This window comes from Zerene cesonia, chromosome 5 (genome assembly GCF_012273895.1).
Source record: "Zerene cesonia ecotype Mississippi chromosome 5, Zerene_cesonia_1.1, whole genome shotgun sequence".
NCBI lineage: Eukaryota > Metazoa > Arthropoda > Insecta > Lepidoptera > Pieridae > Zerene > Zerene cesonia.
This window is the reverse complement of record NC_052106.1, coordinates 5,132,003-5,199,757: the sequence shown is the minus strand read 5'-3', so window position 1 is coordinate 5,199,757 and position 67,755 is coordinate 5,132,003. Positions and strand designations below refer to the sequence as shown.

The following is a 67,755-nucleotide window of genomic DNA, read 5'->3' as shown; positions in this document are numbered from 1 at the left end:
TAAGGAATGTAATATGATGAAAATATCTTAATATGAAAACAGTCGGTATGCAGTCACATAAAACTAACTTAAAATAAGCACACATTGCAAGCTGAGACTACGTCCGTGTGCGGAGGCAGTATATTACCGCCATAAAGACTGCATAAATGCATTGAAGCATGCCACCACTGATTGGATACCTATTTCTGATTTAATAGGATTCGCATATTTAGATATATCCGATACGCGTGATATTGCAATAAAATTGCCATAGTAATACTTATTTTATCAGTGTACTCAATTTTATGCATTCTTGTTTATACTTGAAGAGTAGGCACTAGGCGCACGAACGAAATCGAATACGTTATTTGCGATGGAAATTAAACATAGCTCGTTTTGTAGTGCCGTTTTGACATAAATACAAACCGAATTGTCATTAAAACGTAAACAGTATTACGGTACTTGAAATTTTTTATAAAAACTCATGCACATATAATTTTAAAAGGCTCTTCAGCGAGCGAAATATGAATCAAACGCGGTATAAAACTTCGCTTCAATTTGAATGATTTCATCAGTACGAGAGTCTGTTCTTCCCATATTCAAGCATAATGGTCGCGAACTCTCACATTAAACTGTGACCATTGTTTTGGTCTTTTGTTCGTTTTGTTTTATACCCCCTTTGTTGTTCAGCGGTGCGGTGCCCGAAGAGAAAAAGATAATATTTCTGCAATGACGTGACCGTTTCAATGCAATCTATATACCAGAAATTATTAAGTGCTTTTGTTGGATTTTTAATGATGGGTGTCTTAATAATATTCAATAATTATTATAATTTCCTTGATTGTGCAGCGCTGTGAAGTTTTGGTTAATAGCTGTGAAAGAACAGAAAGCTACGTTATTGTGTCGCATACTTGTATTTTTGAAACAAACCTTTGTGTTAAAATTTGAGTAGGTACGATTAAATTGAGTGTTATTTCGTAATGATGCTGGTATGAAATCTCATTATTGATATTTTTTTATGTTTCCTAAGGGATATAATAATGTCTTAAAATATACTCACAACGATCCGCTTAATAAATTACAATACGCTTTATAGTACAATAGTGAAGACTTCATATACAAGCGTTGTCCCTATTAAAACTGTAACATTAAAAATGAGTTGATTCAATCCAATAAGCCTAAAGCTGTTTGCGGTTTAAAATATGATTAGGCATACATTGCACGTGTCTAACCGAGATAGACTTACGCCCGGCAGGTTCGCCGCAAGCTATGTGAAATTAATTTTGACTGCTACAGGAGTTGTGTACATTGTTACACAGACAAGTTACGTGTATAGGGAGTCAAGTGAAATTTTGTTTGGAACTGAGCATTTTTAAACACGGTTGCAGTTTTACGTTCGAAATTATAGTCTCGGACTAACCAGCGGATTTTAGTGGTTTGTTAATCATTTTAGTGACGGACGAATTAAATGCGAATTAAATGGGTTTCCAATATATGATTACAATCAGTTTAATTTCTAAAATATCTCCCATCTCAACTTGTAATTGATTAAATACAAAAAAACACGTTTTCAAAGTAGAATCTAGAGCTTAATTTAACTACACATTTACCGATTTTTTTAGTTGAAAAGTTCTAACTCCCCATTACTATATTATGAAATGCATCATATAAATAAGTTCAATGTACGAAACAGTTGTCACGTTCTGAGTCCCAAGCCACTACGGCCAACACGACTGCAGGATATTTACTCGCTTCCGATTCCACTGGACTATGTTATCTACTCATTGTTGACGTTTATAACTCTAATGTTACCGATATAAACGTATTCTATAGACATGATAATAACCTTGTCGCCTTGTCGGTGAAATATCATCGGTTTATCATCATTTATCTATATCTTGTCAGTAATAGACAAGACACATGTCTTCGATTAGCATTAATGGATATTTATTTTTGATTTATAACAAATTAAATGTCAACAATGTAACAAGTTATATTTAGAATCATTATATAATATTTAAATATAAATTAATTCCCATTGTATTAAAGTTTTGGTATTTTATCTTTCGCGTAATTAATGATTGTTGTGAATAAATTCATGGCTATGCTGCATTTACTCTTTAAAATTTGTATGAAATATAATGAATACTAGCTGTAACCCGCGGCGTTACTCACGTGCAACTCGGGTAAAAAGAAGTTTATGTTAAATTTTTAGTTTTATAACATTGATATGCATGAATTTTTCAAAACAATTCTCAAGAAGTTTATGTGCTAATCTAGGCTATACACTGTCTCTGTACCAAATTATATAGAGATACGATAAGCTGTTTTCGCGTGAAAGAGTTACAAGTATCCATCCAATCAGCCATTCATACTTACACACTTTTGCGTTTATAATATTAGTAGGAGATAATATCTAAACCCTCATAGGAAGCCTGTGTCCCAGCAGTGGGAACAGAGCAATGGGAATATGGGCTGATGATGATGATGAATATCTTAACACGTAAAATATTTTACATTAAGACATTTAACAATTCTTTATTATAAAGTTACATACAATCGTATATACTACATTCGTTCAAAAAGACTGCGCATTACAACGTCTCAGTTCAAAATGTTAGCAAAGCACGCACGAATACACATAGTAAAACGCAGACACCGACACACCACACACTGAGCCCTCAGCTTTTAAAAGGAGTGGAGAGCAATGTCGCGATCGGCTTCACTGCTCACCCTGACGACAGTAAAAAATATGAGCATCCCCTACGCCCCCGCGCCATCTTGTAAAAGTTTGTCATTTGTAGCCACAAATCGATGAGACTACGAGGTCTACGACGTAGCGTAGGCGTAGCGTTGTTTTTCACGGCTAGCTTTGTTTAAGTATTCAAATAAATTGTGCGCATAACGTATAGAAGAATAAATATATAATAATGATATTTATTTTACCAATGATTGATGTATTCAGATAATACGATTATGTACATTCTGCTGAATAATTATAATTTCTGTAATCTTTAAGAAAACGTATATAAAACAATTTTTGTGTATGCGAAACGTATGTACATATGAATTATATATTTATCAGTTATTAGTAATGCCCTAGTGAATTGACTTTTATTGTCATTCAAATGATAATCGCTAAAAGGATTTCTAAGGAGTTATTCACATCATTACCTTTACAATATAGATACGCCCTGTGGCTACATTCTATGTGATTATCAATGAAAATTTTGCCTTATGCTCCAAGACATAAGGTGTAGAAATTGTAAAGATGTATACATACATTTATAGCATGGTCTATTAAGGTATGGACGCCTATGGATCACAGCGTGTGTCGAGTATACGAGTGCTTTTATATCTGTCCTTGTGTGAGATACAATCTGGAAAATACTCATATGTGTAAGCAGATATAAGCTTCTATAGTAAGTGGGTTAAAATAAACGTTCGATTTAAAATTATTTGCGTATAGATTTCTCACATTAATATTATGTAATTTGGGCATTTAAAAAGGCATTTTTGTATACAAAAATGTTTGACAAATTAATATAATATTAAAACTAACTTATTGCTCCAGGCTTCGCCAGCGTGGTGTAAGAAAATTCTCATGGAAATAGAAAGTAGTATTTAATAGTATCAGTCTCGTGTCTCCTATCGCCAGGCATAATCATATCAATCACACCAAAAAATCGTAACGTTGCGATGAAAAAGAAGAACAAACAAATAAAACACTTTCCCATTTATAATATTAGTATACAGAAAGAAAAGAAATAAAAGAATTTACGACATTTAAATACATATTTTAGGTTTAACATTTCAATATGAATAAAACGCGTAAAATCAAACATAAGAAAATACAAAAAATTGCAAAGATTATGAACTCGTTATACACAAATATATAAATCCACATCCAAGTATAAGTAATAAGTCAGATTTAATAAGATTAAATCAGGTCAAAGAGTACAATTGGATCAGAATAAAAAAAAAATCAAATGCAAAAAAGTGATACAGTATGATAAAGGTATACACTAACAATAGGCTCTGATTAACCTTATTCCGAAGATTCACACATTTTAAAAAAAAAAACCTTTGCCAAAGGTCAAGGAAGGGATCAACCCTTTTCGAATTTATAAAGACATCAACCGAAGATAGGACCATTCTCATCTCCAAACACCTAACCCTTTGATCGCTGAAGGGTTTAAAACCAAAATTAGTCGCATTCAAACCGGCGTGACACTGTGATTGTCATAACGAACCGTGCGAAATTCCTCACAATGCGGAACCGAAAATAGGGTAAAAGACACTTTTTGTATAAAAAACGAAAGAGTGAAATGCAATTTCTGGCATCTGCGTTATTTTATATTTTCACTCTGAATTGTGTCATGTTGTGTAATTGAAATAAAAAGTTCATTAAAGATCAGAGTAGTGACGATTGCACATATTATATTATTTTTACCTATTTTAATAATATTACTTAGCTTACATGGATCATCTGTATAAGGATCGTTAAAATCTATTTAAATATACATCCATCTAAACATAAATGATATAATCATATTAAAAGTTTAGTTTAGAGCGAGAGATTACCTACAAAAAATAAGTCCATAACATATTCAATTAAAAGTATAGAACATTTCAATGAATATCTAAACAAATATTGCTATAGGTATTCGTCAAATGACTTCCCAAGAAAAATGAAGTAATTTAACGAATGCAATGTGATTTTATCAGAGCATCTTTTGTCCGCGGACGCAGTGGGGTAAAAAACAATTGTGTACAGCGGAGTAGATTTGATTCCCGCACATTGTGGATACCTTTATTATTTCAAGGGCTTCATCAAGAGAGTTCAGTTTTGTTCTTCGATCAGTGTAAACGGTATACAGCTGTTCGTTATTATTTAAATTCGTGGATTAATTAATTTATACACAATACTTGAATTGTACACACATGTGTTTTCTTAATTATGTATTATTGGATTCTTACCGTTTTAATAATAACTATAAAAGAACTGATAAAATTGATTTTAAAAACATTATTTGCTAGTGAGGATTAATATTGATAATACGCAGTTATTTTAACTGTAATAATTATAACAGTGATACGGTTATCAGTCACTTCCTTACAAATAAAATAAATATTTTCATTTCCAAGCACACGCTGTTTATAACCACACGGACATAAGAAGTTAAGCATTAATTTAACTAAACTTTTGTTTATTGACTATTTTCTTCGGTAGACACTCGACTTTCAATAACATTGTCGTACAACGCAAAATAAATTTTATTCTACGGTAATAAAGGTTTGTTTTGATCCAATCGCATTTTTAAGGTAGGGTAGGAGAAGAATAGATATGGGGTCCGACTTTGCCGATAGAATTCTTTTGATTGCAAGAAGCATAACGGACCCTAACGTATATTTGGACAGCAACCTGAGAGGTTTGAAGTGGGCCGTAGTTTATAATTACGATAATTTGAAGGCAGATGACGATAACTATGTCATTATACGCAATACAATTGATAAATATTATATAAAAAGTCCGAAAACGTTAAGCGGTAGTTTCTGTTTTATTTTTATGTTTTTAATAAACAAAATGCTAAGGTTAACGCCAGTGTCATGATTATTTCTTATAGGATAACTTTAATTCATACTGTCTGGCTTCTATATCATAATATTCTCTAATATTTTATAACATATTATTTTTTGGCTTGACTGAAAGTGTTTCGTATTGTGGCGTATTATATCGTAGATATAAAGATTAATGAAATGTTGATATTATTATCTTATCCATGCGTCACGTACGTGTCTTGATGTAGTAAAAACTAAATCGCTGAGAAAAATTTTGCCGTTGTTGCTAATACCAATTTGGTGATTTGCTTAGTTATTTAACTGTTCTATAGATACATAGAAGAAACCTTTTAACTAATTCATAGAGGGATCATATAACTTACGTGATAGTGATCTGATAAACAACATACAGATTAAATTTTAAATACACCTATTTAAATTAAACAAAGTTCTGTTTGATTTGTATTCAAAATTTACATACGACCTGCACTGAATACTAAGGTACTTACAAAGTCTATATCTATGTATAGATTATCTGTGATCAACTCACAACTGCTCATAGCAACACGAACATAATCAAACCAGCGACTACGAAATTCATCTGAAACAGTTTTTAATAAAAACCTGATGAGCACTGCATGATATATGGACACCAGTCGCATACGGTGTACAGGGTGCTCTCTAGTTACTATTGTTACAGCAAGAACCGTGCTATAGATCCCATATTATGTATGATATGGTATTTATGTAATATGTAACATGTGTGTGGCCCTGAGTTGCTTGAAATAAATGGTTATTATTATAGTATACTTGATAAGAATAGAACAAATTCGAGAAATCCTGTATTAAGCAAAGTTCTTTCCCCATCCCTGTATATGCAATTTTTAATTAAACATAAAATCCGAAGAACTGTCATTTTGTGTATTATTGCGAATAATATTAAATTGTGTAAGAATTAGTAGGTTGTACAGCACTGAAAAGACACGTTACAAAATAAATTTAATAAAATTAATAGATTTAACTTTATGTTTCATAAATACATACTTCATTTTTAATATTAACTGTAATATAATAGCAGCGTAAATTATTAATCAACCATATTCTGAACTTATAAACGCACTAAAACAGCATCCTGTATCAAAGGGAAAATAGCATTTTAAAATAAGCAATTTTTCACGGATCACGCGCCATGTCATGAATTGCATAGTCGAGTTAAATTTGATTTACTGGGACCGAATGTGCATGCAATATCTGTTGGAGTTGTAACTCTTTTGTCACCTATTAAATTATTCAACTGTTAATATTCGAAACCGTTTTTATCCATGTATCCATTACCTGTTTATCGTGATATGTTTAAAAGGCAAACTTTTTGAACTAAGAAGTTTTTGTATAAGGAAAATGAGGTTAATCAGATTGAGATTAAATACAAAGAAAACTTAGAATGATTCTATTAATCAATGTCTTATTAAAACAACTGCAACGGCTCGTGGATGATAAAAAAACGCAATTATCATTAGGAAATCATGAGGAAAGCATGTCATAAATTTTAAACTGTGCGTACGAAGTTATATTCACAAGTAAAAAACATGATGAATACGTTATCATGATAGTTGTTGATGTTGATATTATCTCCGTCTATTCCTTACGAGATTTGATAAATTGATTTGAGAGATTGAATAAATTTATGATATCGCTCAAATGGCATAGATAGTGTGAAATTTTGTTGACACGCTATATAATCTTGAAAAGCTACACTATATAATCTATATTATTTTAAAATATTGAAAAGTATAGTAAAAAGTAGGTTCTGTAATCAATAATCGTACTAAGTGGAAGGAAGTCCTTCTTATGTTAGAGCGGTCATCAATAAAAAAAATTAAATAAAGAATAAAAATAAAACAAATAAATCAGAGCTGGTGGTCCACCGAGCTTCCCAAAAATGGTTTTGTTATTATAAAACTCCGTAGGTTTTCAACCAGTTGACGTGATTCTTTTTGTGTTTGATAAAAAATTGTTGTAACTAACAAATGGGTGGTTGGTACCATTTTAGGATGGAGTGGTACCTCTCGTCTCCAGACGTCGGTGACGTTTTTTTTTTGGTAAAATTGTATATGGTATTATAGATTTATATTTATTTGATGTTAAAGAATTTTAATAACAAAAAATGAAAGTTGATAATTTTGGTATCCATGGAAATTTTCTTATGTGGTAGTCGAGCACGCTTCGGCACGAATTGGGCCAGCTCGCACCGGGGAAGTACCACACCCCCACAGAAGACCGGCGTGAAATAGCATTCTGCAGTGTTTCGTTCGGTGAGTGGGGGAGCCGGAGGCCCATATCCTTTTCCTTCCTCTTCCCAGTCCTTTCCTTTATTCCTCTCGCTAATCCTTTCTTAATCCCTTCCCAATTTAAAGTCGGCAATCTATTTGTAGAGGCGTAAGGTAATCGACTTTGCGCCTCTACAAATGTTCATGGGCAGTGGTAACGCTTACCATCAGGCGTCCCACCAGCTCATTTGCCGACTGTCGCATAAAAAAAAAAATTTACACAACATCAAAAATTTCGCGAACCCTAAAAGCATCGCTTTTTGCTAGTTATTATATAATATTTTACATTGTATTACCAAAAACCGGTTTAAGATAATAATAACAATAAGAAAAAGAAAATAAATATGTCAAGATAGCATGTTATATTCTTAAACGTACCTTACTATATTATAAATAAAAGTAGGTGTTTAAAAACTCGTTCTTTTCCTTAATTTTGATTCAGATTTTGACATAACAAATATGACGTATTAGCACAATTATGATGAAGTTATATTTTTAAAAACGAAATTGAAAAACACGGAGGAATCCACGTGCGCTCGCTAGTATAAATGGAAAATGATTAATTGACAGTATTCGCCCGCGTGTCGATGTAACATGCATCGATTATACCAATACATCTGTTTCGGACGTCCTTTGAATGTCGTACAATCGCCTTGTCATAGGGCAAACACGCAGCTAATTTAATTAATTTCCTCTGAAACCGATTACATCAAAATTTCACCTTTTCTTGATATTAGTATAGTCAACTAGCAATTGAACGCAGCTTCGCTCGCGTCGTCAAAATGTAATTTCATTTTACAAAATTTCATCTCCTATTTATCTGATTGCGGGTAGAATATAACAAAATCCTTTTTTACTGACACCTGTATCATAGCAGCTCTCTGCATACCCAATTATAGCCCAATCAGTCCAGTCGTTTAGGCTGTACGTTGATAGATCAGCCAGTCAGTCACATTTGCGGAATATTGAGAAGGTAACGTACGTAATTTCTCTTACAATGTCTGCTACGCTAATTGTTTACACCTAAAATTACTGAACAATGACTAGGTAAACAGTTTTGAACACAATATTCCCACATCAACAAATAGAACAAAATATGTCTAATTAGGTACGTTAGACGCCACAAAAATAACAATAACTTATCATAAACATTGTTTTCATAGCATTCTAACGCACCAGCAATTCATTATTAATTTTCCTTATAGATTTCTAATTGGATTTTTTCAAAGTTGAAATTGAAATATAGCGACAAAGAATAACTGTTATTGAAAAGTTGCGGGGATAGCTCTCTCGGGCGTCAAAAAGAAAATTAGGATGTGAGCCGTCAAAACTTCAAAACCAGCCCATCAAAGCGACATTTTAGAGGGATGCCGCCCCCGCATTACACCTCTCTTATTATTTATCACATTGTCGCCGAAATTAATGGCAAACCCTCGTCAAATGATTTTTATTTTATAAATAAAGCCACTGGCTTCTGGCAGTTTAATAACATCCTCGTGTTCTGGCTTAGCCCTCTGTCTGTGTTTAGATAAATTATTTCAAATTATATTCTATTTTTCCTGGGTAATTATTGTTTTAATATTACATTTGTCTCTAAAATTTTCGTACACTCAGACTTTTTCTTGTGCGATATGATGTGTTACACGTATAAATAATAATAATAACTTGAAGTAAAATTTCTTAAGTCCCAATCCCTATTACGTTTTTGTGACCAGAAAATGTTATGTTAATATTACTTGTGTTACCTAATTAAGAACTCTTGCTTTGAAACAGAATCAATAACTGACCCATTTTAGGGTTTCCTCAAAATTTCTCTGAAGCCGAAGGTCATTGTAGCAGCCACTTGATAACCATTCAACGATAACAAAGGCCGCACATAAAAATTTAATTAGCAGGAATATAGATGTATGTCAAAGGGCAGTTGGAGGAAACGACTTTTGGTATTGAAATTGCGCCATAAAACAACTGTTATTTCTAATCATCTTTTTTATCTTTTGCCTAACGAACGGTTTTAATTACGGGAAACTGAAGCTTCATTAACATTATCACTCTGTCCGTCACGGCATGCGCGTGTATCTTTATATTTATTTAATGAAGTGATAACACAGTAATTATGATCATAATGTCCCAATATAAAACACTTATGGAATACTTTTTGAGAGATTTGACTAAAACTCATAAATAAATAACATTTTATACACGAAAGTTTCGTAATTTGTAAAAAAGTATGAATTTTATGTTACGTTATTAATAATTTATCAAGTATTTTTCTAACTCGAGACTTTGTTCCAATCGAATATCGTTTGAAAACTTTTCCCATCTTCAAGCATATCTATTATAAATTGAGCTTTATCACCAGCTGTTTAGGGTTCTTTTTAAAACCGCCTGTCTGTTTCGGAAGATGTGAAATTTATAATTGAATGTCGTAAATTAAGGTGACATCGACAGTCGTGGCTCGCGGGGTTGCGACATCGTAAGGGAAGCTGTGCCAATATTTTATCGAAATGGTAATTATTTGATCGAGTAACAGATGAAATTTTCCCCTGTCCTTTCGTTATGAAATTTATGATTGATTGATTAACTTTAAGTTCAAGGTTTGTTTACGCAATGTGTTTATTCAGAGCTGGTGCAAACTTTATCAAAGATAAATTTATAACAATTATACGTTTGTTCATGTTGTTGTTCATGAATACTGTGGCTAGTTATGTAATTAAATGCATTTATGTTATACAAAAGACTTAATATATTGTTATGGTATGTTATTATTTTTACATAGTGTTTTAAATTGTATACTTAATAATATATCGAATAGATTATCGAAAAGTGATATGGATTTCTAATAACAATTCGAACGCTCCAATTTTCAACTGAGTCATTCAATAAACAACAATGAAAAAATACAATATAATTAGTGTACAAACAAATGATTTACTTTCATGATAATAAATAGAATCTCGCTTATATCCTTCGTTAAATACCACGACAGCTAATCTGGGGGAAGGAGTGACACACATAAAAGCACCGGATATAACCGGTTACGATCAATTGCGCGTCACCTCTGAAGCCTCCCGCTGGTTGCTTTAATTCGGGCGACAAAACCCTTTCGGCTTTCACTCGTTCGCCAGTGACAGATCACAGTGGGTGCCTTTCGCCCTATCAGTAGAACTGAATCATTCTGCAGTGGGAATGTTTTGGAATTCGCATTACCGACTCTTTGCAGCTCCTCCATGCTTTGATATATACTACGGTCTATTTCGATTGAAGAATACAACAAAATTGTTTCTCATCGATTTTGGTTATCAGGTATAGAAATAGGATGGGTATATGTTGACTGAAATTACGAAGGAACAATTCAAATTTTTGTAATTATTCATGATTTGTATATATGTATATTTTTTTTTCATATCCTACCTTCGACATAAATAATATGATTGATTTAATAAAGCCGAGTTTATTTCTTTTCTGCGAAGTTATAGGAAGAAGCAAATAAATTATTGACCATTTGTAAGATTATATCGTATATAAAAAAGTATTATATTATGCAATATCAAGGTGAAGTTGCTGCTCAAGACAAGAGCCAATTTAAAAGAGAACGTAGGGTATATTGAATTTTAAACCATCGTTAAAACTGTAGTAACATCGTAAATTCGAACAAAATCTTCACCTATGACCTGGAAATGTTTTAACGATAGCGCATTAAACGTACAGATATAAAAGTAATAAGATTAGTATACTTAGTACTGTTTAGTAAACAGTGCTATTCCATGAAAACGTTCGGAAACGAGGTGGAAGGTCGTTCTATCAATTCCCAGAGCAGCGGAAGGTCAAGCTAACATTGTTGGCAGATAGCTCTATCTATTGATAAAAAGACGTTCAAAAACGCCGACATAGAAGAAGGGTGTTTTAGATTAGCTCCATAATAGCTTTTACAGCCATCGTTGTTTGTAGAATTGATTACATTGACGTTTGAAAGGAAATATAATTGTGTACAAGTAGAATCAATTAGCTATTTCTGAGGTTGAATTTATAGGAGACTAGCTGCGCCCCACGGTTTCACCCGCGTAGGTCCGTATCCCGTAGGAATATCGGGATAAAAAGTTACCTATATGTTATTCCAGTTGTCCAGCTGTCTACGTACCAAATTTCATTGCAATCGGTTCAGCAGTCTTTGCGTGAAATAGCAACAAACACACACAAATTTTTACAAACTTTCGCATTTATAATATTAGTAGAATAGTAGGATTATTGTTTTTGAACTATAAACGAAATTAATTTATTATGAAGAAAGCATTGTACTAAATAGTGTTTATAAAATCGCTGATCTTTTATTTATTGTTCAATGTGTTATGTAATGACGTTTTTAAACAGAATACGCAATTGCAACTGCCGTAGTCACACGCGAATGTAAACGATTTGATATATTTAGGCGTGTTTATTATAACTTGCGAAATATCAGCGAAACTCACAATGGGCGAGCAACGCCATACGATATCATGTTTCTTTGAAACACATTGTCATACAAATGTATCTGTTGTTAGCGATTGGTAATTGCTGGCCCGGAGTGCAATTTGCGAAGGGCCCTGTGAAGTCAATGGAAGTCGGTTGTATTGTGCTCTCAAGTCAAATATACCCTTGTGCGTAACTTACTTTTGAGGAACCTCGTTGATTGAACGCGAATTCAACCGTTATGTTTGGAGTGTAGTTTATACTACTACATTCAAAGTTTATATACTCTGTTGTCTATACTAATGCTATGCTACAACGCGTTAAGCTCAGGAAGTGGACTAATTTTAAAACTTCTTTCACCTTTCAATATATAGATCTATGAGGACTATAGTCTATATATTATATACCACGGACGAAGACGGGGCGGACCGCTGATTAAGAAAATACATTTATAGTTTACATGGCAGGCTAGCAGTTAAAACAGATATTGAACATACTTATTTTCCATGTTTTTATATCCTGTATATAATGTGAATGTCTCACTCAATATCGAATACGCAGCGGCATTCTGTTTGACTAAAAATAGTTACGGGTATGGAATAGATATTTAAGCTAACTCGATTACAAATAATCAAATAGCACTAATTTAATGACATAAACAAGTGGTTCTTTTTGGTAGGTCAGTTCCCTGTTTATCTCTGAGTACACTTAATAATACTGCATATAGGGTTAGGAAATATAGCGTTTGATGATATAGAGTTTTGAAACCAAAATAATAAAAAAAAAGTTTAATTTAACATATTTTACATACATAAAAATTTTTCATTTATTATATAATATATTAAATATAAAATAAATGAAAACTGAGAGTAGACTGTAGTAAAAATGGCATTAATTTTCAATCTGTCTGGCTCCCCCACAATAAGCGCGGTGGCGGACCTCAAGACATTAGCAAGATTTCCTCTAATGACTACTAAAACTGAAGTGAGGATAACGCTCTAAGTGGCTTTAATGTTAAGCATCAAGTTATAAACATGTAGCGAAATTATTATTCTATAAAAATTAACTACTATGAAGAAGTATTTATGAAAACGAAAATATATTTTAATTTTTAATACGGGTTCATAAATCGCCTACTGTATGTACTGGTTGATTTTAAAGTTATTTTAGATTGTCAATGTTCACATGGACTTAACAACAATAAATTTAATTATAACAAAATATAATTAATTAAAAAGTTAAATCACATAAAACAATATAGGTAAACGATCATTCTTCATAAAATAGATTTACAAGAATTGTATTATACAAACATATTTATAATTGTAGACATTAAAGAAGATAACATCGTTTCGCGAAAGCTTATCGCTTGAATGACACAATAAATAGGGTGTGGTGATTGATGAGCTTGCCCTTGTGCACTGATCGCCGGTTCTATTGCACCGCGATTATTTAATTTGACATGATACTTCAAATTAACACTAGTTAATTATTATCAAAGGCCGCGAACGCAGTGAACGTTGTATGGAAGTTGAACAGATTAAAAGGTATCTTTATTTTCAATTGCATGTCTATATGTCGGTTTGTATAAAAGGTTTGGAGTTAATCAAATTAATTACAAATTTATGGATTTTTAAATTTACCTCTCATTTTAATATTTTTCTCGTCTATTATTATATTCCTTATTTTAAGAGTCAACGTGCAGTTGATATGTACGATATCAAAGATTTTATCACTAAAAGAAAAGTCCACCAGTTTCGTTAAAAGTTTTCCTCTCCACTCTCGTGTCATCTAATTCAAAGAAATAGTAAATGCCTCCGTTACACTCCAATGCACGTTTATTACCTCTATAAATTCTATAGATCGCCCCAGGAGGCACCTAGCGGCTATCGCGCCGTTCGATTCGCTCTCTTCGTTAAATTGAAATGGCTTGCCCTTTGTCGGCGCGATTTAAATTCGACATTTTAAACCATTTCTTTTGGTGACCATTGATCGGGGAAGTGTTATCGGAATGTTTGGATTTATATGCAAGTTACAGTTCTTATCGAGTTGTGCAATGATGGGCTTTGTTAAGGATTCGATGTTGACCTATCTGTCATTGTTCGTGGCGAAATATTTTCGTTTTTTTTTAACGGTGTTTTTGTAAGTGACGTTTAGTAATGTAGTTATTGAAACACAAATCACATGTTAGAGTACTGTTAAAATTGCCTGCACGTTATAGGTAATCTTTTATTTAGTATGTAGTATATAAGTAGTTGTTGTGCGTTTTCATTACAAGCTTTATACAGTTCGAGAAAGTGAAAAATACTACTATTACATACTTTTAAGAAGAAGGTGTTGGCATATTTTTAACCAAAATATGTATTTACCAAAAAATTATATCATTTACCAAAAACAAAAACGGTTCTATAAAAAATTTGAGGGAGACTACTGTACAACTATCTGCCTAAAACAAAATAACAACCAGTCCACTAAATAAGTGTTACATATTGCGCAACCCGCCTACAGAGGGCAATCGGGGCAACAAAGGGAGGTGCGAAGGGGGTAGTCAGCAAATAAAATTGTCGCCACAGCGTCCACGTAGTCATTCCGAATTCAGTTGGCATCGCGTTCTCGAAAAAGTTTCTTGCTATAAAGGATTTATTTAGGTGGGTGAGAACCTGCGCTGTGCCAACTATTTGTGTAATGGTTTTGTATGTCCAGTTTCATAAATTATGACCTCGAAACTATGTAGGTACGTTTCGAAATTATGTAGTGGAGGACGGGACGTTATATTTTGATGTCGCTTGCAAGGAATTGTCACAACAATAGAACGCGATGGGTTGGATTTATGAACCAGAAACTGAATTCCATTGGTATTGTGTATTGGTATACCATTGGTATATATACTGTATAGTTTAGCATTATGTTGGCAGTAATGTTTTTATACCAGTGTTGCCACATTAGATTCGAATCGATCGATATTTTCCATTTAAAGTACCTAAGGCAGTTCGTTGAAGAATTAACTTAGTTTTTTTTTATAATTTAGGTACCTAGCTAATGTTTTTCATTTTGTGAATAAAACTGTGTCAAATAAATTTTATACTTCGTACCCACAATGACCAAAAATCATACGCTTGCTTGGATAGCCGTAAGCCTATCGGACAGATATGAAATTGTTTATCACATTGATATAATATTAAGTGTGTTTACAAAAACGAATCTTTATTATTCATGCAGATTAATACGCGGAATAAATTAAAAATTCTGTCACGTTTTTCACATTAAACGTTCATATCATTTACTTATCATACAGTTTGACACTAAGATTTAATACGGCGACTATGAAATCGATTATATTTGATGAAACAGGAATCGATTATCAGACATCGTGTCTATTGCAAATCGATTCTCGTTGTCACCTTCACATTTGCGCGTTGTTTATGACGATATCCAATCGTTAATATCTGACATAAAACTAATCTATTATCTAATAAATGGATATTTTTCCTTGTTGTTTGATTACAGTGCAAGTTTCTAATTGGTATCGTACTTTTTCTTCAAATTTGAAATTAAAATTATAAAAGTGTACGCAACTCTTTATATTAGATAGGAATTAATACTTTGATTTTTTACGTTAAAATGGGTCACCGAGCTGGCAATAAGGAATCGACTGGGAGGAGTGAGGAAAAGAGTACGGGCTTCCAGCTCCCTCACTTAACGAACAACACACAGCAGTATTGGTTTGTTTCACGATGTTCTGTGGGGGTGGAGGTAGTACCATCCCCGGTGGAAGCTCGCCCAGTTCGTGTCGAAGCGTCGATTTCTTCATTGACATAATTTAAATAATGTTGATTCTCCACGTCATATTATATACTGAGTCATACTCAAAATGTTCACAAATTAAATAAAATAGATAAGTTTATATCAGCGTTTTTAATATCAAATTATTTATATCAATAATTATCAAGGAGAGTAAAAACCTAATTACCTCATGTATCGATAACATCTTATCACATTTTCCTTGTGTAATAATTTTAACAATACAACGCAATTTAATCTCAAATAAAACATTATACATTCTAATTTTCAAAAGATTCCAATTTTAAATAGCTCGATTAAAAATTGAAATTCAAAAATAATTGGCTCCACATATGCTTGAATGTACTGAAATACCTGAAATCCGACGGCGTCCTACATAACCGCATAATATATGAGAGCCTCAATCGGTTACTGCGGCTACGACGTGCGACGCAGGTGCTACAGACTCCGTTGACAGACAAAGACGCAGATAATAAGGAGCATCCCATTGGTGCATCCGTCGCGCGACCCCGCCCACCGCAAACCTCGGCCAATCGCTAACCGCTACACATCTTGAATATTATCTAGTTATCTGCCGTCTCACTTGCCACTATACACGACGCTTTCAGTCTGAAATTATAACGCGTTCCTGAAAACTCTGTACCTTCAACGTGTTTTACGCATTAGAGATGCGTAAAACTCATATGAAGCGCTTCATATACATGTAACGACGATTTTATTTCTATTTAATGAGTGATCTTTGACATTCGTATTGAATTTTAATGGAGCTATTTTCGGTAGGTACCCATTCGCCGTTCAAGTATGCTACTGTTCAACGATAGAATTTGATACGATAACACGTTTTGTTTTTGAAACAATTTTATTCGGCGTCGTGTTCCATATCCATTATTGTTTGACCTGCTTTGTTTTTTATTTGAACAAGTTAAGTCTATGCAAAAGGTCGATCAGGTGAAAAGAATGGGGTCAAACAGTTCTGGACGCATTACGCACGTGATTTGTTATTACGTCGACAATTAGTTTCTTTGTGTTGTACGCAATAAGCTCTCACTTCTGTGTAATTGACAGAGAAACTAGAAGTCCGAGTTCTTCAAGCTGTTTCATAATTGTAACAAACCACAAATCATCGTTGGATCAAATTGTAAAGACAGTGTGCTCGAAAACAAAGCTCTGTAGACAAGATTTTCAGACGGTAAGCTTGTATAAGCCCCGAAACCCGTACGAAAGAGAGGGGTGCTTTACAAAGACACAGTCGGGGGGCGAGGGGAGGGGCCCGGCCCGGGCGAGGGTATGATTCGGGATTCTAGGGATGAGCTCTCGCCTCCTCTCGTTACTCTGGGACCGTTCGCCGCGGCCGTCGCACATATCTCGATCCGGCGGCATCGATACTGCATCCAATGCGTATCAAACGCATCGCGAACATCATAAGACAATTACATATTTAAATATTTAATCGATACGTCTTCGATAATATCAATTAATAGTGCTGTGACTAAGTTGTATTGGATTGTTTTTGAAAAAATATTTCACGTGAATCGATTGCTTTGATTTATTAATTAATTATATAATTAATCGATGTATTAGATAGACAATGAAAGACTGAATGCAGTGTTCGTGAGTCATGAAACAGTCGTTTGCTGTAAATTTTACAGTGATTGTGTAAAAATGAAGATGTCTGGTAAGTGTGAAGGAGGATTGATTAGGTTTTAAGCAATTTCATTATTTACATTTCTTAAAACATTTTCCTTGAATGACTTTATTTAATTAAAATCAAAAAGATCAAGTGAAGATTAATTATGGTTATTAGCACATGCTTCATATCTGGTATGATTATTTTGGGTTTTTTTTTGTTTTGATTATTTCATAATTGTAGAGATTACAAGAGATAATATGTTTGTTTCCGATAATTTAAAATAAAGATAAAGATAATATTTAAAATAGTATAACATTTTTTTAAGTCTAGGATTATTTTATTTGTTTATATAATTTAGTATTCTATATTATAAATATACACAGCAAATAGTCTAATTCATGCTATATTTAAGTTAACTATAACTAGATATAAACAGAGTGACTAAAATATTTTTTTAAATGTACATTCAATCTATTAAATCACTATAATCTAATAATTTAAATAATTTCAAATAACTCCCTATTTTTTAATTTAACAATTCAAATAATTCAAAATTTTCCTCATAACACTACAGGAAAATATCTATAAATTGATAAATAAAAACTCAAGAAAACAGCACAATATTGAATAATATCACATGCTTGTTTTTTTCGTGCAATAAATATTAAAGCGTGCAATCTCACTTTTTTGCCATGTCAAGTGTTATCTAATTCTATTAAGTGCGTGCGAAAAGACCCGAGTCCCGACCACAATTTGATTATTATTTGTCTGTGGCAAGATGGCGGGTGTTACCTTTTGGCGGGCGCCGCCGGTTTTGAAAGATTATTTGTGTTTCTTGTTTGAAACAGCTTAAGTTGTTAAAGATTTTGTTTACATCGTCGAGATGCGAACGTTATCTTTTGAATAATTTTTAAGATCAGCGTTATTTTTTGTGACATGTTTTTTTAGGGTAAACCGTTTAAAATTATAACTTGCACTTATGGCTATAAAGCAGAGTATAACATTGAAAGCATCTGAATATGATACATATACAATTATACATTGCCACACCGTTTTTGGTATTTAAAATGTATGTACATATGAATTTGACTAAGTTTAAATTAGGACGATACAAAAGCCCGAGCGAGTATTTTGATTCATTACATTTTCCTAATATGCCTTACCTATAGCATCGAAAAAGTACTATCTTCTAAAAGTTTTTTTTTAATTCTACACGAAAAACGTATGTGTAGTTGATAGTATATACTTCTGCTAACGCTGAGAGGGTGTCACGCAAAGTATGTTTAAATTATCATTGTCAGAATTGTTTTCAATTTTGTGTATTTTTTGTCACATGCATGTAATGATTTTTCCTTTTGATCATATATGATTATTAAATTGGTTATAAAGATGGTTGATTGAGTATTACTCGTAATAACGTAATCATTAAACATTTTTATTCGTGATATAATTCATTTTATAATTAATGTTATCAGACCACCTTACTTCCAGATAATATATGATCAGGTCGTATATGTTGTTTTAGCAATTACAGAGCATTATTCAATTTAATGAAATGCAATAAATGTTTTAAAATAGATGTCACTGAAGCTGTTTCTTCATACTAAGCAGTTTTCTATGGATCGTGGAAAACAGCAACTAAAGACATACACAGCATAGAAAATTAGAAAGTTTAACTTTCCGCGAACCGAGCTATTGTTGCCCCTAATGAATGCGTATTTAGCGAATCCGTATGTCCGATGAGGCTTACACACTTGTTTAAGAGATATGCAGTTGGAAAATATACTTTCAAGTAAATATATACCTTGTTGTAAGTGAATAAAAGCGTTGTTGCGTTCTAGTAAGAATATTATAGGCATGCTAAGAGTATTTTATGATTGAAGCCGAGCCGTGAACTCGGTGACAGAGCGACGTAAAACGCGCTTATTGTCAGTGCCGTAACTAACACGTGAAATCGACTTGCACTGGGGTCTTCGGACAACGACATCTGTGTGATACATTAGAGATAAATTTTCTGCTTGGTTATTATCCGATTAAAAGTTGTGTAACCCCTTTGAAGAGTAATATGGCTTGAGCGCATCATATTTTTCCTTTTTATTATGATTTTTTTTTTTGGGGTCTTAAATATAAATGCTTTTATTGATATAAATATGAGTATCATCATTGCTATCATTGCTATGTTGCTATAATATTAGAAAAATAAAAACTAGTACCCGTGACAGAAAGTCAACTCCATGCCATCTTATATTCCGCCTATGTTCTTATTTAAAATCTGGCGCGAATTTCTACGGAAACCAGGGATTTAACGACGACTCCTCCGCATTGTCCGTGCACGAAGCCAACGCTCGCAAAACGTCAATGGTCTTCACGATGACTAATTTGAATTTGAAATTCGAACAGATTTTACGACGTCTCAGTCTTACCAGTCAATAAAATATGACCATAGACAATGCTCTCAACTAAATTAAGAATACATCAAATGGGGACTGTATTGCTAAATGATTAAAATTAGTTGCGACAGGTGATCTGGCATAGCAACGGAGTATTTAAATGAATGCTATGCCGAACTGGATTAAAAGGGTTTCTTTAGACACGTTCACGAACATCCTGCGCATTGTTGATCGGAACTGCACTTTTATGATGCTAAGCAGTTATCATTCCGCTCTTAATAGCATTGTGCTAGCTATCAAGCGTCTAATTTTATAGCATTTTTTTTAATGCCACGTGCTAAAGAAAACGTATGGACAAGATAGGGGTTGTTTTAACAACTATATTAGCGGTAATGGGGTGGTTATGATTTATGGAGTGTCTCTTTCAGCTGTATTTGCTTGGGGGATGTAGTTTATTGATGACACGCGTCCGTTGCGTCGTTTGTAATGAATTTGTTTCCTTCGCTAAACACCGCGTTTGCTATTTGTCTATGAATTTTTTTGTTTGTTAATGACCGTTTACACAATGACGCAACGATACCCCATTAATAAAAGAGTTACATGGGTTTTATGATGTGTACATTTATCATTATTTAATACACCGTATTTTGTTCTGTTGTATTTTAAATATTGGGTTATCAATTTAGTTATAATAGTTGTACGTTAAATTTTAAAATAAGCATAACATTTGCATAGGTACTGTCCGTGCTCAAAAAAGAAACTTTAATTAATATTGATAGAGCGTTGTCGTTAATATTCATATTCGCCGCAACTTCTTTTAAGATCTTAATGAAAATAAACGAAACAAAGACATATCTCCATGTAGTTCATTTGCATTTCGGAGGGATGCTCTGAGACACAAGAGACAAGCGGAAACGCTTTGTTGTGAGCGGAAATCAGGCATAATGCCTCCATCTTGCATTCCATAATTTTTTTTATGTCTGAAATAAGGACGGCAGGTTTGCGTTGTCAGGATGCTTGGAGATCGCGATTAAGATAAAGGATCACTGTGCTGATTAAAACTGTTTATTCATTTGTTTCAAAAGCACCATATTTAATGTAGGGGTAAACATGAAGTCCCAAATAAAGTAAATAATTATCTGTGGTGCTATCTAGTTGCATCTATATATTGAGTTAGACCATCATAATATCATTGTATCGTTAGAGCTATTCAATTGAATGTATTCTTTGAAATGTCAGTGATTTAAGAAATTTTATTCGTAAGAATAGGTTATTAGTAAGTTATATTAACTTTAAAGTAATAACATCAGTTAAGATGATTGTAGTTTTTGTTTCCATGCAACAAATATTAATATATTGTCTTTGTTACAGCAGCTGACAGCCAGGAATCTGGCAGCCCACCTCCAAGTCCTTCCGAATCCACAACCTCAGAGACAGCACCCACCCTAGTACATATCAAGCAAGAAAACATGGTGCCTGGCATTGACAGCAAGAAGTATTTCGGAGCAGCTGACTTCGGCCTCCCCGATACATATCTACCACAGAGTTTCTCTGACTATGGTCGTGTTTATAGGCCATTAGATATACCTAACCAAGGCTTTTTAGATCACGTATTGAAAATACCAAACGGCAAAGACGATGAGAGCAAAGAGGATAATGTGTCAGAAAGTACGGATATCAATTTACCATCAGAGTTATTGTTTAAATCGGGTGGGATTTTCGCGCGACTTAATATAACAAATGGAACGAAATATGGACCGTTCAATGGAAAGTGGGAAACGCAGCCGTTGGACAGACGATATGCTTGGGAGGTAAGCACTTTAGATAATTGAATTATTACATTTGATGAACACTACCGCATTAAATGTCCACATTTACTATGATACAGTGGCAAGGGCACAGTAATAATAGGACCAAAAAATTATTATTTCTTATATTTCTACAACCATTTGTTTTTTATATAATATTGCTATGCTATTGACATGTTAAACACACCAACACCTCGTTAACGAAATTTACCGTTCTTAAGATATGAATGGACCACTTATACGAAAATTGAGTGAGAGATTTGAGTGTCAAAAGCGAATGAGTGGCCGATGTCAATAAATAACACCTAAAACTGAAGCTGTGGTAGTTTTGGTGGAGATGTCAGACGAAAGCGTCGTAAAATGTTGATTTTATTGATGGTCTTAAGTAGCTCTGTTCACTTGAAGCTTGGTTTTTTGCCCCGTCACACTTCGTTACCTTTCACAAATTGGTTTTGTTGATGTGTCTGCCAATAATTAAACATTGCTATTGAAGGATTCTGAACTATATTTCAAATTAAATTTTTAGCACGATGATTGTATAATGTAGCACTATTACACAAGTAAAAGAAAATTGTCATACAAACGCTGAAGAGATCAAACTGGTATATAGTGCGACAATTTTTTATACTGAGAATTGCAATAAAATGATAAACGTAGATAGTAAATGAATGGTGTACTCTGAATGCACTTGAACATGAGCCGTGAGGCGTGGCGTTATCTTCACTGAGGAAACGGAAGTCAATTGTCTGTCCCGATTCCAGGATTATGCCAATATTATTTTGCGAAAGTATTGAGTTACGTTCACTATTGCATCTTGTTCTTTTTTAATTGATAACTTAGATTTTAGTGTATATCTAGTGGATTTTATAGTTTAATAATTTAAATATGCTTGTGTCTATGAAGATAAAGTTTAATTTTATTGGCACATAAAATAATGAAAAGTGCTAAATATGTAAGTTTTTTGAAAAAAAAAAAATTTACAAATTAATAAGACAGGATAAAATAAAACATGTTCATTGTTGTTGCAATCTCAATTTTTCAAAAACAATAAAAATTCTGTAAATTATTGTAATGGATGTGATTAGTTTCAGTTTTGTTTATACGTAGTGTAATGGGATACCATAAAATGGACAACATTATCAATCTGTTCAGAATGATGTACAAAGAATAGACTCAGTAAACGAGACAGATATCTCATAATTGTGGGTGTCGCATTGCAGTCAAACCACGCCATTGTGATCATTTGAAGCGCGAACTTAGTTCCGGTCCTTTGCGTATTCTATGGGTTTATTTGGCTATGAATTTATTGTCATAAAGTAGGTAATTCAAGTGTTCGATAAAACGGACGATTTAATCTTCAAGGCGGCGCTGCGCTGCTTTTTTTTTGCTTGAGGATTTTGAATACTCAAATTGTTGTAAAATTGTAAAAATTATTATAAAGACATAAGATTTAGAAGACGAACATTGATATTTTAACCTGATCTCTTTTTCTCTTGAAAGTTTTATCGTCAACGGTCATTTGAACCATGGGCATAGGAATAATTTTGTAAAATAACATACAACGCGATCGTGCGTTTTAATTTATTTACGATTAGCCGCCTTTTGGACATTGAAAGACAGGACACAATAGATTGTACATTCGTCTCAATGTTGTACGTGATATTATAGTAAAAATGCCAATATTGGGCGTCATTATGTGGTAACTGTGCTGACCAAGCTGTTTCCGCTACACCGATCACTCTTTGATCCTTGCCTTGTGAAGTAATGATGTAATGACATCGTGGTTGTAACAAAGGGGATTTGTTTTACTTTTGTTATTGATTTGTAAGTTTATCGATTCATAGAATCTTTTCAATTCATTTATTTTATAATAAAGCATCAATCAACTCTTTATTGGATGTAATATCTATGTATAATTTATAATATGTTGTGAATAAACAGTATATATACTCGTATTTTCGAGACTATTCCAAATATAAAATGTGTAAGTAACTCTACAATCAGATGAATATTTTATTAAAATATTATTGAAAATTTTTAATGTAATTAAATCGTTTACAGAGAATTGATATATTGTGAAGTCTGTACAAAATTTAGTTTGAATTCGAAATAATACAAATTTCTCGAAATATCTTGACAAAAAAGTGGGCTACATCACAAACGTCTGAATAAACATAAAAGGATTGAATTAAATTCGCAAAGTTCACATGTCTACGTAAACTTAAGGGGTTACACTCATTGTGTGCAGACATGGTAACATTATCTAACCACCGTTTCACAGATTGTGATATCTCAATAAAGATCTCAGTTAAAAAAAACGGTATCCGGGTAATCGAAGAATTCTCCTGCGAAGATCCCGTGTCAAAGTGCAATAAAAGGTTGCGTTCGAATAAGCTTTAATTTTGGCCAAGGCGTGACCCCCGTCAACAATTTTTTCAACATTTTACACTTTTTAATAGAAAAAAAAGCGAGTAACGGTAAATTTAACAATGCAAGATGTCACCGAATTTGTACTTAAAATTAAAACTTGATTGGCGAGTTTTTTGTACAATAAAATTGCCATGAAATCTGGAGAAACTTATCTCTTCATATTATTATTGGCTATTGTTATAAAACATTTTTGTCGAACGAATCTGTGTGAGTGCAGTTCTCACAAGTTTTAAAAGGTCTTTGGGAGCAAATTTATGATAAGTTTTGATTGATAAAATAGAATAATGTAAATTCGCTGTTGGTTTTTTACTCGCATTCAAATATATTGTAATTAAAGATATAGGTACATATCTATTTTTAACAATCCATGGGAGTATGCGGATCCATCGAATGAATATCAATTAGATAAACAAGTTCAATACAATGAGATATCGCAGGATGTCAATCAAAATTATAATTTTTAGTTGAGTGGCATTATTTGTCGGGGTGCGGATGAAAATTGATGCGAGATTGGCAATAATGTATTCCGTTAATTATTATTGCGTTTTTGGTGAATAAAAAAAATCGAATTTAACATCATGGGTTTATTTGCTCATTGCTCTGGAGCTGACAAAAGCGAATTGGTTATGAATGTTTTATTGGTTCCTGTTTATACTTCGGAGAGTCACGCGTTGGAGCGGAGTTGTTTGTGGAAACTTTTTAGGTTATGAATCCTGATACTATAAATACTGAAAATTCAAATTGTTCGTGAGAATAAAACATTCTTATTTTATATATGATAATGGCACGAGTAATTTCGATAACTTTTTATATCAATTAGATTTAAAAAAAAATGTAAATTAAAAATAAATAATTTGGTATTCAAACGAGGAATTCGCTGCCTCTCGTTATTAATAACTTGATATTGTTAAAATGACTATCCCATGAAAGGCTTTAACTTATTCGCATACTAATCAATCAATAAAATTCACGAGCGTTTATTTTAAAACTAATCTCGGCTTCTAGCATCCGTTGCATTACTGTCAAAATATCTGTCATATTTGTGTGACATCTTTTCATAGCTGGCCACCCCCTTCGGTAAAGGATTAGTGCGGTCCCCATTACATCTTCATTACGGTAGGCGGCTGACGTTTTGCTTTGTATTCGTAGTAATAATAATATGTATTTGTTACTATTGATAATATTTATACGATCCGCGTATGATCTCGGCTTACAATGGTGCAGATGGTAAGCCTCTGCTGCGATTGGTTTGGAAGTAAAACGACGTAAACGTATGACTAGAGACTAGAAAAACAGATTTTGGAGAAAAATACGTTTTCTTAATATTTATTAAAATATTAATTATTAGTTTCGATATACTTGTTATACATTTGTTGAAACGAAAAATAATAAGTAAGTTAAGCTAAGTCCACACAAACACCTATCAAGGTGTGAATCATATTATAATAGACGTTTCGAAATTTTAAAAACGATATTTTCAAATTCAGTACCGTTGATAAATGATTAAAAAGAAACGAAATTGTGTAGTCATTATTGCTACATATTCAATTATATTTCGTCAAAGTTCACTTCACAAAAAAGGTCGAGGAGCAGACATTGCTCATTATTCCATAGATAATTAATATTCATTATTTACAATAGGTGTGTCATGTATAATGTGACATCGTAATCAACCAATTGCAGCTAACTAGGTATTACGAAGTTAACACTTTTCACCTGAAATTTTTAACGAAATTTTGAATGTATGCTTACTATATCAAAATACATTACTACATAAAATATATAACTATTTATTACAGTCCAAATGTTACTTTCATTATTTTTCAGACGAAATTTTAAACATTAAAAACATCTTATGAAATGGAATCTTCCAAATTTAATAAACACCGCTATAAATAATATCACGATAGGGCGCTTCCACCCCATCGAGCTGTTATCCAAACATTATTATTAACAAGAAGACACTTATCAGTTAATCTTACACCATTGCACAATAGCAGCTAATCTCCAGGCGTGATAGAAATTTATCTTCCCAATACGGGGGATCATTGTCGCTGGCCCCTCATATGTGTTGAGAAATACGACCAATATTCAGGGGTACTTTAATTGATATTTGAATTAAAAATTGCAAATTTATCTCATAGAATTTTTTAGTAAAAAACATATTTAAATGATAATATTGGTTGTTAACTATCTGGTTAAATTGTAGGTATATTTAACACAAACACAACTTATTAGCATTTACGAAACGATAATATATCAGAGACGAGATTAATATACGAAATTCATTGTTCACGGAGGTGTAATAAAATCTCATTGCAAAGTTAACACACGACCCATGTCTCTGCGGCTTCTTATTTTCGCAAATATTTTTCGTTCGCAAAACAGCGTGCGCCAGTCGAGCAATATTTCATCTGAGCTGGCCAGAACAATAATAGCGCTTCGAGTCGAAGCCACGGCACGTTCGCACCACAATGTAACCGACCGCCCATTATTCTCTGAACTCTCTACCCACGGCCGTTTCCTTCACGTTTCAATCTGGGCCATACAGATTTTAGAGCTCTGAAAGTTCAAACGTTTCTGGCTTCTGGAATACCATCGCCAGCATCCGTGTAGACAAAATAACGTATTACTTCGAAAGCAATGCGATATATGCACCAATTATTGGGTTAGGTTAAGTCTTGTTTACACTGAGAACTCGACAGAGGCTATTGTTGATGCGTGGGATGCCAAAAGGCAAACTTTGACGCAGCGCTTTTGAACCATTGTTTTTCAATAAACCTACTATTCTTATTGAATGTCAAAACATTTATGGTTCATGCGTGCACTTCTTGTAAACCACCGATTAAAATTAGTTTACCTTAATACATTGAGGCTATAATACCATCATGATACTTTGGCATTGAATATAACAGATATATTAAATTGTTAATCGAAAGCTTGATAAGATATTTATCAAAAATTTAGTATTCCTTATATTTTTATCATTACACCCAACCGTGTTAAAAACATTACCTTATTTATAAACACGTAAGTTCAAACACACATTTTAACACCCCAATTCATTCAATTCGATACGCGAAACGGGAGCAGTGATGGCCAAAAAACAACTTTTACAACTTACCGAATAATTTCGGATCTCACCAATTGTCACCGTGACGAGCGTTCGGTGTCTTTGTGATTGAAATAGTTTTTTTGCTTGTAATCTTCTGGTTAATCCGTTTTAACACGTCCAGATGTGAGCTTGCATGTCTCAGTAGGAATGGAGGAATTCGATCTATTGAGATTTTTTTAGTGACGTTACTTTTTAAAAATGTGACCTAGCATTGTTTTTTAACATTTCACTTTCATTTATGTTTAGAACGCTTTAATTAAATTACATAATAATTGTTACACTCTCTCGGTAAAATATACAGAAGTATTGTTTACTTAGGTCATCATTAATACCAAAATTATACTAAGCTAAATTTATACGATGCTCTATTTGTTTTTTTTTACAAACAAATAACGTAAAAATACACAATTGGCGGTGGCGATTGTTCACCGATCACTGAACAGACGATGGCCGTTCTTTGTACCAATCTATAGGGTGCCATTAATACCAGATCAATGGGACATCGCATTTGACACCCACCGCTTTTGACACTGGACACAATAAAAAAACCACAAGCTCTTATTTTTCACGTGTTACAGTCGAAATTCGTATGCTAAAGTTATATTCGAGTGCAAATTCCCCGTGTATGTTTTAGTTTTTTTGCGCAATGATAGCATTGGTTCGTGGATATTTTGTCGCGTTAGGAATTAGGCCGTTTTGTCTCCGTTTAATGTTCGAAACGTGACCGAAGGAACATATCCTAATTTCTCAATAATTTGTTCGGGTTACGGTGACAATGATCAATGGATGAGATATTTCAAAGTGTTGTAACAGGACGGAAACAGCTATGTTAGCCTTAATGAGGAAAAAACCCGTATAAAATAATAGGTTCTTCGTATAAAAATGGGGTTTCTCGCTGACAGACACGGAAGTAATACTTTTTCCTGCTGATAGCGAAGACAAGCTGAGGAAACGCGCTTCCTCACTTCAGCTCTGAAATGTAGACAGCGATTATAGAAAAACTAGAGGGCTTTTTCTTTGTATTTCGGTTGTATTAGCGGACGTTTTATAGATAAAACTTGATGGATTTTCATAAAATAATGAAAAAGGATATATCGCAATTATGACATAAAAAAATGTTATGTTAATATGTCTGTAACTTTTTGAATTGTAAAATTAAACATAGGAATTATAAAATACTAACGTTCCGCCCCCGCTTCGACCGTGGTATATACAGAATATATTTATTATACATCACTAATAACGGGTGAAATAAATTCTCAAAAAAACAAACAAACTCTTGCGCTTTAGGTACATGATTAGTATAATAAACGCTTTATAAGTGCATCAAGTTTTATCTGAAAGCATTAAAGAAGTTCCCTTGCATCAATCTAACGAGTTCAATGCACACATATCTATTCAGAAAGGTAAACTAACCTAAAAGTTTCAATTAAATGTATAATCTTTAAACGAGGCCACATATGTAGAGTTAGTCCAATTTGGCGCAGGCGTGGTGCGGTATATAACGTACAAATTGTTATCTTGTGAAACGAGACGTGTGATTCGCTCAACGACGCGTGATAGCCGCTGCCGCACCGACTGCTCTTCAGTTGTAGCTAGTGGTGGCTTGCGGGTTGTCGATGATTTGCAGCTTAACTAGTTCTTCATCTGTCCCATATATAGGTATCCAGTACCTGCGGAGTGAGACATATAAGAGTAATATATCCTCTGGAGTTGCAAGCATTAAACGTAATTCGAACCGTGGCCGAAAGTCGGTCAGCAGTTATATTATTTTTATGGATAGTTGCATGCTGTCTAAGTAAGATTTGAAGATAATTAGTAGCTTAGTGCTAATGATTACTACACATACTTAAAAGGTGCATGTGTTTTTAATCACGTAGAGATAAAGAATGTTTCATTGATACATTTGACAAATTTTAATACATTGATAATTCATATTATGAGCGCAAATGCACAACTGAAACGTTAAAAGTTACACAACCTTATGAATGCGTTTTCTGTAATACAATATTGTTATAATATTGGCTGGAAATATTAAAACCAAACGCCCATAAACATCGATAAACCTCCTGGCACATCACTAAAATTTATGAAATGTAATTTTCCGACGCGAGCGAGTGGCGAACATTTGTAGCTTTTCCGAGTATTCTGGGAAATTGCGATCTCCGCGCAAAATATGAGATCCGCCGCAGTTCGTTTAAATTACAAACTGAGTTTTTATAATAATCTGCAGTGCGGTGCCGACTGAACCGGCTTCCGTTTAACAGATGATAAATGCGGTGAAAAATATCGTAGTTTTATATAGGTACCCACGTTTTGCATAACCAATTTGAAATTAATTAATCCTTTATCCACACAACGATAATTGGGAACATTTTGGTTAAAGGCGCCACTATGAAAATAAAAATACATGAATGTGTATATAAGGTTGTATACCTACGTGTAAATAAAGCAATTAGTTACGTGTCCGTTGTCAAAACATATTAATATTTGGTTACAATATTTTAAGTACGATGTTCAGTGCAATCCATAAGTGTCGCCAACAGCGGACACTCATATTTCAGTGTCGATGCTAGTGTCCGCGACCATCCACTGGGCACATCGATGACTGATTGCGTGCATGTGCTGCCGCTGTACCCTTTACTCATCTAGGGTTGCCACTTTTAATTATCTTTATTGTAATGAAAGTGGCAACCCTAAAAGCCGTATATAGAAATTATAAAGTATCTCAGGTTGTAGTGCAAAAACCTTGTACCATTCGTCAATTTTAAAAACAAAAGCAAGCAACGTTTATTTGCATGCGGTACTTTCTAAATTATTGTTGAATATAATTTTTAACCGAGTACATTTTACCTAAAACAATAAAAGCTTATAGTTATAACGTCTTAATAACGTACTCGAGCGTTAATGTATATTATTTAAAGCAACGCCATTCATAAATTGTACGCAGTGCAACGTAAATTGAGCATGAAATTCGCCTGAAGCAGCCCTAGCTAAGACGAGGGTTGGTTTAAGATAATTATCTTTTTTACTACACCCGACGTAGTTTTAATAACGTGATAAATGCTGCGTAAAGGCTTGCCGGTGACGCGTAAGGAGGGTTTCCTAACTTGAACTTTGATTAATACCTTGCTTGCTATGATACTTTTATTGTGTAACAGATGCTTTTTATTTTTCAAGTAATTTTCTATATTTTTTCCTCTCCGTCGAATGGGGATTGCGTTTTAATTTTACGCTGAATTAGACGCACCTTGTTCCTCTGAGTATTCGATTTGTTGTTAGCAAGATATTGTTGTTAAGTGTAATACATTCTTCTCATTACCATTTTAAAATCACAAATCGTCAATCGTATTCATAAGTTTCAACCTGTGTCAAATTTAATATAAGTTTGTTAAAATTTAACGCGATAAAATTATGAATATAGTCTTCACGATATTTTACGGTCTTTACATGTTTACCTACCAATCGGTAATAATAAATTAAGTAGAAGTAATAAATATACAATCTCTTTATTACAGAACCCATCCCTACTAATATCATAAATGCGAAAGTAACTCTGTCTGTCTGTCTGTCTGTTACACTTTCACGCCTAAACCACTGAACCGATTTTGATAAAATTTGGTATAAAGATAGAACTGAATTTAGGAAAGGACATAGGATACTTTTTATTGCGAAAAAAGGGTAGAAAGGGTTAAAAAAGGGGATGAAAGTTTGTATGAAAGTTCGTTATTGTGAAACCGATTTTGATGAAACTTGGTATGAAGATGGAACTAAACGTGGGAAAGAACAAACCATACTTTTGAATGTGAAGAAAATATTCCTTACCATGTCGCGCGATATAAGCGAATTCTACGCGGGCGAAGCCGCGGGCGAAAAGCTAGTCTTTTATAAAGTATAGCCTATTATTGGCTATAATGACTCAATCGAAAATGCTTTCCCATTGGAGAGAAAAATTTTATTCGGCGATTATAGCCTTATATTCCTTGTACTACAAGGGTTGTTATTGCCTGAGCCATTCATAGAATTTTATTTCATATTATATTTGCTGTATGCAGACGTAATGTGAAGTGTCTGATGGAAATTGTAGGTTAGAACAACCCTCGTTTTGAGTAGATACGACCCACTCCCTTGTTTTACTTATGCGGAATTAGGGTTTAATTTGAACAATTTACTCCCTTGATGTAAACAACGATACAATACTTTCTGAATTTTTATTATGAACATGTTGTTTTAACATTATTCGATCAAATATTATAGTAATAAGATATTCAAAGGGGTGCGTGATGTAATACATTAGGTATTATTAATTAGTATTAACCTTATTATAACACATTAAATCAAAATAAAGTTATCAAGTCAATTAGAACCAAGTGCAAAAAAAATCTTACAATTTAAATACGGTAAATCAAGTTTAGATAAATTAATGCTAAGGTTAGCGTATAAACAAAGTAGAAATAAAAATTATCATTGTAATCATGAAATGAAAATTGAATTATGAAGGGTGGTTTAGTGACAAATGGTCAAGCTGTGACGATCTCAATTCTCAACAGATTTGACACCGATTAATGGCGCCATCTATTTTGAAGCCACATAATGCTATATATCGATGAGTATCGACAGATGGCGCTGTAAGTGAGAGTATGATATATTTATAGCATTTCACTATTCCAAACTTATGTCAATATCATCTTTTCAAATAAAAAAAAATGCAAACAAAAACTTATGATGAGAAATTGTGTATTTTTAGTTTTTGTTATTGTATAAAAAAAACAGAGGTCTTGAATGCACAATGTAGCTGCGCGTTTCATCAAGACGTTGTAGTTCTTCTATATCGTCATAGATGGCGCTAAACAGAAACGAATGAAACTTTAGTTTGAAAATTAATTAATTGTTAAACATTTTCAGGTACTCGGCAAGAATGGTGTTCGAGGTTGGTTGGATGGTACTACAGACAAAACGAATTGGCTGAAATTTGTCCGTTCTACAAATTATTCGCACGATGTTAATGTTCAACATTTGTTACTCGCTGGACAAGTATGTTTAAAGTTTACCTATGTAACTGCTTAAATAGTTTTTTTTTTATTTATTAATATTCATATAGGTATTTTTTTATTTAATTTAAAATTTTCGAACATTTGAAACTTACCAAGCGAAAATAATTGACAAACCTTAAAGAGTGAAAAATACTCAATAATAGAAAAGCCTATACAGAATTCCGTTGTAGATATGCTTGTGGATGCATTTATTGCATTTACTAAAAAGTGCTGTAATTAAGTTTTTCACGCGAAACTACAATTACATCCAACTAAAGAACAATTAACTCAAACGAATCACAACCCTCATTAAAACCGCGTCTTTCTCACTACCCCAATAAAAATTTGAATGTGGAACGTTGGCAAGTTCCGGTGGCAGAAAATCGGTGTTCCCTCGAACAACTGTGACCCACTTCCGGTCCGAGGGGAGCGAACAGATGCGATGATTAGATTCACTCTGCCCCCTTTAGGTTAAATGCTATTTGATATGTGCCCTATGCGCTTGAACCTTACATAAAATAAAGTTAAAAAAATAGCTAATTGCTATAATTTAATTTGGATTGAAATCTGATAGCAAAATAGAAATAAAATGTAGAATAAATTATTTTTACATGGTAATTGCTTTAAATATTATTAGAGTTTTAATTTACTCTTAGTCACAAATCGAGTTTTAATTTACTTGTTAGTGTAGTCAGTACAGTCAGTCAACCAAATAAAAAAAATAACTTATTTTCATCAACCTAGAAGAATGGGCCTAAAATCCACTGTAAACATAACTACCCCTATTCATCATAACGTCAATCTAAATTCATAAAAAACATGCATGGGCTTGAGTTGAATTCTAAAATTTTTCAGATTTGGTACAAAGTAACTCGTGATATTCCGTCGGGACAAGAACTATTATTGGGGCCTAGGACACCTCTGCCATTGCAGGATGTGCTAGCTGCTGGTGGTGAGTAGATATTTTATTGCTATAATGATAAGTCAAAAAAGACAAGCACATAATTGTTTTAAAAATACAAGACATGATTGTAAACTGACAAAAATCCTATCCTATCCTACTCCTTTTTTTTGTTTTTTTTTTTATAATGGGGAAATCTTGCATAGATACCCACGGCCCCCGGGGAAGAGGTCGTGGGTTATGTCGGATTCCTACCGACTAAAACCCCACTGTGTTCCGTCGAGCCACATAAGTGAAGGGGCCACGGGTGCTTGTTGGAATTCGTCCGCGACCCATCCTATCCTACTCCTACTAATTTCGACGGCGCAGCTAGTGTTATATAATTAGGGACAAAAAAAATCGATCAGTTAAATAAAATCTTCATTAAAACATTTTTCATATCTATTTTTTTGTATAATTGTATATATATAATAAATTCACGAATTACAAGTATTAAAATTTTAATCTAAATTTACCTTTACGTTAATATTACAATTATATATTATTGACTCATAGGTATATGCAAAGGTAATAATTTAGCTATGTATTAAAATAAAAACGTTGCGTTGTCCACCCGTTGCCAATCACGCTCATGTCACGCCGAACTGACTCTGACCAGCAGTTAATTGGAGTCACCTGCTTTACCCGACGTGTGACTTGCACCCTGCCCCTTATGCGTAGGTGATACAGGTTGCTCATAACTTGACCACAGAGTATAATAATTCTTCTCCTTTTTGTCTATAACCTTATCGGTTCAAGTAGAGAACGGATTATGCCAATGCAGGATATTAAATCTGGTATTTTAATAGGAATTTTAGTGTTTTGATTTTTTTGTAAAGCGACTATTTGATAACTTGTATTAATAACAAAAATTAATCATGCTTAAATGCAACAAACTTGTGGATACGTATGTAGTTTATAAATAGAACAGACACATAATAATTCTGTACAGATTTATAACTTCAAAACAAAAAATTATTAGATTTTGCCATGTGTTTTTTTTAATTACACATTAAAAATACACACTGTATAAGAAACAAAAATCACAGGGCACACGGCGGCACGCGCGCATGCGATATTTAATTTAGATAAATCGCGACGTGCGATGTGAAAAATCACGCATATGCCATGTAATGTTAGGGTGGAAATCATTATTTATCACTGGATACGCCTTAGTCTCAGCTACAAAGAAAAATAAATATAAATTGTATTTAATATTTAGGTATGTGTAATATAACAGCAATGTTTCGCAATGCTCCCTATTTCTTTCGGACGATATGAAAGTGTGAATCTCAGAGCTATAAGAGTACAGTATGATCATTAATTTATATGAAATCATAAAATATGAATAACTAAAAATATGAATGAAAATATATATTAAGTAAAACAAAGCTACATACCTATTTAATGAAATCTTTTGACACGAATTTTGTCAATTTTGCAAACTCTTGATACTTTTATAAAATTTCTTTTAATTTACCTAACTTTGATGTAACTATCACTATATCTTTTATCTTAAGTGTATATTGATGAATACAGATGTCTTAATTCATTAACAAGTTGAAATTATTTATAACTGACTTTACACAAAAAAGCATACAATGTAGACAAAAGTTTTTTTTATCTATTAAATGTAATGTTTATTGTTTACCACCATAGAAATTATGGATATGGCCATATCTAGCCTCAACCATTCGTTGTCACAATAAGGGTCTTCAAGCTTCCTGTACGACACTGCTTCCGGCGGCGGTCCTGTTTGTGATTTATGTGATCCCAATTGCACATAATTACCGTACTGTTTGATAATATTATCCGCTTCAAACTTTGACACTGTCTATTCCTTACTTTAGGGTCACTAATGAGTCAGTTTTATATCGTTGTTCAGGAAATATAATATGCTTTTGCTCGCAGCTTCGCACGCGTTTTATCCCGAGTAGTTTAAAAGATATTATTATAATATATACCTTCCTCTTGAATCACTCCTATCGATTAAAAATCTCATTAAAATCCGTTGCGTAGTTCTAAGATTTAAGTATACATAGAGACATACGAACAGACAGAGAAAGCGACATTGTTTTATACTGTATAGTGATATTTATTTACATTTATTTACATGGAAGTATTTTCCTTAAGCATTTTTAATTGGCACGATACTGGCGTAAATGAAAGTCGGGAAACACAGTTGCTATATGTCCATAAATAACATGGACAAGCACAGCGCTTGCACAATACTTATTCTTATCGATTTATATTTAGAATCGTATTTTCCAAATTCACTTTTGTTATTGCGTAGTAATATCTGTCGAGTTGTATGTACTATGTACCCACATTTATTCAATCAACATCAGCTGTGTTGCACTTAACGACTGTTGGACAATGACTCTCAAATATTATCCCTAATTAGAATCGATTCGCAGTCGCTCCATTCAAGCATTTGTCATAATGCTCCGGGCCTCTTGCGCAAGACATGATTGATAGTATATTTATCCGAGCCCGCCGATTCTTTCATTCACAAATTTGATAACGCTGGCTGTGAGAAAGGATTAATAGATTCGGCACACTAGAGATATTACGTACCTATTGAAATTAAGGTTAAATGAAATGGGTATTGATTGATCAATTTTTTCTATGTATCATTTACATCTATTGTTTTATGTTTAGTTTTATAACATTTTATGTGTTTAGCGATGTAAATACTCACGCTATTTTATTATGTTTGTAAACAGCAACGAAAGAAAGTAACCACGTGTCACGTTTTGATCTACTGGTTTTTTATGAATCAATCTCAAATCATACAACACACAGATAAGAGGGTGGATTATGATTATGATAAAATTATGAATATTTCAAATAATCTGACTGCTGCTGCAGCAATAATAATACTAAGCTTAACCCTTTATTAGCCGCGCTTTTTTTGAAATTGGCCGCGTGCGTTCGTGCGCGTAATGAATGAGTGTCGCGTTGACATTTGTCATCGCGCAATTGTCGTACAGATTAAAATTGATGACGTTGCTTTGTCCGCCGCGACGCATGCTCCATTGTTGTGAACAGAAGCCGTGTTATCATGCTGTACAATTTTATTTTGAAAAATCTGATAACATGCAATCATGGGTCGAACTTACGCGCGTGTTCGTGTCGTTAAGAATCAGATCGATCAAATTTGTTTTTTACATAATATTTTGAGTACAAGATGTCGTTCGATTTTGTTTATTTACATTATTTAAAAGAAATGAAAAAATGTGTTAGGCAGCATTATTTAAAATGGCATTTAAATTCGATTATCATGAAATACAATTTTATGATTTATAACAAGTAAGTCTATCCATTTAAAACTTATTGCCACTTCCATTTTCAACACTTTTGGTAACAAATTAGCTATTGCGTATATAGATAAATAAATTTTTCGGTGATATATTATACGTAGAATATAGAGACGTAACTGAATCGCAACGATCCCTCAAAAGTAGAATGATTAATCAAAAAATTAACCAACAACAATAGCCGCACACCCTATTAGAGCGAGTACAATCGCTCGGCGTCCCACATCGCATATTTATTTAACAATCAAATAAATATTACGGACAATAAAATGAAATATTTCAATTTAATATTCCCGCCCCCAGCAAAGGGTTAAATCTGTTGCGGGAGCGTTTGTCTCGTTTTTTGTTCGCAGATTAGACGGTTTCGCGCCTATCTAGATTTAACGCGAAATTAAACAATTTCGAATACAATAACGACATTATTCACGATTCATTTATATCATTGTGGTAAAAAATTAACTTGACAAACAAATTTTATGTAAAGAATTAAATATACTCATTGAAACGTCAGAATATATCAACCATTCAAAAGCTTTCGTCAATATTTTTTTTATATTCATATTTTTTCTTATACATAACTTCCCATTAGCTTTCTATATAGAGCTCAAGCCATCAGTATAATGAAAATGTATCTATACATCTAGAGCAGTCCAGCTACACAATTTAGATACGGTTTTAGCAAACCACAGTAATTATATCAACGGCATCGCATAAATTTAAATCGGCGTGTTATCAGCATCCTGCAACGGACTTTACCGGCAAGGACCGCTCGCACCGCGGGGCGTAACGGTAACCCGGCCAGCTCGCACCTGATGCGTCCACGCAGGGCTACGGAACGAGATCGTGCGCAATGCCCATTGTATTATTCAAACATTCTTAGGCTAATGGAAACTTCTGCTTCCAATTGGAATGCCGAAGGTTCGAGGAAGTGCTTTGGCTCGAATCTGTTTTTCGTATTGCGCGGTTTGGACGGAAAGATAGAAATGCAATTTTTTATTGTTTTCATAATAAACGTTACGATGTTATATGTTATCTATTTGCGGATAGCAGGATGCGAAATATACTATTAATAAAAGCTAATAAAATACTCTTGCCTTGTCTATTATTTTAGTATGAACATTAAGTAAAATCTTTCTTTTATTTAATAAAAAACCGTTACAATGACGTTAAATCTTTATATTACTCATTTGATTGATCTGTAATAAGTCAAATACGACTGCATTTTACATCTAATTAATAAATAGTCACGCCGATAATTTCTATATAAAGACAAAGTTAACGGTTAACAAGAGTCCCTAGGAATAACAGGTGACTGTAGAGGGTGCAAGGGTCACTTAATTCATTTAAAAGATCGGTAAGTCACCGTCACGGTGGTAACCCCGCCATTTGGCAGTCGTGGGAAAACATAACGCTTCGATTGCAACTTTTAGCGGGAAACCCCGAATGACGTACTTTCTTTAACTGAATATAAAGGTATGAAAGCCTGCGAAGCTCTTAGTATGTATGTATTGTTTGAAAGCTTAAAGGTAGGTTTTTAATGATATTGCTTTTATATTCAGTTGAACCTAATGCTATAGTTATACGTTTTATTATTTTTAAACGAAGTTTTTTATTTTTGATACTTGCGTTTTGAGTCAATTTATTAAAAACTAAGTTTAATGGTTTAATAATTGAATCGTTTTAGTTTCGTAATTGTCTATAATAACTTAAATATATGGTAGTTAAACTAGGAAAACTTTATAGAACTTCTTTTATTTTGTTTGTTTTTGTTGATATAAGAATTATATAAAAGCTCCTCAATAAGATTTCATTTCTCGCGCAGGTTCAATTCCAAAAAAAAAGTGTAAAAAAAACATACTGCATTATGTTTTCCGTAATAATCTTCACCAAAACCTTAAAAACATATTAAGCAATAGTAAATCGCTAACTAATGATAAAATCATACATCACGGGTGTGTCACGCATAGGTGCTTTCCTATATTCGATGCGAATGTTGGGTCAAGTGAGCATATTAACCCTCAGGTGGGGTGGGGGTGTACCCCATGATAATTTATAACAAACACTTCAGTACTGTGTTGACATCAAATAGTAACCAGTTGCCTCCTGAACTTGGTACATCCTAGTGAATCCGCGAATAGATATTGCTCCAAATTTCGTGGTGAGCTTTCAGCTTTTTTTTGATCGAATAAATTTTTCACCGAAAGCATAAACATTTGAAATTATTTAAATTGTTCTATTTTCAATTTTTTTTTTTTTTTGTAAATTGCGATATTTGTATTTCAAACTGTGGCAGCTGCATTTTTAATTTTGGAACGGTTTTTTTTTTCATTCAGCCAAGGCGGACGTAAGAAAATGAGTAATAGCCGGACGCTTACAACAATTTCTAACGCTGAATATTGTTTTTCTCACAATAATATGACATCACTATCCTTGTCTAGACAATGCTGGAGGCGTGGTTTCGCTCGTGATTTCATTTCGCATTATTCAATCGATCCGTACTTCCGACGTTTGGTCGTGATCCTTTAATCGTTTGTGATATATAGAGATAAATATTTAGGAGCGGCATTGAAAACGGAGTAAACAATTCTTAATTCCCGGATCAAATTATGTTATTATGTCACAACCTTTTCCCAAACTTTTATACATCTAAGCTTATCACCTTTTGTTTAAAGAGTAGTAGTTATTTTAAATGCAACCATTCAGTTTCAGGCCGAGAAGGATCCAGTGTGAACTCCTCCAGTGGCTCGCAGGCTCTCACCGAAGACGAAGAACGTGAAGATACGGAACCCCGCTGCTCATTCTGTGACGCACCGTTTCCTAATATTGACGCGTAAGTACTTATAAAAATAATACCTATAATACAAAAAAAAAAAAAACAATTAACATTAATCTGCAAAAAATACCAATTTAAAAAAAACCTCTTTAGCTAAATTACAGATGCTTTTACGAACTGTTAATTCACGATTACCAGTTATACAAGTAGAGAGGAACGTTTTCATAATTAAAATCACGTTACCGAAAGGCGAATTAATTCTCATTGTTAATTGCGCATGTTAATCTCGTTAAATAACCTCAAAATGTAAGGACAGCTTTTTTGATGATCGAGATTCCTTTTATTCTTTAATGATGATTGCTGTGCATGAATCTATATTTAACTCTTTCTGAACGTAAGTACAAAGGAGCACGCGGATTGCGATATAAATTACTTAAGGATACTAAGGGTGCAACTTTTAAAAGTCAATTATGACGTCGTTTAGAACGTCACCTCATTACTCCTTCGCAGTGAACTATTTGGTTCAGAGTGGGTATAGTCAGCTAACTGCAGAGATGTGCTCTTTCGATAAGACACGCGTCGATGATTTGTTGCCGCTCTAGCCGGTGGCACGCGACGTCGCAACATCTCTTAAATTCCTCACGCTTTCGACATCGCTTCTTACGGTGTGTAATTACAAACTGAACCTATTGAAATAGAATTGCTTGCGAATCGGAGGCCCAGTTTCCTTGCTAGTGTGACTAGTCACAATCGTTGTTGGATTATATTGATGTTTTTCGGTAATGGATAACAATTTTTACCGGCTAGAAATGCGTTAAATAAATTAGGTAGTCGTTAATATCTAAAGTCTCAAATTTCAGTTGTAATTTACATTACTATTAATGTATAAAAAATGAACAAATGTAGGAAAAGCACGACACGAAAGCAATAATGCAATCATAGATTCGTTGTATGACAAGCGGCGAAGCCTCACGTGTCATCATATTCTATAGAGGCTTCTCGTTAATAATGCAAGGATTGGAGATTATCAACATGCACAGGTTATCGTATCACCCTTATCGGCACATCACTGTTGAATGAATAGTTTAAATTGTTTCTAGGACATGTGACATCGCTATTAATGTTAGTTGTGAATTAATTTTTCAATATAGGTACAAAATCGAGTTTCTGATATACTCGGAAATCGCAAAAGTTTATTATTTAAAAACGGGTAAAAGTGTTTAGTTAACCGTACTATTCTTATGTTTGTTTGTTTGTCTCTTTTGACGTCGCAATGGAGCGATTCTATGGTATAATACTTGTGCCTGGAGATTGTTAAGAGGCTACAGAGTAATATAGGCTACTTTTAACCCCGGTGAAATATCTTATTCAAGTGGGAATTTTCTTTAACCACGCCATTGAAATTGCGGGTAACAGCTAATTTCTCATATATTTACATAATGGCGTAGTAGAGAAGTCTAATAAAAGAATAACAATGAAGATCAATCAATCCTTCAATAAATTGATCGTAAAATGATGATTTATTTAAGGTGACTCAGTAGGTATGCATTCCACTTTTACTTTTGATGGTAACAGGACAATTGAATAATCTGTCATACGATAAGCCATCTGATATGACATCAGCAGTTACGAATAAAAAATAGACAAACGTAGGTAATCAATCTTCAAGCAACTATTTAGCAATTTATTAGCAACTATTTGATCCGAATTATGAATTCTTTTCACACAACCAACGGAAGAATCGTCGTGTTGTCGAATTCATCGACTTTCTATCGTGCTTTACTAAAATTCCTAATTAATAATTTTTATAGACTTTTCAATACTAATTTAAGATGTATTTAAATTGTTTTATTTAAAATTGTTTTTGCTTAAAGCTCAATTGAGTACACATTTATAAAGTATAGTAGATATATTAGACGATGAAAACAAGCACTTCGACGCCGTCGACTATGCGCCCTAACTCATGCTCATATATACATATGTTATAATATGTTCATATGACCAAAACAAATTGAAGACATGGCATTTGAAACATATATTCTGAACATTGCCGGCTATCGTTAGAATCAGAATGGCTATAGCCGCTACATACAAAGATTAAATTTACATACAATGTAGCTTGAAGACTGTTATGATTGATGTACTGGGCGCGCATGATCAAAAGATTTCGATCGAGATGCATCTTCAATTAATGGCTTTTAAAATAAACAAATTACAAATTCATTGCTGTAATCGCTGATTTGATAACACGAGACTGGAAAAAGAGAACTGTAGAATTGAAGATAGGGATATTATCTAGTCACATCCTCGACTATACTACAATATTTGCATTTTACGGTACACATCTATATACTAATATTATAAAGCTTGTATGTTTCTTTGTTTGAACGCTAATCTCAGGAACTACTGGTCCTAGATACTCCTTTTATTGAGGAAGGCTATAAGCCGGGGCGGACCGCTAGTATCTCAACTACTACACTTTTGGTTTTCGACATAGCATTTTTTAATTCATGTCTAAATATTTTATCATGTCTAGATATTATGTTATACATAATTTTGTGGATGTGGGAGTTGAGTACGCTGCAGCTCGAATTGGGGCAGCTCGCTCCGAAAAGACACCAGTTACCACACCCCCACAAAAGATGGGTGTGAAATAGTAGCGTTAGTTGTTTCGTGAGAAGGGGAGCTGGAGGCTCGTATCCTTTTCCTTCCCCTTCCCAGTCCTTTCCTTTATTCCTCTCATCAATCTGAGAAAAAGGTTAATGAGAAGAATAAAGGATGTGATGAATCACACACCAAGTCGGCAATCAATTTGCAGAGATGTAAGCCATATGCAAATAGCCATACGCCTCTGCAAATGTAGGTAGTTAAACTTTACCATAGTTAATTTCTACAGTCTGTTAGATTAAATATAATCTAACTAGCTGCACTCCGCGGTTTCACCCGCGTCAGTCCGTATCCCGAAGGAATATCGGGATAAAAAGTTGCCTATATGTTATTCCAGTTGTCCAGCTGTCTACGTAGCAAATTTCATTGAAATCGATTCAGCAGTTTTTGCGTGAAATAGCAACAAACACACACGTTACAAACTTTCGCATTTATAATATTAGTTGGATAAGTAGGATTAGAAGGATAAATTTACATGTACGTTTAATGATGTGTACTTATATAGATTATGCCATAGATATCTTATTTTGCTTATAATTTGATTTCTGTAATCAGAAAGGTGACACATTCAAATATATTATACAATATATGATATCAACAATTATTTGCTATAAAGAAATAAAAAGCGCTTAATCTTAATATAAAACTAATATAATAAATCATTAGTTAATGAATACCGCCCGTATCAGATTATTGGCTATTTCCAATAGAAGTTAGTTATCTGTACAACAAATAGAAATTGTGAGTCGGCAGGTGGCTTCATCAGCATTCTACAATAGATTGTTATTAAAATGTAAGCACTTATGTCGGTAGTGCATCATTAGTGCCTTTGGCGCCTAAAATGCCACTAGGCATTGTTTTTGAATATGTTCTTCAAAATTGTTAGGTCAATTTAATCAGAAACTTTGGCATAAAAATTTTAAATGTTTATTGATAAAATTACTTTCTTTTACATTGATATGTAAAAGATAATATGTTTTTTAACCAACGATCATTCAATTGAAAGAACTATTCTTATAAGTACTATTTAGCTATTTTAATTTTTTGTCATATGAACAAAAACATTGCATAGAGATCTCTGTTATCTATTTACAATAAAAAATGTGATTACAATTTCGATTTTGTAGCTATCATATAAACAGTTGTATATTAGCAATGCATATAACAGGTTGTTTTTTTTAATACAGCCGAAAACGTATCAGAAATTTTTACTAAACCGATCAAGCGATTTCTCATTATTAGAAAAAACCCAGCAGCATATTATCACCTCATCTGTTCCCAGTGGCGTATGTGGGTGGAGTTAAATGATACGACCGGAATGAAAGTTGTTCATTGGATGTTATCAATCCGCGAACATGTTGATCGTTTTCTATGATCAAGATCTTATAATTGTCTGCTGGTACGTCCTGTAATTTGCATGGAACACGACAACTCTGGCGAGATACGACGTGGATATGGATTGGAAATTATTTAATTCAATGTTCAACAGGAGTCGGCTGGTGATTGGACACAATCGTTTAGGAAATTTCATCATCCGATTAATTGCTTTTTAATATAACGTTATCTATGCCAGTATAATGCCTTATACACTTTATAATTTAAAAGAAACTAAAGCGAAAGAAGAATCAGTATTAAGTTCAAAGATTAACCGTTTTGCGGAATGAATATTGAATTTACTATTTGTCAATATTTTAGTTCTCAATTAATAAAAGCCTGATAAGATATTAAATTTATTCAATAATGACAATACGACAATATTCAATCCAATATTATACTTTATTCTGAAAGACTTTCTTGTAAGTCTGTCTAAAATGTGGCCCACTTTCATCCGTATCAATCTGCTGCTTGTTATTTTACGTAATACGCTATTAAGAGGTACACAATCGGCATCTGTTCAAGACGTTTACTCGAAAGTAGAATGTTATTTGCTTGTAATAAAAATATCCATGTCCGAGATCGGCAGTTGCGATATGGAAGTCACACTTGTAGCTCGCGGCGTAACTACGAACAGTTGTATTATCTATAAGCTAATTTATCTTAGATTTTTTTTCGTGGATTGTTTATGTTATAAAACTCGATAATATTAACATTTTCTTAATGTAATAAACTTCATTAAACGAACTATTTATCTTAAATTACCCGTCAATATAAAGTACGTGTTATCTTAATGAATAATTCAAAGCTTATGAAACGAGTCTTACTCTATATTACTTATGCGCGAGTCATCTGCGCTAAATATGGTCTAGCTTAGATTGATTTAAATTAAATAACCACTTTCCCGTTCACTATTTTGATTACTGAGTGCAACTCGAAATAGACGAGCGGACGGTACCATTACTGACGTTAGATTTTATTCCTCAGATTAATTAAAAGATATGGCAGCGGCTAGTTGTCGAGAGTGAAAACGCTCCATCTTATCAAATGACAACACGAAACTTTCGAAGAACGTAACATAGTTGGTTATGTTCCTCGCCAGATTGATCCATTACTAGTTGATAAAGCGTCAATGTAACTTGAACAAATTATAGTCTCCATTATGGTAAGACAGGTGTAACATAAAGAGCCCGAGGCAAGGGTTGCGTGCAATGGACCAGTTTCTATCAAGGAGAGTAACTGATACCGTTTTTGAAAATCACATATGCTTCGCGTCAAATGTCGGAAGACGATTAGATTATAATAATTAGCTTATGCGACATAGCAGTTATTAATCAGTCTTTTCAAACATTTTGATTATAAAATAAATGACGCAGTTATGTGTCGTATCTGTCACATATAATCAAATATCTATCTACGAATACCGGTTTTTTCATACTATACACCCATTTAGGTTTACCTACTTTTGAATTCTAAAGATAACTAGACAGGTAGCACCCAGAGGTCACTACGTGAGGCGCGGAATGTGAAATATATTTTGTTACAATATGTGCATTTATGATGTTTGAAAGTGAGTACTTGAATTTATTGCAAAAATAATTCGTACTTTCGTCGTGTAGAGTTGAAACACGCTTGAATTATGTATGGGGCGACGGGCTATAAGTTATCTTTGCGTAGGTGGTTCATGCGCAATAATGTTATTTTGTTTTCCTACGTTGATATCCTAAATTCAGTCGTAATAACATTACATTGTGCTTTGAATATTTTTCGTATGATATATTCATATTGCGTACTATTTTAGCTGAACAAACTTTGTAAAATTTACAAAGCAAAGTGTGATTATAAATATAGGTAATACTAGCTTGTGTCTTCTGCTTCGTCCGCATGGTCAAACGGAAAAGTATACATTAATTTTTCACGCATTGTTACGCATAACTATCTTATGTCCTTTTCGTGTCATCAAATTTCACCCAGACTGGTTTAGTGGTTAAGCATTAGGTACGGTGAAGAAAAGACAGGCAATAGAGTTCCTGTCACATTTATAATATTAGCAAGAAAGTAGGGATTTTAATAATTTGCATCGCTGGTAATTTTTTAACGTTTATGACAGGTATGGTTTGGAAGCTTACTACAGATATATGACCATGCCAAATTGATTGGTTTTCCATCAAATGGTACACAGGCCTCCTATGAAGGTTCAGGCTATAAATCACCACGCTGGCCAAGTGTGTGTTGGCAGATGTCACATGTCTTCGAGCTTTTGATTCTTGGACATGCTATCACGATGATCTCCTTCACCGTTTCACACAGTGGTGATGCTATCCACATGAGCAGATAAATTGAAAAATCACATTATTTTCTAGCCTCGAACTCCCGACTTATCGATTTTAAGTCCGAGGGCACCAATGAGCCACCACAGCTATTTTAGTAGATTAACTAGCAATTTTTTTAATGTAACCTATTTCAGATTTAAGTATCAAAATCACTAATTTATCCTTTTACAGGCTCGATCGTCACCTTATTCAAGCGCACGCGCAACCAGCTGCAGCATACCACTGTGAACTTTGCAACCGGGCCTACAGCTCCAGGGCACTCCTCCTGCGACACCGGGCTCTGACCCACACCGACATTAGGAAATACCCCTGCGAAAATTGCCCTAAGGTAAGAGTGGACTCATTAGCATCGAGCCCAATGAAATCTCATTTGAATTTCACGATAAGATTACGATTAGGATAATGAAATTAAGATTGAACGGTTAGTTTCAGTGTGGGCGTTTGCAAGTCATTTGAAATATATAGTGTATTGTAACAGTTTTTGGTTGGTTTCTAAGTGGCTTGCTGAGGTGGGTGGATAAAAAGTGACACAAATATTTCTACATATAAACAACAATAGTAATTAAATGACTCGTACGTAAATAATTAACAACTGGTAATTATTGAACTTATACTACTGGCTAATTAAAATAACCTTACATTTGTGCAATGATAATTTAATACAGGCTCATAATCAAACCATTCCAAAAAGCATCAATATCTTTACTAGACCATAGATTTGATCTATAAATATTTAACAATGTGAAGGAATTGATGTTGGTTTGTTCTATTTCTGTCCCAATAATAGATTATACATATAAAATCATATCTCTTTCTCTCTTTTATGCTGTTATATCATTACATCATAAAATGAGCGTTCAATCAGAGCAAGAATCAATTAGAACGTTAAATATCAGAAAAAGATATATCACGCTCCGAAACCTGACTATTTCAGGTATTTACCGATCCTTCCAACCTCCAGCGCCACATCCGCGCGCAGCACGTGGGCGCGCGCAGCCACGCCTGCCCCGAGTGCGGCAAGACCTTCGCCACATCCTCCGGCCTCAAGCAGCACACGCACATCCACTCCAGCGTCAAACCGTTCCAGTGCAAAGTCTGCTTCAAGGTAATCATTGTGAAGTTCTGTAGGTTATTTTGTTTAAACCATCCACATGGAATGACTTACCCCATTTCATTCATTGTAATTTTTGAATTACGTATTTAAACATTAACTGATTTTTATTAAAGTTAGGATATTAAACTTAAAATGCACACAAGTCATGTTTAGTTTGTTATCAAAATATGTATATTTATTTTACTTCTAACCAACCAAATATTTTCTATAGATATATTATAAATATATCTCTTTATTTTCAGGCATACACGCAGTTCTCAAATTTGTGTCGACACAAACGGATGCATGTTGCGTGCAGAGCTTTAGTTGAATGTGGAAAATGTGGACAGTCATTCACTTCCTATGCCTCTTTAACCAAGCATAAGAGATTCTGTGACACCGCTACTTCTAACGTAAATCTACGAGGACAATTGCCACAAGGGCTTCCCCAAATATCCCCAATACCTAACGTCATGAATACTCCAAATAATAACAATCCGTTCCCGATGTATAGGCCGACGTTGCCTTTACCGTACAACACGTTTGCTCATTATCCGGCGTTGTTCTCTGCAGCAGCTGCAGCTTGTCCACCAGAATTCCTTAGTCCACTTCTTTTTAATGTACAAGGAGCAAGGTTGGCAATGGAACAAGATATGGCATACAATGCGAACTTGGTAGCAAAACAACAGCAAGAGGGGCGTATGTCTGTGAAAAGTGTTGATAGTACAGCTTCTATCGAAGACGTAAAGAAGAAAGATGACGTTGATGTCAGTAAAAAAGAAGACGAACGATCAACACCAAAACCACAAAATATATTTGGACAACAGTCGTCACCATCGGCCGAGGAAATTAATAAGCAACATTCTTCACTCATGTCACTGTCTCAATCACTAGCTCCTTTCAATTTCCTACGAGATGAAGTGAAACATTCGCCGTACAATTTATCTATGAAACTAAACAATAATGACATAACTGACGCTAAGCATTCGTCACCATCACCGAAAGACTTAACAAAAAACACAAAAGAAATGGAAAATAATACTAAATATTCTGACGATGAAGAAATTGAGACCAAAAAAGAACAAAACGACCAACCATTGGATTTGTCCATTACTAAGAAACAAAACGATAAAGAATCAGAAGCGGACAACGATGATCGTTCCTTTCGCAATTCATCCGTTAAATCTTACTCACCACCTGAGAGTCCCGTCTTAAGGGAAAGTAAGACCCCGGAAAATGAAACAACAGATGTCGATGTAGAAGCAGTAGAATTGAAGCGAGAGGATTCACCACAAATTGTATCTCCCCCTTTGGCTTTTCCAATGCCTGTTCACCCGCAACACAATACAAGCCTCATTGATGCGATGTATCGACCGCGTTTCCCGCCATTTCAGCCATCGGATTCTATTCTGAATTCACACTCGCCCTACGTTCCTAGTCCGTTCAATTTTTTATCCCCACTTCTCGGTACTGATGGACCTGAAAGGCAGCCAAGCGCGTACGCGAAATTTCGTGAACTGAGTGCTGGTTCAGGAAAGCTTCGAGACCGTTACGCTTGCAAGTTTTGCGGGAAAGTGTTCCCTCGCAGCGCGAATCTTACCCGCCATCTCCGCACGCACACCGGTGAGCAGCCTTACAAATGTAAATATTGCGAGCGCTCCTTCTCGATTTCATCGAACTTACAGCGCCACGTACGCAACATTCACAACAAGGAGCGGCCATTTCGGTGTCCCCTGTGTGACCGATGCTTCGGTCAACAGACAAACTTGGATCGACATTTGAAGAAGCACGAAGCTGAGGGTGGGGATTCACCCAGCTCCGTGGATACAGAACAAGACGCGTGCTTCGATATCAGGTCGTTTATGGGAAAGGTGACCTGTTCCCCCGGGGGCAGATCCCCCGAAGGATCCTCCCCTCATCCCCCACACCCCGCGCATGCACCACGTCCCCCTCTCGCTATCTCCACCTAGCCAACGATGTACCCGATGCTGATGTGGCATCAACGCTTCGAATAACCTTTTTACATCGGATTTAATTACGTGAATTTTCTATTGAATTCTACTAGGTAAATAAATAGATGTAATGCAGTCTTTCATTTTTTAACTGAAGTCCAAAAACGACGGAAAAAGGAGGTTCTATGTTCGTCTGTATGTATTTTTTTGGCAATTGCGAACCGATTTAAGAAATTTTTATCAAGTTCGAAATCTAATGGTAAAAGATAAAAGATAGGTATTACTTCCTTATCTATCTTCTGTCTATTTAGCTTGGTTGGCACCGACATCAAATAGATGAGTGCGCTGATAGTGATTATATTAATTTATTTTTCGCTTTTGAGTGGTTTTGAAGTCGGTTCAATTTTGTTTAAAAAGTACTTATGAATAATTGAAGTTTGGAGATAGGTAAAATGGCATTGTGACATTGTGAGATGACGTATGTAATTCAATTTGGTACTTCTAACTAATTAACAAGTCATGTGAAAATTCTCATAAATTTTGATGAATAATTAATTCATTCATAGAGCATCCTTTGTGTTGGGAAACGTAATAATTATGACTCTCTAGTATTCAATGATAGCAATAGCTTATTAGTCGTAATATGTTAATGTCTAAGTGATAGTGCTAAATAAAATATTTGTAAATATACAATAAGCTATTCATAATAGTTATGATATTTAGATTATAATTTCGTATTAAAAATGCGAGTAACGAAAATTTTTGTTCCTAGATTTAGTTGTGATTGCAGTTTTTTGTAAATAACTATTTACGAATAGGTTAGGTTTAATAAAAAGTTTTAGGTTTTTGTAAATAAAATATAAATCGAACCCCAATTAAATGTATAAAATTGGCACTGTCGACATATGTTCTTTTTTTAATTTATTGACCTTTGTTCAATACACTTAAATATAAAGAAAAATTTGGTACTGTTAGAATATACCAAAAGCTTAAAGTAGTTTAAAAAAATGTTACATTGTCGCGGGATATACTTATATTATGATTGGCTTAAATCTAAATTCATGATTTTCAATCGTTTTAGTCAAAAATTTTACCAAAGCATTGATTCATAAAAATGTAATATAAGTTCATTGGAGTATAAATTCGTTGCTATATAAATTAAGTCGGGAATGATATCAATTTTATTTTGTTAAATTTGTTATTTACACGTTTAATTGTAAATATATAAATACATATTAGGTTTTCAAGTATATGTTGCTTTAAATAAGGCTCAATTGGTTAGCTGTTTTAAATTAAACGAAGAGCTATATTATACATGTAAGTTTAATATCGATATGAAATAAATATTACATCTTTACATCTATTCATAATATATTCTAGAATAACTTTCCATTCACTAAAGGTTTATATAACTACTCTTAAAATACATATAAAATCTAAAAATTCTACAAATAAAAAATGCACATTAAATGGTTTTACAAATTTGTTTCATTAGTAACCTTAAGTGAGTGGCAGATTATAAATAATTTTAATGTTTAAAACAGTGTTCAACAAATTTGTATTTACGGTGATCAATGCAATATTTCTACTTTGACAGTATTTACGTTTGGATCACGAATGCGGAGTTGAAGGTATTTAGACAAAAAATTGTTTCAATAAAATACATACTTGCCTGTTTTAACCACCTTCGTGAGATAAACGTTGGACGCAGCACTAGTTCTGTAAGATTTTTGTCACGATTTATCGTATCTTGACACAAGTATTCTAAAACTGCAAAGACTCTTCCCTCTATTGTAAAGCATCAACAAATAAAAGTTATAATTAAAATACCCAGTGCTTTCATTTGAACCTGTCATACTTAATCGTTACTTTTACTTATTCGAAAATAAGATTCACCATATTAAATATAAGAATTAGAATATCTTACACAAAAATCAAATTTGCAAAAACCATAAATTAGGATATTAATTCTAGTCAAGCTCCATCGGAGACGCTTGAATACAACTTTTTTTAAGTTAAAGCTTAGCCTTTTTTAAATTAAAGTTAAGCGTTCTCTCTATGAACCAAAATACATAAATTTACTCATAAGAGAAGTTACATTGTATACATTTTAGTCGATGAAAATTAATTCCTGTGCCTGTATTATTGACTTTTCTGAAAAAGACTGATTATTTTACTGGAATAAGCACTAAATATAATAAGAAATAATTGACTGAGAGTTCCAGAAGTTTCTTTTCAAAGTAGAATGGCAGTCAGGAAAACGTTTGATGATAAATTAGATACAGTTGTACAATATGTTTATACACCGATATTAACATGGGGTTGGATCATTTAAGGTCTGATTACTTTGTTTATCAGATGCCTTCTGCGCAATAAAATAGCTCAAGGAAAGACAAGTTAAAGAGGTGTGTTTAAAATAATTAGATAATGGAATACTAAAATTCCAATATGATTTATTGCATTTAATTCAATTAATCCAATTTGCTTTAATTATGTTAATCCAATACCTAATAAGAAATCGTGAAGTATGAAAGGTTAAATATTTGACTAAGCATTCAGGTATAGTGCTTAAAGTTTAATACCTGATAATTAAAATATAAAAAAAATAACATAAGCACTGAAATTCGATTGCAATAAACACAAAAGGACATATTTTGTATGAAAATGTCTGGCTTTGTGGAAAACAAGAGAAAAAATATACAAAAACTCCAAAATATTTTTTCTAATTGACCTTTATCATTGATTACTATATAGTTCGTTACATGTAAACTATGTGTATGTGTTTTCTTGTGTTTGATTTTACGCGAGTAGTATACATTTAGAAATTAAAAACTGACCACGATCGCTGTAAAGTGTTCGAAACGTCGGGTTAATAATATAATGAATAAATCGCGTTTAAAATCCGTTAAAAAGTTTTTAATTTCTATATGTGTATGTGTTTTACAAGTTTTAAAACATATGTTTTTAAGAGCATAATTATTTTTAACAAAAAACCGAATTCGCTTTTCGAACTAGTCCAAATTTAAATTTAGTTACCAACTTTCAAATTAATAAAAAAACGTTAAAAAATCGGTTGACCCAGTAAAAGTTATGAGAAAATAAAAATGAGGTCGATTTGATAACCTCCCCTTTTTAGTGTCTGTTGAAAAGAGAAGTGCTTGACCACTATCCCGCCTGCTGCTAAGCGAATACATTGCCTAGAATGGACCTCGCTTCCCTAGAAGGTGAAGCCTTCACATACACTTCAAGAGAAGCTCTTGAACAAAGATCAGGTAGCATGTTCCAGTTCCTTGCGATTCTAAAGGAGAATGTTGAATCGAATCGCATTGTCCGGATACCTACACGCAACGTCCAAACTACCATCTCTTTGAGAAAATTGATATCTTGTCATTCCGTTTTCATTGCATTCATCATCATTCGCATCCATTTTTGCAACAAGCGAGACATGTGATACTTACCTAATATGGATATTATCCTTATTGCAAAAAGAGAAAAAGGGTGATACTAGTAAAAAAAAAGGCGCGTAAATTGAGATGCAATACGGGATGTGCTTCCGACGCCGATTTAAGAAACCCACCCGATGACATTCTGTGGTCTCGCTTTAATAGTAACGGACATTTTTTTGCACACGCTATCTGGAATTCACTTAGGATCGAACATGTCGATCGCATATTTCCACTGACGTTAGTGTAATCGTTGGATTCTTTGGTTTTTACAATAAAAACTCGCTTTCTTCGTTTGGTGTTAGAGTTGCGAAACACTTTTACTTCGATTATATATAGAAAATTGTTAGTTTTGCGTTGGTACAAGATATAAATAAATAAATAAACGTATTGAGAGACAATACGTTCATTCTACACAAATCAGACACGACGGTCGCCAAAACTATATTATTAATAATCTCATTTACGGAAATAAAATACCCAGGTTATACCATTTATTCCACACAAGGAGTCGTCAGTTTTTCATAATAAGAAAATATAAATGTATGTTAATTATATGAACTTTACAAATGATATGACAAAATAAATTAAGATATTGTAAAAAAAAAAATAAGAAATATTACAAACTGGAAATAGTCAAATTCATAAAAAAAAAATTGATGTTAACGGAAACTTCGTTTCTGAAATAAACTTTAATGTTGAATGTGAATGATATGAATTAAAACCTAGAGTTAAGTCCACAGATTAAATATTATATAAGAGATAGCAAGCGAGCGGTTCGTTATCAGTGAAAGCAAGGACTCAACAAGGACACAGATAAGGCAATTACACTTATTATAGAGCGGCCATTCGCTCGCAGCCGAGTCTGTACCCGCTAGGCAAATATTCCACTGCGAGCACTGCTAAAATGATAAACTCGAGCTTTTGATATTGTACATAGGACTTAGAAAATTAAAAACTTTTTAACGAGCGTGGTCACGGGGATGTCATCATCGTGACCACGCTCGCTGTAAAGTGTTCGAAACGTCGGGTTAATAATATAATGAATAAATCGCGTTTAAAATCCGTCAAAAATTTTTAATTTCTTAATGTATAGTACTCGCGTGAAATCAAACACAAGAAAATACTATGTTGTACATAGGATTTTGAGAGAAAGGTAGAGAGTAAACATATTAAAACTTTATTATATATATTTATTTTTTTTTATAATTTCTTATCAGAAACTGTTTGGAAAGAATATGTGAAAATTTGCGATGACCTATGTATTCCATTTCTTATTTGAAATTATTATCTGATTTAATACTTAACAAATTTAATAGTGAATTAAGAGTCATAAATATACTTTAAATAAAGCTCCTTTACTAATTAAGTCTTATACTGATGAAATGTCCATTATTTTAATTGATAAAATGATAGTTCGATCTTTGTATCCGAAAATTAAATATGAACTTAATAATTACTTTATTATTAACCTTATAATTTGCACGACGCTTTGTGGAGTACACGCCTAACAAGAGCGAATAAGTGGGCGATAGAGCCTAGCTCCGTGACACGCCTTATTGTTTCTGCTCTACAATGAGCTGAACGGTCGACTCTTATTTATAGCCCCCCTTTGTGACATCTTTATGAGCTGTACACGCTATCAAATGTAATTTGATAGCCTTGGAATTTCGGAGCGTGATTGTGCTTTCCATATTTTTAACTACTGCTTCTTATAAAACAATAGATAAGGGGATTTTGTGTTGCTACGATTAGAGACAATACATGTTTATTTACGTGGTGTAGGCTGCAATAACTGTATATCCTTTTCGGTTGTTCCTTTGTTTAGAAGACAATAAGTAAAGAATTATACTTACTCAAGATTATCAAGCGTAAAATTGCTTGACCTAACTATGCCACTGTATTATAAAAATATGTATTTCTATTATTAATTTAAACAAAGAGACCCCACAGATCATAGACCATAACCAATGAGAGGCGATTTATACGATACGATGTTTGAAAATTACGAAATATGTCGGTGAGTGTAAAGGCACGGGTCGGACATGTGCGAACCTGAATAAGGCCTGGGATCGCGCGACACTATCATGACATGAATACTGCCCACTCTGAATATAATGAACAGCTTACATGGTAACCGCGGACTAAATGTAAGAGCTTAATTGAATAAATTTTAATATGGTCGCTGAGATATGTTTTGGTTGAAATTGGAGCAAGTCTGATCGTGTAGTTTATTGATTGACAACATTTATGGTGTGTTCGAAATTCGATTCTAGCTTATTCTGCTCATAGTGCTGGCTACTATTTTTAATGGAAAAAAAAACCCTTTTTGCGACCTATTTTGGTTATATTTGTAATGTTATGGCAATCGTTTCTTCTTACGAGACCATAATGCCTCATCTGGAGCTTTGGTATCATTAGTCATTAACGTTATCAAAATCAACTGATATGAATTGATGTTTTCTTCTTAATACCCTAGTAGCTACGAGTACATACGATTATATCTTTATCAACTTAAACTTTGGTTTATCCACGTGTAAGATGGTTATACATATAAATACATACAGTGTTCAAGGTAATCATATTATAAAATAAATATTCATATTAAGCATTTTCATAATATAAGAAAATTCAAAAACAGCTGTTAGACTTGTTTACTTTAAAGAAATAAAGTGTTGTGGAGAGAGGAGTAATTTTTATGGTTCTACTAGTCTAGTTCTAACTAGAGTGCATCGGCATGAATCCAGTTAGAATTTAACAGCTAATTTGTATTTGTGTTTTTAATTTATTTCTTGGTCTCTTGTATTTGACTTTATTAGGAGCATTGTAAAGTAATTTTCAAGTAAAATATTTGCTGTAACTTTGAGTCTGTTATAAATTTCCGAAATTGATCATAACCTATTAATATATGTCGTTCGAATTTGAACTCTATCAATGTAGTATTATGAGCCTGTGCAAAAATAGGTTTCAGCGAGATATAATAATCTAACGGTCAATTTAATTGAACGTGGCATATAAACCAACACTAAAGACACTAACACTACACGACCATGCTATTGTGCGTTTTCTATACAAGGTGCCACGGTATCCCGCTCGGCACAATCGGGTACACCCTCCGAGAAATGTGTCTTATTAGACTCTTTGCAAATGTCATACAGAGAGAAGCCTTATTAAGGAATCTGATATTATGAGATGGGCATGAAAATCTGACTGCCGGTCTTCGAAGCGCCTTTTGAATTCTATTTATTCAGGGGCTTTCTATTGTATGCTATTGGAAGTAAAATGCTTACACGATACGTATGGTTTAGTTTTGAAATAATATGAATTTTGTGAAAATAGTCGAAACAAGTTACTGGCTTTTAACTTTTATAATACCGTGTTAGTAGAATGTCATTAGGACTTAAAAAATTGTTTTGATTACACATTATCATCAACATACATGCTCCCACTGCTGGGACACAGGCCTCTCATGAGAGATCAGCCCATAATCCACCACACTATCTAAGTGCGGGTTAGCACATTTCCCACATGCCGTCGAACTTTTGATGCTTGGACATGCCGGTTTCCTCGCGATGTTTTCCATCTCCGTTTTGAGCAGTTGTAATTTTATCCACATGCACAGATAAATAAAAAAATCTATATCTTGCACGCTCGCCTAGCTCGAAACACCGACTTGCTCATTTTAAATCCACCTCTGACCCACTGAAATTTAATACACAAAATGCTACATAAATATTGTAGTATATGTATATGTGATGGATACATGTTGATGTAGATGGTTATATGTAATGTTATTTTAACGATAACAAACAAATCAAATTGTTTACCGTCATAACTAGGTTAGATATAAAACTAGACTTAGGAGTCCTGCTTATATATTTGTATTCTTTTCCTTGCTTTATGTATAGATATCACAAATTATTTTTCATCGAGTACATACTCTGTATTTTAATTAAGTATTATCAAGTAACGAATCTTCATTCAAACTGACTTGAAAACAAAAGCATTGTTAATAATGACGGAATTTGCCGAGTACTTTGCACCAATTTGAAGACAGAATACGGTTCAAATGAAAGCTCACGAGAAATATTTCTCAGCTATATGAGCTGCACTTCAATATTTCTTATAACGCACGTACCCGTACCGTCCAGTTTGGACAATTAAATACAATCTGAGCGGATATTTTTGTGTATTTTTTATGTAAGCACCCGTCATTACTGGGGCAATAAATCTCTCCCCTGTCTGTCCATCGTCGTTAAGAACTTCATTAACTTTTCGCTTACGAAAGTTTTTCAATTGTAATAATGAGAGCAGGAACTCGAAGTATTTTAATACACAACTGCGATGTGACAAAACAACGTGGAATCCAATCTTTTCAGTGTGCTCTGTGGCCATCAATAATATTTTTTGCTAACACGTTCGCTGTGGGAATCGGGTGTAAATAAATTTTATGTCATCAACGTCATATTAATTAATGGTTAATTGCTTTAATGATTTATTAAGGATTTAAAACCAATTTTCCATTCCACAAACCCATATAAAATATAGTACTATCAAAATATTTATAATTATCTGACAGTACATACGTCATACTTGAGAAAAAAAAACATAAATTTTAATAAATTCAAAGAAAAGAACAACACATATTTGTATGAAAGGAGAAATTCCAATTTATATTAATAAGCATACATAGAATGATCTGGGGATATACGAAAGTTTTATTAATGCCAAAGGTGACTAAAACCCAAGATTCCTTTAGCACGTGGAAATTATGCAGTGAGTCACAGTTTCTTCATATCTACGCACCTCCTTAATTGCACTTGGTAAATACGTTTTATAGGAAACGGAGACAATACCCATAGTGTTAAATTGATCAGTTATTACGGGTTGTTCCCAGTGTCTTAATTGAATAAATTATTGTTCACCGAGCTTACAATGGAAACCAGTTTTATCGTTTTGTGTTCAACGGTTATTTGTTTTGTTTCGATTACGCTTTTTATAGAAAATTTGATATGATTTTTTTCTACTTATTTAAAATTTATGTTAATTACGCGTATTTTAAATCCATTTTAATGTTATTTATACAATAACAGTTTGATACAGACGTTGAAATCTAATTTATATAGCATAACTGTTTTATAAATTTTCAGATATTCTCATTTTTATTAATTATTTTGAATTTTCACAACTCTCAATTTTTTATAAAATTTTAATTCATGAAGTCATTAGAAAATTCCAAGTTATTTACCAATTCAAATGAAATTTACATTAATATGTAACGCGTAAATACGTCAGGGATATTAAGAGTTAATGTAATATGAGCGCCGCTTGACCATGTATTAAAATTCATACCGGCAAATCCTGGATTCCGATGGAATGCTTATAATATTTTGTACAATCACTCGGTCTATAAAAATCGTAACAATGCAATTAAACGGAATCGTATGTTTATTGTGCGAGCGTACAGGGCTTGCGTGGCGCGTGCTTTTAGTATACACTAACATCTTATTGTACTATCGCTGGGTTTAGTGATGTTCTTCGTTTTGGTTATTTACCACAGATAATATATATATTGTTTTTTTTTAGGGTGGTTATAGCTTGTAAGCCTGTTTGATGAATACATGATTGTTACACTATAAAATTAAATTGGAACATAGTTTTTCATTTAAGAAGTAGTAGTAAGTAGACCAATTTTATAAGAAGGGATCAGCATGTCTTCAAATGTTCTAATAATTATGCCGAAAAAAATTGTACGTATTTTATTCAAGTCATCAAGTGTTATTAACTAGGTTTGTTTATATTGCTTGTACTTAGCTTGTTTTTTAACCGATCCACCAAAAAAGAAAGAGGCTGTTATGTAGCTATGTGCGGTAGCTGGTAATTTATAACCAATATGTTATATATTGCATGAACGTTTCATTGAACAATTTTTGCATTCGATTTCGATTTGTGCAATTCGCAGAGCAATGACGTAAACCTTCAAAGATTTATAAACTTATAATGCGTCCAATCTGAAACATCGATAAACGCGGAAGTGTGATAATCGATAATCGATAACCGAGCAGCACGCACTAGCTGGGCGCGGCCGTGTCGCAACCCCGGCACGCGAACTCGTGTACAGTCGTTTCGATCTTTGTCATTGCGCTCAAATTGTACCATTTTTGCTCCAATTCTAGTTTCCGTGATGTCTTTCTCTTTATTCCGTCGAATTTGTAAATATCGCTAAGTACGACAGTCACGTTTCCACTGCGTAGGGCTGCGTAATTACGTAAAGCTGTTCAACGCTTTTGCTTTTATTGGTTTGCTGCAATATTATAGAAAACTATTGATACTCTTTCAAACTAAATGTTAAATCTATGTAATCGTGAAGAAATATTGGGTTTTCGTAAACTATAACAATAATAAAATATTTTACGGTGTAAAGAAAATAATAGATTGATACCGGATTAGAAATAACGATTTTATTCTCTTACTGTTACGCAGCATAATATAAAATTTAGATTCAATGCGTTCCATATAATATATGGTACGATCTCTAAACATAATATATTAAACAAATATTTTCTAAAGAATGCCGCATAAGAAAACAGAATACAAGAAATCGTTCCCATTAATTGTTATTTCCTTATTTTTATGATCGCTTTATAATCCTTTATGAATGGCTATAGATCTTTAATATTTATGTTAGGCGTAGATAATTAAACAGCTAGACAGGGTATTACCGCTAATTTACTCCATATGTAACAGAATTGTACTTTAATTTAAGCGACACATTAACTATTATAATAAAGTTTAAAAATTGAAGACTGCTATAGAAAAGCTACATTGAATGACCGTTTAGTTTTCATTTATTATTGAAACCGTGACTTAGCTCAGTGTTTAATGAAATACAATTTTATATGATTTTTATATAATTTACACTAGACAATGCATGTTAATATGAAGTTATTAATCAGATATAATACCAAGAAAACTATGTTTATGAGGTATATCTATTACGTTGGGAACGTGACATTTTATCATCGTTTTAATGAAATATAACTTAATTAATGGACGGGATGAATAAATGGCATTATTTTTTTTATTTATGGTCATATACTTTGTTTTAATGAGTAATTCAATGAACCGTTTATGGCTATGTTAACTAGTTCTAGAGCCCGAACGTTGCTAGAAAGACTATAAAATATAATTGCAATATGAGAAAATCGATTAACCCGCAATTTATCGCATTATTAATTAATAATAATTATTAGAACTTTAAATTTTGTCGTAATAAGTTGAAACTTCTTCAAATAATGAGCTTTAGTTAAATCTAATAATTTAGTTAGTTTCTAACATCATGTTAACTACAGTAATATTTAAGCAGATATAGACATTGCTTTGGTAGACGTTTCAATTACCTGGGACGTTGAAATTTATTTGACGTTACTTAGAGAATAGAGAATAAGCTCGTGAAGCCTTCAGGCAAATGTAACCTACGTATTATTATTTATATATTATTGAGACGTCAGAATCATAGATCTCAGGACGTTTGGATACCATAAATAAGTATTGAAGGGACTAATACGAGAGTTCGCTTTAATAAAACTTAGTCTAGATTTTTTTAAACAAGACCTGAAAGCTCAATTACGTTGAAGCTATCTTGGATGATAGGATACTTTTTATCCCGATTAAATGCTCCGTTGGGATAAATCAGGAATTTGATATCCGGGCGGAGCCGGGACAAGCGTCTAGTTGCACACATTTATTTTGTTTGTATAATAAACTTATTTTCTGAACTAGATGCAGTAAAATATGCATTGAAATACAGATAGACATTCTTATATAACGTTTATGTATTAATACTTATCTTTAATAGGATTCGTAGCAGAAAAAAATAATTAAACCTTGATTGTAACAAAGCTCTGATTTACGATACTCAGCTGCCGTATTAGATAAAAAAATATTATCAATAGACCTTACTATATGGTCATAATTGATTTTTATCATCGTAAATATCACTAGAATATGATCATTCTGAATGAAACAGGCTTGCGGGTATGTGCTGATGGATTGAATATTTAGAATTATATGATCTTTACTACACGTCTTTACTGTGGCCGTAGTTGCTAGTTTCTTTCAAAATTCTAACATTTTGTAATAAATAAAGTCACAGTATAAACATGAGTATATATTAGACTGTGGTGCGGTATAGGACGGTGTTATTTGAAATCACAAAAAACATCATACTATACCTGGATTTTTAAGATTATGTATGTTATGAATTAAAGGAATTTATGAATTATTAATCAATTCAGATTGTAATATAATGAAAATAAGTGAAAGATTTTTGATTGCATTAAAAATAACATATGAATATGACAGGCTAATCTTGGAATGAACTCTAAAATGACGTTATTGATCATAATAGTTTCCTTTTATTCATATAGTAATTATGTAATGCAATAAATATCCCAAATTATTTTAAGCATTCACATCATTATATTATAAATAGTCTTGTAGATACACAAATCAAGTTTTAGAAAACGCATAGCTACATTTTACCGTAATATCATCATATAATTTTATGGCTGAAAATATTCAATAAATTATTTCTAGTGAAATTAATGGCAGTGTCGTAAATACAATTTTAAATTAAAACCCCATTACACTCGCATTACATTTTTAATTTGTAATTTGAAAATTAAGCAATGTATTGCTTTAATTTATTATGAAGATTTGTAAAGTACGCAGTTGATCGGAATTCAAGTGCGAGAGGAAAAATTTATTTGATCAATTTGCCAGTTTCCTAGTTGAGTCACCGTGTTATGGACCTCGAAAACTCACGAAGGTTTATGTGTCTGCCGATATATTACCTCGTGAATGTGGATCATAAAATATTTAATTGATACTTAGGTCTGTTGTACATTGCGTGCCTCTTTTACGACACATTTTATTGACAATATTTTGATATCAAACAAAAAGTCGTTCTATTGTTTTTGCGTGTAAAATAATATTCTGTTTGTTGACGTGATATGTTCATTTGGTATTTATATACCGTGACTTAAATATACATAAAATGTAATGATAATTTATGATTTACCCGTACCGAGACACGGAGGCACATGATTTATCAATATAAATATATAAAGATAAACTACATTTAGCATATTTATTTAATTGAACTAACACATTTATTTACGTTTAAAAAAATAATGTGTTTAAGCAACGCTTAAATAATAAAGGGACATAATCTAGTACAGGAAAGACCGTGAATTGAACATCATAGAAATGAATACAGCGCTTATAACTACAATATGATAAGCACGTGTGTCCCTACCATTACAAAGCATGTAGCGTTGTTATAAAAAGTTTTGATATCGTTACAATTATTAAATGGCAACAGTGACAGAATCGCATAAACTGACCAAAGTTAATTGTCTTATAATCTTGAGTAAAACAACTTTCCTTTTTTTAATACAAAAAAAATGCGTATGAATGAACACAAGATGAATGAAATTGAATCGAATGAAAAATTACTAAACACACGTAAAGGGTATGCAGAAAGTGTTATTTTGTTTTATTAATAGTTATACAATCTATTTATCATCTATGTATTAGTAGCTGTGCCCCGTGACGTCGCTTGTGCTTAAGAGATTGATTTTTTAAAAAGGTAGTAACCGATGTCTGGGTCTTTGACTATTTCCATTCCAAAATAAATCTAAATTGGTGCTGGGATTGAGCTGCGACAACGTACTAGACAGACAAATTTCGCTTTTATGTTATGGGTATTGATTTTGTACATATTATGGAGAATTAAGGATAGGACTATCAATTAAATGTTTCAGTTAACAAACTAAATATATAGCTTAGCTTCAGTGCTAATAAAACTTAAAACAGTTTAAGTAATATTGTTTCAATTTAAATACCATAAAAATGTGTCTGGGTTTTATTTTTTGTGTTCGCATATTCAGTGGGAGTAATGAAGTTATTACAATTCCGATTATTTGATTTTAACATTTCTTGAAATCATAATGTTTAATGTCTTGCTTTTGTAAAAGTTTTATTACAATATTACATATTATTATTTAGTTATGACTAAACATTTTTTTTTAAATAAGTATTATTAAAATACAATTAAAAAAGTCTGTATTTAGTAAACATCAATCGCTTTGATGATAGTTATCAAGGTTAATCCTAATTCAGAGTCATATTTCATATTCATTGATTATATCTACATTTGTAGTCAGTGGTGAGGACTCTCAGTGGTGAGGATCTCGGACTTAAAATCGATAAGTCGGGGTTCGAGACCAGGTGAGCGTGCAAGAAATAAATTGATTTTTCATTTTATCTGCGCAATACATCGCGAGGATTATGGCGGTGTGGTGTGGTGGATTATGGCCTGAACCCTCATAGGAGTCCAGTGTCCCAACAGTGGGAACACATTTGGGCTGATGATGAAATGATTTTGTCATGCAATGTCATTGCCCTTGGCAGTAATATGGTGACATTTGAAGTAACCAATGGAAATAACAATTATGTATACGAATTGAACAATTAACCATACGTAAATAAATATTTTATTTTATTATATTATGCAGTTGGTAAATACTAAGTTTCATCATAAGATGGAAATATTAGAATTGTTTTTTGTATAGTTATTTATATTTATATTGTTGTTATTTTTCTTCTGTAGGTCTATCCAGCACTATATGATTGTTAGTAGGTATTTAATATAATAAGTGTCAAATATTTTATGGATCAGTTTATTTTCATATTTCCGCAAGTATTTGGTCTTCGCAATTTGCGGAAAGACAATATATGTTAGTCTAATAATAGAAACAAACCTATAACCTACATAGTATTACATAAAATCGTTGTTCGATACTTCCTAATCCAACCATGGGAGTTAATGCTTTTTTAAGCGTACTCTTTTAATATTTAGAGCAAATACCAATCCTTACCAAGACACATCTATGTCACATTCATCAATAATATCCAATAAAAACTAAAGTCATTTAGAATTAATAACTACAATAAATATGGAATTAGCCATAGATGGTTAGAGAATTATAATTTTTTGTAACGTTTTATCACAGAAGTATGAAAAAGGAACAACTTCTATTGCCGTCTCTTGACAAATTTAAAGGGAGAATTTAATAATGGACATTTTGTGCGCAAACGTCGTGACCACCTGCCAGCAAAGGGCATGTCGTGAAAAAAGAAGATCGCATTAACTGGACGACAGAAATATGGTCACGTAGCCATTTAAGAAAAATGCGTTACGAAAATCTAGGTGGCTCGCCAGTAATCAATTCGTTGATCACCATAACGCTAAGGAAGGTACCACGATCCACGCATCGCTATCGTCTGAACAACTTTTTTAACGTGGCGCGTCGGACTCGCAAAAAATTAGATTAATCTGTTATTTCTAAATATACGATTATCAAATGAAATGGCCAAGCCTACGTTGTACTTAATTATATTGTAATTAAGTATTTATTATCGCTTGTTTGTATCTTCTACTTAAGGTATTGAAGTTGCAATTAGTTGTTGTAAAAACTGGCCCTATAAAATAGATGGCACTAATTTTTTATCTTGATTCTAATGAATCTTTCTTTGAAGTTGGTTTTGTTGTGTAATCAGGAGATACCTATATTCCTTGAAATGCAGTCGGTATTTGTAATTAGTTTCGCCTTTGAGATATAGTCGAAGCGAAACCAGAGCCAGCTCAATAATTATTTTTTGGTCGTGCACAGATCCAATGTTTTGTCTGTTTACATTTTTTGCGATAGAAAATATTATGGTTTAAAGGTGTTTGATCGAGCTCATAAGATTTCAACATCAACCCAACTCATATTGAAATCTAGTTCAACCTTTTATATGTTTGGAAGATTGTAATTTAATTTATGACAGTTAATATTTGCCCTGCCATTTTTAGATGTAATTGCGACATTTGCCGCGACATCAGCCATAATATGCGCAATAGATGATTATGAAGAGGAAAACCTAAATTACCGCGAATTGCGATTCAAATTGCGGATCTGATAATTGCGTCGAATGATTAACATCCATTTATATCGATTTGATGCGTCATCTCTGAGTCCTTACAGTCGTCGAGTTGTGTGCCGGAAATATGCGTATTATGTGGAAGATGTCACAACAGCCTTGCGTGTGTCTGAGCGGCGATCGAACAAGGCTCGATGAAATCGAGTAATGGTTTCTAATTGGGTAAACTGATCTTCGACATGCAGTTTTTATACGGTTGCATATGGTACGATGTATTAACGAGTTCTGGTTATGCAGAGACCACACAGTGATGTTTTTTATTCACGTTTAGGGGACAGGATGACTCGTGACCTAATGCAGAGAATAATGGAATGCAAGTACAGATTTGCCGTGTCTTTAATTGGCGACCTCCCATGTCAATCAGCGCGGAGGGTCACAGGATGCTCTTATATGCTATTTTTATTCATCATAAGGTAATGCGTGTAATGTTCATATTTGTATAGGTATAAGTTTTTACATTGTCATTGATATAACATGGAAAGTTATTGGTGTTTTTACACCTTATTTTGTGAGATAATGAAAAAAGGTTTGTAGAATTTGACTATGGATACAGTAAGACTTCCAATAATTAATAATTTAACCTAGAAACACAAATTATAAATAATTTATATTAATAATATTTTTGTTATTACTTGACTAATATTTCCAAATTATATGACATAAGACTTTTAATTTGCTTCCCTTTGATAAATAATTTAACGTAGACATTTATTGAAAATTACTGAAATAAATATGGGTATCGGAAAAAGTAATTAAATTCGACCTTTACTGACACTAATTATTATTAAAAGTACGGTCATTTAAAAAGTTATTGGGAAATCAAACTGTTTAAATGTCAAACAATATATAATGATAATGATTGTGCTAAATTAACTTGTTCGATATTGGAACAGAACAGTAGGTTATCGTTTCAATTACGAATAATTGTAAAATATAATTAATTATTTATTAACTTTTGGTTTTTACTGAATTATTTGATATTGGTATTTGGATAAGGATAACAATAACCAGATTTTTACACTTACTCTATTGAAATTAAAACATTTCATGTTTTTTCGTAAAAGCAGTTGTATGGATGTTCTTTGTACGAGAAATATTTTTAAATATGTTCATTTTCAATACTTACTCAAATACTTCTTTAAACATTATTTTAATAACAAGTGAAAATCCATTAGGACTATTCATTAATTCATAAAGTACATTAATCAATTTTAATGTAAAAAGTTGCAATTAAAAAACAATTAGAAGTAAATTATAAAGTTTCCGTAATAAATAGAAGTTGTTCAAAAACCTACTGTAATAAAATTGTCCCCGCCGGAACAAATATTCACTAACGATTATGTTTTCATTTCTCCATATTAATGTGTAAAAATCTTAAAAATGTATAACAACTTAACTTTTACATTCCTCAGGCGCCACGCCTAATTGACAATTACTCTTCATAGCTGCGAATCGACTTCTAAAACTCGTCTAGTTACGCATAACGCGATGTGAGATCGCTATAAGCCCCATACGGTCATACATAAATATTTCATTAAAACAATACTTGACGAACATTGCTCATGCAATGTGTCGAATTGAAATATGACGATAGGTGACACGACACGTTTTGAGTCACTTTTTACTTGGAAATACAAGCAAAAAGCATAATTGCAGCTCATCAGCAGGAATGTATAACTTAAATTACGTGTCATTATTTATTTAAACATGACAGGTTTTACTCATATTTATCGCCAACCTAATTATATAGACATATCAAGTATTGAGACAAGTTTGCCCTTAAATAAAAATAAAAAGCCTATGGGCCGAAAAACGCAAATTATTACTAGTTTCTGGATAAAACGGTATCATGATGCATTTTTAATAATTGAAACGGTGATTGATTGCTTCCACTATTCATGATTATCATATTTAAATCGTTTGATCAATCTGTAAACAATTTCTTTCGCTCACAATTACAGCAAATTCTACAGAGCTGAGCTAAGATTACATAAAGCCGAAGATCGCGATGACATCTTTAGAAACAAAACATCTAGTAACAAGGAATGGACAATAAATTGTAACTTTATCTATTTAAGTGGTCCATTCAATTGAAACATTGCGAAAGTACCCCTTGTTGCGATACAAATTGTACGGGTTAGTGAAATACAAGAAAGGGGGAAATCCTAGCGTGTGCTTTTAATTTAGAGTAAGCTGCCGGTCTAACCAGTTATAGAGTAGCTAAAAGGTTTGTTATACACTGTGATGCATTTAGTGGGAACACACATAGAGAGCATTTAGTAATATATCACATACCTATGTATCTAATCATTCTTTCATATAGAAATGAATTCTAAATGAGTTCAAAATTTAATCATTCTATTGTTATGAACTATCATTTTTATTTTACAGAGAAAAGTATACGTGATTCAAGTAAGTACATATAATTTAGCAAAAAATACAGTTTATTAAACATCGTTTGATCGGAGTGCTCGTGCTTCTAGCCCGCCGTCTGTAAGCGAGTGCACAGACGCAAATTATCACGCTTTGTATAAATTTGAATATATTCATTATTTACCTAATGTACAGCTTACGATTTACGTAGCTTTGTGCGCAATCACAGGGCAGTGCGCCGTCGCAGTATCAGAGCCCAGGCGATATTTCAGCATTGCTATCACCTGTCAAACCTAGCAAGTGCTCCACCCGTTTGCAACCTATTTTAATACCACTTTAGATATCTATAAATACGCACTGATTATCAGGTGTTAAGGTTTCTAATGTGAGTAATGTAATATGTAGACCTCATGAGGCGCATGTCTCGATATATCGGATACCGGTACTTCAGATGTATATTTTAAGTTGAGGTGTAATGGGTCTATGCCAGGTCATTCTAGGAATTGAGTAACTTACCCATTTTAAAATTTAATTCATTTCACGTGTACAATTTACATCAAACATAGTAAAGTAACATTTTGTGATTTTAAAAACTATCTCCACTTACTCATTCCTATAAAGGAATGTGTAAGTACTTACTCATTCCTTTATAGGAATGAGTAAGTAGAGATAGTATAAAAATAAACTGTCTGTAAATACGGACAGTTTATTTTTATATTATGGATCCGACATTCTTAAATAGTGTAAAACAATTGCCCACACACACACAGCGCTACTGCAAAACAGTACAATTTATTGAGCTTCCAAAACACATATTTCATAACGAGAGACGACTTCGTTTTACATATATTTACATCCACTTTGCCTCATAAACCATCCTTAGATGTATAAGCATCATCGCGTGTCATCCATACAAGC

At 33.2% G+C, this 67,755-nt stretch overlaps 1 protein-coding gene across 1 annotated transcript; it reads left to right on the top strand.

Annotated features, from left to right (window-relative positions):
• Nucleotides 1-17,777: 17,777 nt before the first annotated feature.
• On the top strand, nt 17,778-48,991 carry LOC119840034 (histone-lysine N-methyltransferase PRDM16-like). Its single transcript, XM_038366527.1, has 8 exons — nt 17,778-17,790; nt 21,507-21,946; nt 32,394-32,522; nt 33,377-33,473; nt 39,491-39,611; nt 46,100-46,256; nt 46,863-47,033; nt 47,285-48,991. Exons 1-8 carry the CDS (start codon nt 17,778-17,780, stop codon nt 48,989-48,991), a joined length of 2,835 nt encoding a protein of 944 aa, XP_038222455.1.
• The last annotated feature ends 18,764 nt before the right edge of the window (nt 48,992-67,755 follow it).

What these genes read in the sequence shown, in the direction of transcription:
- LOC119840034 (XM_038366527.1), top strand. An exon ending in GGATGTGCTAGCTGCTGGTG is followed by an intron (nt 33,474 to 39,490) that starts GTGAGTAGATAT and finishes ATTCAGTTTCAG; the next exon opens with GCCGAGAAGGATCCAGTGTG. An exon ending in CCGTTTCCTAATATTGACGC is followed by an intron (nt 39,612 to 46,099) that starts GTAAGTACTTAT and finishes ATCCTTTTACAG; the next exon opens with GCTCGATCGTCACCTTATTC.